Source organism: Lepisosteus oculatus, chromosome 14, assembly GCF_040954835.1.
Source record: "Lepisosteus oculatus isolate fLepOcu1 chromosome 14, fLepOcu1.hap2, whole genome shotgun sequence".
NCBI lineage: Eukaryota > Metazoa > Chordata > Actinopteri > Semionotiformes > Lepisosteidae > Lepisosteus > Lepisosteus oculatus.
The window spans coordinates 58,651,353-58,721,820 of NC_090709.1; the positions used below are offsets into that span (position 1 = coordinate 58,651,353).

General features: G+C 45.8%; 1 protein-coding gene, 1 long non-coding RNA gene and 12 other non-coding genes across 14 annotated transcripts in view; 6 read left to right on the forward strand and 8 right to left on the reverse strand.

The window, feature by feature from the left end:
- Nucleotides 1-7,320: 7,320 nt before the first annotated feature.
- Nucleotides 7,321-7,393, reverse strand: trnak-uuu (transfer RNA lysine (anticodon UUU)). Its single transcript has one exon. It is a non-coding gene; the product is annotated as a tRNA-Lys (tRNA).
- Nucleotides 7,394-8,952: 1,559 nt separating this feature from the next.
- On the forward strand, nucleotides 8,953-9,024 carry trnaa-cgc (transfer RNA alanine (anticodon CGC)). Its single transcript has one exon. It is a non-coding gene; the product is annotated as a tRNA-Ala (tRNA).
- Nucleotides 9,025-24,827: 15,803 nt separating this feature from the next.
- On the forward strand, nucleotides 24,828-24,899 carry trnad-guc (transfer RNA aspartic acid (anticodon GUC)). Its single transcript has one exon. It is a non-coding gene; the product is annotated as a tRNA-Asp (tRNA).
- A 1,835-nt stretch (nucleotides 24,900-26,734) lies between these two features.
- Nucleotides 26,735-26,807, forward strand: trnaf-aaa (transfer RNA phenylalanine (anticodon AAA)). The gene has a single exon. It is a non-coding gene; the product is annotated as a tRNA-Phe (tRNA).
- A 109-nt stretch (nucleotides 26,808-26,916) lies between these two features.
- On the forward strand, nucleotides 26,917-26,989 carry trnad-auc (transfer RNA aspartic acid (anticodon AUC)). The gene has a single exon. It is a non-coding gene; the product is annotated as a tRNA-Asp (tRNA).
- Nucleotides 26,990-38,107: 11,118 nt separating this feature from the next.
- Nucleotides 38,108-38,180, forward strand: trnaf-gaa (transfer RNA phenylalanine (anticodon GAA)). The gene has a single exon. It is a non-coding gene; the product is annotated as a tRNA-Phe (tRNA).
- Nucleotides 38,181-38,289: 109 nt separating this feature from the next.
- trnav-aac (transfer RNA valine (anticodon AAC)) lies at nucleotides 38,290-38,362 on the forward strand. Its single transcript has one exon. It is a non-coding gene; the product is annotated as a tRNA-Val (tRNA).
- A 2,648-nt stretch (nucleotides 38,363-41,010) lies between these two features.
- Nucleotides 41,011-43,402, reverse strand: LOC138242968 (zona pellucida sperm-binding protein 3-like). The gene is made up of 9 exons (XM_069198443.1): nucleotides 42,827-43,402; nucleotides 42,610-42,725; nucleotides 42,428-42,534; nucleotides 42,176-42,350; nucleotides 41,981-42,098; nucleotides 41,682-41,782; nucleotides 41,531-41,604; nucleotides 41,181-41,363; nucleotides 41,011-41,102 (listed from the first exon to the last, which is right to left on the reverse strand). Exons 1-9 carry the CDS (start codon nucleotides 43,382-43,384, stop codon nucleotides 41,095-41,097), a joined length of 1,440 nt encoding a protein of 479 aa, XP_069054544.1. The 5' UTR covers nucleotides 43,385-43,402; the 3' UTR covers nucleotides 41,011-41,094.
- A 5,321-nt stretch (nucleotides 43,403-48,723) lies between these two features.
- trnaw-cca (transfer RNA tryptophan (anticodon CCA)) lies at nucleotides 48,724-48,795 on the reverse strand. Its single transcript has one exon. It is a non-coding gene; the product is annotated as a tRNA-Trp (tRNA).
- A 2,237-nt stretch (nucleotides 48,796-51,032) lies between these two features.
- LOC138242978 (uncharacterized) lies at nucleotides 51,033-54,346 on the reverse strand. The gene is made up of 2 exons (XR_011191853.1): nucleotides 54,260-54,346; nucleotides 51,033-51,631 (listed from the first exon to the last, which is right to left on the reverse strand). It is a non-coding gene; the product is annotated as an uncharacterized lncRNA (long non-coding RNA).
- Nucleotides 51,225-51,307, reverse strand: trnal-uaa (transfer RNA leucine (anticodon UAA)). Its single transcript has one exon. It is a non-coding gene; the product is annotated as a tRNA-Leu (tRNA).
- Nucleotides 54,347-59,736: 5,390 nt separating the features above from the next.
- trnav-aac (transfer RNA valine (anticodon AAC)) lies at nucleotides 59,737-59,809 on the reverse strand. Its single transcript has one exon. It is a non-coding gene; the product is annotated as a tRNA-Val (tRNA).
- Nucleotides 59,810-59,918: 109 nt separating this feature from the next.
- On the reverse strand, nucleotides 59,919-59,991 carry trnaf-gaa (transfer RNA phenylalanine (anticodon GAA)). The gene has a single exon. It is a non-coding gene; the product is annotated as a tRNA-Phe (tRNA).
- A 10,474-nt stretch (nucleotides 59,992-70,465) lies between these two features.
- The window catches only part of trnal-aag (transfer RNA leucine (anticodon AAG)), an 82-nt gene continuing 79 nt past the window's right edge, over nucleotides 70,466-70,468 (reverse strand). The window contains exon 1 of the tRNA in view: nucleotides 70,466-70,468. This exon is cut by the window's right edge and continues 79 nt beyond it. This is a non-coding gene — a tRNA (tRNA-Leu).

Below are 70,468 nucleotides of genomic sequence, written 5' to 3' on the forward strand. Positions count from 1 at the left end.
TCAGAATGGGTGCAGAGAGGTGTGAAATGAAACTTCCAATGAATGGAGAAAATTTAAAAGAACAGTAATCTGTCGTTAAGGGAAGGGAGAATGTGTGATCCTAGCTGCAGAATAATTTTAGTTTCGGTGGTCTTTCTGATGTATGAGTTCGGAAAACCGTCTTTGAGAACACAGACGGAGAGATTAGAGTGGTCGTGGCCGTCAGAGGTGAAATGAGAAACAATGGGCTTGGAGAGATCTTTAATCTTCACAGCCCTGACGTGTTCTCTGAAGCGGTCTCCGAGTCTCCTTCCTGTTTCCCCAATGTAGATGGCTGGGCATTTACTGCAAGAGATACAGTAAATAAGGTTGCTGGAGGTACAAGATGCTGTCTGGGTGATCCGGAATTGTCCTGAGGGGCCTTGAATGAGTGTGGTGGTGGCTGTGTACTTGCAGGTGATACAGCGAGCTCTTTTGCAAGGGAAAATGCCTGGTGTGGATGGTTGCTGAGGGCGGTCAAGGGAGCTGTGAACAAGGAGGTTACGCAGATTAGGTGGTCGGCGATATGAGATGATAGGGCGATCAGAAAAGAGGGCCCCAATGGAGGGATCATCCTGTAGGATGGAAAAGTTCTGGTTAATGGTCCTGGGGATAGGAAGTGTGTTAGGGTGGTAAGGAAGCACCAAAGGAATGCAGTTGTTACGGCGGGAGTTCCTGATCGGGTTGATGGTCCGGGGGGTGTTTTTGACTCGGGCAAGGGCCCTGTCAATCACACTGCTGGGGTATCCTCTGTTGATAAAAAATGAGTACATTTCGAGGGCTTGGTTTTCGAAGTCGATGTCGTCGCTGCATAATCGTCGTAACCTAAGGAACTGTGAAAAAGGAAGAGAGTTTTTAGTGTGGTTGGGGTGAAATGAGCTGTACAGGAGGTAGCTGTGTGAATCCGTGGGTTTGTAATAAACTGAAGTGGACAGTCGGGGGTAGTTGATAGACAAGTGGATGTCTAGAAACGGAAGAGTGGTGGAAGAAATGTTAACCGTATATTTGAGGGACAGGTGGAAGTTGGTGAAATGGTGCAGGAAGAATTCAAGCTGATCGTTGAAGCATGTGGCGGCACCGACGCAGTCATCAATATATCGTTTGTAGAGGTCAGGGACATAGCCAGTGTAGGAAGCGAAGAAGCGTTCTTCTACCCAGCCGACAAAAATGTTGGCATAGCTGGGTCCCATTCTGGTGCCCATGGCAACTCCACTGACCTGTTGGTAAAAAAGATTATTGAAAGAGAATGCGTTCAGTGTGAGGACCAATTCTGCAAGGCGTACCAGGGTGTGGGTGGGTGGATCAAGCACTGTGCGTTTGTCCAGCGTGTGCTTGAGGGCTGTAAGGCCGTCATTATGGGGAATGACGGTGTACAGAGATGTGATGTCCATGGTAAAAATGTGGCATTCGGTACCCTGAAATTGGAAATCATTGAAAAGTTGGAGCGCGTGGTTGGTGTCTTTGATGTATGAGGGAAGATCTTCAACCAGCGGTCTCATGAGGCTGTCGAGAAAGGCTGAGATGTAAGTAGTTGGACAGTTACATGCTGATACGATGGGGCGTCCAGGGGTGTCCGGTTTGTGGATTTTGGGGAGGAGGTAAAATTGAGATACCTGTGGGTGTTCCATGATGAGCCGGTTCGCCTCCTGGGGGAGCTCATTGCTGCTGATAAGAAGGGAAATGGTGGATACCACTTCCTTTTGGTAGTCAGTGGTAGGGTCCTGTTGGAGAGGGAGGTAGGCAGAAGTGTCAGTTAGTTGTCTAGAGGCTTCAAAGATATATAGATCTTTACGCCACACCACAACAGCACCTCCTTTGTCCGCTGGTTTGTCTCTCTTTGTCTCTCTTCAATCAGTACTAATCCGGCTGGAATACTGTAGACATCTTCACTGAAAGGGAATATCCAAATAGCGACTGTCCAAATTATATTTTTGTATGGAATATATTTCAGAAAATCGCAAACCAATTTTAAAAACTCACCACAACACGGACTTACACTGGGAAAAGGTGATTGCACTTTCTGCTTATTGCTACGGCCTTCCCCCCGATTATGAAAATGTCTCACAGTTCTAACACCGACGTGTGAAAGACAATGTAACAGACTATCAAAATCCTGAAGTACAAGACATTTTAATGCACCAGTTTTTTAAATATGACCCTCTGATCCTGGCATGTCAGAATACATTTCGAAAAAGTATGGCACGAATTGCACGAATTGCAATGGCACAAATTGTTGAGAATACCACTGACCTTGCCGATATCTGCAGGGGATACGAGTGTTTTGCACATGTTGAACTACGACACGTCAAAATTGAGCTCCTTAGTCAATTTCACCGGGAATGTCCAATAATGACGAACATCAGTAGCTTCAAGGAAACTTAGACTCGCACATGGAGTTTTATCTTCGAATGGAGGTTGGGAGAATTCATTTATACTCTCGTTGCTCATTAGCTAAACTATTTAAAAAATATATGACACAGATTTGTTCGAGAAAATTGTAATTGCCTTAAAGAGAGTCTTCTTGAAGATGTGCACCAGCTAGCTCTCCACTATCAATTGACAGGACTTGAGAAGAAACTGTTCTCATACAACCAACATACAAATTACACATCTTAAGGAACATGAAGAGAAATCCGTGTACTAAATAACATAAAACTGTCGCTGCAAATTATCACCAAGCTGTTTTATGTGTCTGACCACCTCTTTCCTACTTTGCAGCAAGCACAAAGCTTTCTGTTTCTTCATCGCTATTTTACTGTCTCTTTCCCCCATGTGGAGATGGACCCACAGCCGAAACTTTAGGTCAGTTCCTGTTACTCTGTCTGATTGAAAGAGCTGTATTAAAGGCACTCCCATCTCTGCAGGAAAGTTATTGCTGCTCTCAACACAATATACTGCAACCAAATATAGCGATACTGTCACTGCCTGTGGGCCACGTGTTCCTGCTGTCAGTCTATTATGTCATGTTCATCCACACCCAGAAACATTACTGCTGTAGCACAAGAGTTATATAGGCGCAGTCCATAGAGCAAGAATCTCTTAATCTCAGAACTGTGGGTTCAGCCCCCACATTGGGTCCCTCTGTGTCAATTTCATCCCCCCAATCCTCCTAACATGACCTGATGGCGTAACAGTGATACCCAGTACCCAGCGTAATTCAGCTTTCTTTCCACTTGATTCAGATTTTGATCTGAAATCATCGGCCGAACAAGAGTTTGTCTAAATCGAGGGAGATCTGCTCACAAGCAAGTATTAAACACTTCAGCATTTACTGTTCGAATACCACACTTTGTCAAAACACTGCCGCTTCTTAAGCTAATAAGTAACGGTTTTTGAGCACGCATTGTATTGTTAATGCTTATATTAAAGAAGCATAAATTCACATAATGGAATTTGGACTGAACATAGTAGTCCAGCCCCTTTACAACATTAAATAACCTCTGATTAAAGCTTAAAACTACAGTAGCAGGAGTAATAATAATGGCAACAACATGTTTGGAGTTCGGCATTTCATTTATTCTGCGGAAACATCGTATCGGAATGAACTGCCCGAGATAAAAGAGTAATTGCGGCTTCAGATCGTTTTTACAGAGCATTGCGTTGTTCTGCTCATGCTGACTCCACGCTTTAGATATGTCATTTACTGCAAGCGTTGCTTTTCCAGGTTTTTCTGAAATTCCTCGCATTTGAGCCAGCAATAAAACATTTCATTCCCGTCGCTGAATACATCGTGGAAACGGTATTTGGAACGGAATGCTGTCACCCATGAAACCTCTTTGTTATTCGGTTCTGAAGTTTGAAAATGAAAATAAAACGGGGGTCACCTCATAGGCTTGAAAGAAGTCCAAGCAGCATAAAAACCCGCGAATTCTCACAAAGGCTGCACCTTTCTTCTGCTGCTTTTATAAATCAGCCTTAAACATTTGAATGCATACCTTACTGCTGCTAATCACATTCACGTGCTTACGAAGCTTTTTTCTGTCCGTTATGTTTTTGCTAAGCAGTTTCTCAGTTTTCCTCGTACTGTGATTGTCAGCGAGCACAACAAGACTGAAACAGTGTAAAGGCAGGTAAAAAAAGACAGGGTAAAACGCCTGACTGTCGGGAGTGGGATTTGAACCCATGCCTCTATTCGGAGAGCGAAACACAAAGCTTATAAGAAATTGTGAATTTGCTGTTTTAAACTGCTCGACTATCCTGAAAAAATGGATGCTGATTGCACCAGTCGCATGCGATTTTCCGTAACTTTAGGGCGATAGATACGACTGGACGAACACAATTTGTGGCGTTTAGCATGACATGGAAAACGGTACCGGAGCATTCGGGTTCGGACTACCAGACTCGAAAATAATTTTACCCCCGCACTATCAAACTATTAAACTCCCAGCCTCTCTCACTCTCTCCTCACCTCTCACCTATGATCTGAACCTCACAGTGCCTTCTTTCTTACCAAAAACCCAAACACACATTGAAAATCTATCTCTACCATACATGTCAAAAACTCACTCCCCATCATTTCTATCCCTTTATTTCATTTTTTTGATGCATGTTTTTGCACATAACCTGTTACATTTTTGTTGTTTTGCACATTGCCTGTTGTTGTTTTTTGCACATCGGCTGTTGTCTCTGTCTTTCTTTTGTTATAAAATTGTATTGTTGTTGTGTTTTTTTCTTTGTACTACTTATGTCCGAGAGCTAGCTAAATAGCATTTCGTTATACCATATACCTGTGTATGAGTATAATGACAATAAACTTGAACTTGAACTTGACATAGTCTTGCAGGCAGTATATTATTTTATCGTTTACTCGTATAAAAAAGCATGGTCTTCTCGTTCCTAAGTCAGATTTTTAGTGCTTTCGAACGTTACTTCCAACCTGGACTGACAGCTCACCCGATCTGTTTGTGATTAGACCATGGAGTCGGGGGCTGTACCAAGCGCACGTTCCTTCCCAATGCTAAGGCGATCATTCGGAAGATGGGTGTGTAGAGAGATAAGCTTTGTCGACTAAAAAACAAGGCAGGATATGCAAGAATACTAATCAATGGCGACAGTTATGTTCTCTTACTATTGAGATCCCTACATTGCGAGTTTTTTTAAGACTTTGAAACTGAAGGAAAGCGGTGACAAATGAAACAGGCACGGGTGGGGCTTGAACCCACGCTCTTCGGTTTACGAGACCGACGCCTTACCACTTGGCCAAATGTAAACTGGAGGCAGCAACAACAATAAAAGGGATACTTGTCCTTAAACTCGGACGTGATGTTCTGCAGACATGTGCACAATGTCCTGTTTTCTTGCAGTGTAGACATTTTCCTGTTCACGCTCCGCATTCATCTGCTTTGTGCGTTGTTAGTCCGCACCTGTAACATGTAATGTCAGCAGTCCCCTGTTTTTCTATTTCTCTAGCATGACTGCGTCCTACTGCTCGGCTTTTTTTTTTTTTGCTCGGCTCACAAAAGCATCAACAGATTCGTCCTGAGACTAAGTTCTCTGCCTAAATTTATGCCGTTCCAAAACCACATTTCTCCGCGGTGTAAAGGAAGCGTTTAAGGCAGCTACAGTCTTTTTCTCCAGGGAGGTTGGCGAAAATCCGCTGCACGGAAGCCCCGATACAGTGCAGTAATGTAGCCCGTCTCACGGCATCCTGAGCTTCTGTCTATCCACTGGCTATTTAATAAACTCTGTACGACTCCATCCATATCTTGTATTCCGTATACAAATCCGGAGCTCCGAGGTTCAGAAGAAGCGGTGGAAAAAGCTGGGCATAAGCAAAGCTTCTCGGCGCGGCTGCCATATCTTCCATGGCGCAAGCAAAACGAAAAGTCCTAAAATTCAGAAGTTCGTTTCTACCAGCAAGAGAACTAAAATCTGCAGTGTTCTGCTCGCTTTGAGTCCGTCAACCACTCATCTCTCGTCGCTATAAATGTTGTGTATTTTAATAAAGAGACGTTTTTATATTATTTTAACTATGTTGTTAACTACACAGATCACGCCCATATTCTACCGCAGTAACTAGTCCGAAACGTAGGACATAGTACACACTTTTTAAGTGAAGTCAGGTTGTTAAAAAATTAAACCAGCGCCCTGTCACAGAAACAAACCCCGGTCTCCCGCGCAACAAGCGGGGGTACTCAGCACTATACTAACGAGGAGCGCTTGTCTGCAGCTGAGCGTCAGCTCTGTTTACTATCAGCAGTCATTTCCTCATTTCCAAAGACTTTTTCACCTGCTCTCAGCTTTTAAAGACGGTCATAAACGCTCAAGAAGTCTGTTTCTGTTGTCTCAGCTCTTGATAAAGAAAAGCCGTGCGTAGGAGACTCCCTCTCTGAAGAAGTTTGCCGTCACCCTGCGAGGGAGAAGAGCCATCAATCACCGAGGCAACCACTGAGACGGTTAACATTAAACACGTGAAATGCGAGATGTTGTGATTTTTTTCCCGCTTAAGGCTTCTATCGTTTCTACTCTAACGAGAAAGACCTCTTTAATAGAAGTGAGATTTTAACAAACGTCTCCAGGGTTAACTGCGACCTGAACGCAACGCCTTAGAGCACCAGCCATCTTGCCTGTGGTACTTATAGTGAAGTATATATTTTATTTCTTTCGACTCGTTGATAAGAAAAAAAGTGAAATCATGTAATTAGGGATATGTCTTTTTTTTCCATGGGGAAAACTAGCCCGAGCAAATGTAAAGTTTAGAGCAGCGCTCAATAAAAATGATCAGAACCCGAAAGCGCTTCTTATGCGGATCATATTCCGATTCCACTGGTTCTGCAGAAGAAATAAGAAAAGCCGAACTCAAAGCAGACATGTGTTGCCATTACGGGTACTCTGTCTGCAGCTGCTTTAAGATCTACTCACACCGTGTTGCCATTAAGGCTACCTAGTTAAAAAAAAAACTTATCGTCACCTTTTTGAACGTGATTATTAGACACCCATTAAATCTCAACCGAGGTTTCTTGAGAGATCGTTCAGCGAGCGAGTAATAAAAAAACTACTTCGCTTCAAACCTCTAATGTCACTTTAAACTTGGACGTGATGATGTGCAGTGTGCCCTTCCTCTTGTTGTATTCAAGAGTACTCACTGTGTGAGCTGTACTCTACTGTGATTTAATTTAGATGATTACGTGGAGTAGAGTGACAAGATCTACTTGAACATTTTCGGTTTGTGAAATGAAACACTAAATACACTACTGTAAATACAAGTAATGGACATTTAAAATAACCACAGTACAGCTAGAAGAGTGAAAGATAAAAGACTATTTAGAATGACATTCACAATAGAATTAAAAACGGCACAGCCGCCCGAACAGGGACTTGAACCCTGGGCCATCAGATTAAAAGTCTGATGCTCTACCGACTGAGCTATCCGGGCTCTGAAAGAAAGGCGACACTGTCGGGATCCTCGCAAGTCACGTGTCTCTTGTGCCGAAGAGCAGTCATACCTGACCCGTCTGGAATGACCACTGACAGACTTTATCCAGAAGTGACGGCACCACTCCCAGTAGAATGAATGAGAAATACAGCATGACATGGGTAGTTAAGGGGCTCCCACAATCCATCTTTCCTCACATTACTGATTTTTCTTCAATAGCATTTTGACCTTTTTTAAAATTAAGATTTTTTTCACATTTAATAAAATCTTTTAATCAACAACATTAAAAAAAAACAAATGGAACATTTTTTGGAACAATAATTAAAACAAAAACTTTCAATGCCTTGGTTGTATACGTGTGCACACCCTTTATAAAGGGAGTTGCAACAGTGCTGAAATGTAAAGAGCATTTCTGTAGAGAAAACAGCATTTTTTCTGCCTTGATGTTAAGCTTAGGGAGCCTGTCTTTTAGAAATTCTATTTCTTAACACCTTGCACAGCCTCCCGACAGACTAACAAATATTTTTTTTGGAGAAATTGGCTCACACACCGGAAGACACTAAAATAACGTTTATTTACGTTAGAGTATGTAAAACTCAGGCTTTAACAGATGTTCATGATGTTTCACACGGGGTGTTACCTGTTGTAGTTTTTCAAAAGATGTGTTAGCGGACCACAAATTATCTTGAAAAGATTTGGGTTTGTACTGGCTGGGATTCAAACCCGACTCAATTATTTGGAAGGCGCCTGTACCACCAACGCACTTCCGAGAAGCACCTGCAAATTATCACAATCCTCTCTCTCACCTACAAAGTTATGGAGACACAGACGTCCAATGAAAACTAATTTTATTCACTCAAGGCTCCACTCTTTTGTTGTGATGTCATTTTAATAAATATTAGCTTTGATAAGGTGTCGTTTTTGCCTCTTAAAGTTAAAGTCTGCTCCTTTCTTCCTGGTATAGAAATAACATGTTCCATCTTTGTTTAAAAACACCACTAAAAGTAAATTATTCAGCTCTAACGCCTGTGTGCATTGACAAGACATCTCAAAAGGACTTATCAAATAAGAACACGATCCTTCCTGTTACCATTCCTGTGGTTGGGGCGTTGTTTCACCCTTTTATTTTCTTCTACAATATTTGCAGACAGGGCTTTATCACTCGAGTTGTACAGAACAAGTGTGCATCGGTCCATGAAAATAATCAGTAGTGCTGTTTTTCTATGCATAGTTTAATCAAGAGCACTTAAAAGATGCAAAAAGCTTTCAAATAAAACAGAATTGAAAGACAGTCGAGTAAGGAAGTAGAAAAAAAGCACTCCCCCGTCTGGGAATTAACCACCGTCGCACGTATGACTGGATACAAAAATAATAGATTAATTTGTGCCCAGTCTCTTGAAGCTTCAATGCGATTATTTTTCCTTCCTTATTTCTTCATTCGCATGCATTTACTCTGTAGTAGAGGAAACGCAAAAGTGGGAAACTGCAGGCATTCTTCGTGAGTGGTGGATTGTGATCAGTGAGCATCTGGACAAGTCTGTTCCATTACCTTCGCCATCGGGGATGTAGCTCAGTGGTAGAGCGCGTGCTTCGCATGTATGAGGTTCCTGGTTCGATCCCTGGCATCTCCAGGTGCTTTATATTACAGTACTCACATCGCAATCTTCTGTTGAGTGAGAACTCTTTGCTTGTGTTCAGAGAGAGCCAGGTTTACACAACTAAATGCAGGCACACTCGACGTGCTGCAGAGTTGCGCTGCTGTTACTGCTACACTACTGCACTGTATCGGGGCTCCCATGCAGCAGATTTTCGCCAACCTCCCTGGAGAAAAAGGTACATATGAACAGACTGTAGCTGCCTTAGACGCTTACTTTACACCGCGGAGAAATGTGGTTTTGGAACGGCATAAATTTAGGCAGAGAAGTCTCAGGACGAATCTGTTGATGCTTTTGTGACTGCACTAAGAGGACTGGCTAAATCGTGTGACTTTGGAGTATTGGAAACTGACATGTTAAGAGATCAACTTGTGGAAAAATGTGCACATAAGAGACTATAAAGTGCTGCAGGATGAAGGCTGACTTTAGAAAGAGCTCTTACAGTCGCTAGAATTCATGAAGCAGCTCAAGCAGAATCAAGAATGCTTTCTGACCACAGTGACACTGATCGGGGCGCTCGCTCATACTTTACAAACAAAACCCGAGCAGCAGGACGCAGTCATGCTAGAGATATAGAAGAACAGGGGACGGCTGACATTACATGTTACAGGTGCGGACTAATAACACACAAAGCAGATGAATGCAGAGCGTAAACAGCAAAATGTCTACACTGTAAGAAAACAGGACAATATGCACTAGTGTGTAGAAAGAAAGACGGTTCCCATCAGGAAAAGAAATTGAATACAAATAAGGAAGGGACAAAACTGCGAGCAGTTCAAGAACCGTCTTCAGACTCAGATGAATTTGTTAATTCCATTGACCCTGAAGGTAAAGAAACTGTTCGAATAAATGGCCAAGAGATAAAAATGGTGATAGATACAGGAAGTCAAAGAAACTTCATTGGAGTAGAATTTTTAAAGAAGTGTTGGCTACTTCGAGGCACAGCTGAAATGGCAGAAAAATGTAATAAAGGACAAAGTAGTTGAAGGAAATGTAGAAGTGTTGTTGAGAAGAAAAGCATGTTTTGATCTGAAGATTCTGAATGTAGGAGACACTGTCAATGCGGTTGACCAGTCTTCAGAGAGGTTTAAGCGGTTAGCACAGGAATATGAGTCACTCTTTAAAGGTTTAGGACAGATCAAGGGTTACAGTCACAAGGTTACAGTAGATGAGAAAGTTTCACCAGTAGCTCAAAGTCTGAGATGAGTACCCTATCCAATGATAGAAGCTGTTAATCAAGAGTTAGATAAAATGTTGGATGATGGAATTATTGAAGACGTGAATGAAGGTGCAGAATGGATCTCAAATATTCTGATAATACCTAAAAAAGACACCAAGGAAGTGAGACTGTGTGTGGATCTGCAAGAAGTGAATAAAGCAGTTATCAGAGAGAGACATCCAGTACCAACGGTTGGCAGCATATTGCAAGCAGTGCAAGGAGCCAAAGTTTTTGCAAAGTTAGATGTTCGAAAAGGGTTCTGGCAAGTTGAGTTGGCCCTGGAATCAAGACACCTGACTACCTTCATCACACACAGGGGTTATCCAAAGATTCCAAGACAGAGGCTTAACTTTAAATAAAGATAAGTGTATATTTGGCCTGAAAGAGATCGAGATACTGGGACATTTGGTCACTGCAGAAGGAATAAAACCAGACCCAAAAAAGGTGACAGCTGTTTGCAGTGCGCCGAGACCTGAGAATGTTGCACTTTTGCGCTCATTCTTAGGAACTTGTGGATTTTTTATGAAATTTATTCCTAATTATGATATATCAGAACCCCTTAGAAAACTAACGAGGAAAGGACAGAAGTGGGAATGGACATCCGAAACTGAGAAAGCCATTGCCGAGTTGAAAAGAGCACTTGTAACTGAACCATGTCTGGCATACTTCAAACTAGATGCGCCACCAGTAGTGATCAGTGACGCGAGTCCTGTAGGACTTAGAGCAGTATTGCTACAAAGACCAGAAGAAGCCAGTGGCATATGCAAGTTGCTCACTTACCCCAACAGAAAGGCATTACTCGCAAGTAGAGCGTGAAGCCTTGGGTTGTGTTTGGGCAGTGGAACATTTTAGGACATATTTATGGGGAGGCAAGTTCACACTTCAAACGGATCATAAACCCCTCATTTACATGATCAATCCCAAAAAGGCAACTTTGTTACCACCCAGGATACAAAGACTTGGATTGAGATTACAGCCGTATGATTACAGAATTGAACACATAGTAGGGAAAACCAATGTTGCAGACTCATTGTCACGTCTTCCTTTACCAGACACAGAAGACACTGGTTATGTAGACACCTATGTTGATAAAGTGCTTTCAATCAGCACTTATGAACTGCATGCACTGACACTTGAGGAACATAAACAAGCAACAAACGAAGATGACACATTGAAATTGTTGATGTCCATAGTGGAAAAAGGACAATGGCCTAATCCAATTCCAGACGAACTGCAGCCATACCACAGGTGTAGGTTGGAGTTATCTACATATGATGGACTGCTTTTAAGAGGACAGAGGATTGTGTTACCGAAAACAAAAATCAGACAAGCACTGAAAATAGCACATGAGACACATCAGGGTGTAGTTCGTACAAAACAGTACCTGAGAAGCAACTTTTACTGGCCCAACATGGACAGTGATGTTGAAAGACTAATCAGGAATTGTTCCACTTGTGTGTTGAATCAGCCATTGCAGGAGGATCAACTTCTCCAACCACTTGAATTACCGCCAAGGCCTTGGACAAAATTGGGCATTGCCCTGGTAAGCCCCATTCAGAATGAATACATATTGACTGTCATAGACTATTATACTTCTTAACCTGAGGCGGTTGTTGTATCAGACATATCTTCAGTCATAGTTATTAGAGAGCTGATGAACATCTTTGCACGATTTGGTTATCCACTAGAGGTAGTAACAGATAATGGCAGGCAATTCATAGGACAGTTGTTTGAATCATTTCTGACTAATTGTGGAATTAAACACATCCGTGCATCAACTTACTATCCAGTATGCACACAAAATGAAATTATATGCAGACCAGACACGGATCATAACTTCAAGGTCGGTGACGTAGTGTTTGTGGCTGGCCTAGACACCGGTAAATTGGATGCCAAGTTCAAAGACACTCGCTATGTGTTATTGAGAAACACCTCTTGTAACTCTTTTGAGTTAGTGAATGTGGAAGATGGCTCAAAAATAATGAGAAATGTAAAACATCTTTGACACGCTCCTCCATTGGATCTTGATTTTGAATCTGCAGAAACAGAAAATGCTGAGAATACAGGACTTTCTGACGTGCAGGAAGTGCCGAGTCCTCAGACAGTGGAGAGTACATCCATAGGAGAGCCAGTAACTTTACCCAGAAGTAACGTAACAGCCATTAGTGGCAGGGTTATCAGGAAACCGGCTCATTACAGAGACATTTAAAAATACAGGACTTGCATAGCTCTCCAAATGTTAAATTGCCCTATTTTGTTTGTGTTATCTATGTAGATGTTGCTTAGACTGCTAGAAATGAGGTGATATTTATAAGTGACTTAAGTAGAAATTGAACTAAAATTTGAGTTGGTACGAATAGAAATTGTTGTAAAAAAGATGAATGTATTGAATAGAAATGAAAGGGTTTATATACATTTTGTTGTAAAAGTTAATAACCGTTTACTGTGTGTTGATATAAAATTGTTACAATTGTATGGTAAAGTTATAGACTTTAAAAATAACAAAGGAAGGGATGTAGTATAGTGAATAGACATCGCAAGACAACAGAACGAGAGAGTAGAAGGCGGGAACATATGGTGTGAGAGCGTGATTTGTGTAGTTAATAAAATAGTCTAAATCATGTAAGAAAGGCTCTTTATTAAGATACACAACATGCTCAATAAGCTACTGGACACACCCGCCCCTCCTCACACAGACCGTGGAAAAGCCCCCGAGTGGGAGGGCTCTCTCTTCCTCCCAGGACCTCTTGGACACGATGCACAGACAGAGCGCGGTGAGCCGCCGCCTGCAAACACAGCTCCAGACAGGACTCCGCTCCGCAGGAGCCACAGAGCGGAGGAGATGGGGGCTGCTTAGCCCCTGTGCAGAGACTTGAGCTGTTGTTGCTGCGGACGCTGTCTTTTCTTTTCACGGGGTAGGAGTGAATGTTAAGTTGCCCTTAGAAATGAAGCAGAGCACTTCAACGTTCGATCTGTCTCCCAGAATCACCAGGGCGCACACACACACACACCCGTGCGCCCTGGTGATTCTGGGAGACAGATCGAACCTGGGCTAAAAGAGAGGGGGTTTAGCCCTCTTGCATTTGCTAGTTCGAAGTTGTACAACCCATTTGTATCTGCTAGGCGGCGCAGTCTATGTGCACAAAGAACGCTTTGAAAAGCGTCAAAAGCAAGTCATTCTGAGTTGGTCGTTTGTGTTTTACGTTCAGACGCGAAATGCTGAAATGAACGAACGGCGCTTTACAGAGGAGTACTGCCTGACTGGTTCGGTGATGAACGACAGAGGCCACTCCGACCTCTTCTCGGTTTTCTTCAATGACTTACTAAGGATCTTCTTCACATTCGCCCATGCAGGGGAAGCCAGTTACACCAAAGCAAACGCAGGAAAGTGCAATTCAAGCAGAGACCAGGAGGGACTTGTTTACACCGAGAGTGGTTGGAGAATGGAACAATGCGCCCAGCCCTGTTGCTGGAGCCGATTCTTGATGAGATCTTGGGCTCACTAAGAGGCCCCCGCTGGATGCTAATCTTTCTGTTGTTCTTGCAGGTCCTGCTCTGCTTTTGAGCCGACAGAGCTCGTCCTGGTCTGTCTGCACAGCTCAATTGCAAATGATCGGCTCCGCGTACAGAAGGAACGTGCGTTTGGTACAAGAGTGCATGAAGGCACCGGAAATACATTGGGAACAAATGACCGGTCGCTCAAGACCTCTGTGAAGTACAGGAGCGTGCAAAACGAGGCTGTTTCCGTCTGGTTTCAAACCAGGGATCTTTCCCCTGGGAAGCGAACGTGAAAACCGCTACACTACGGAAACCTGCAGGGACCGCTGCTGGTGTCTCGCTTGCGTTTCGGGCTGAGAAAGGGAAGCGTCACTTTAGGCAGGGGGCGCTGGAGAGAGGAACAAAGGGCGCGATGAAATAAAATGCCGAAACCCGGGATCTTTAGATCTTCAGTCTAACGCTCTCCCAACTACGGAAACGGTTAGAACACAAGTCCACCGGCAGTGAGTATTCAACCTCATTGCGTTACTGCTCCCAACCAGTTGATATCAATTTAATTCCTAAGGGTTATGTACTTGTTTTGAGTATCTAATGTAGAAGTTGTAAACAAGTTCAATTACGAAACGGTCTAAATGAATGATATACGAAACTTATGTCCTCTTGATATGTGTAACTCTTTGTAACTGAATGAATATATATCTTTTGTATTCTGATAACCCTTACGATAAGATCTGTTTACTGTTTACACGCATATTCTATATATTAATAAATGTATCCTCGTGTATTAGTACCTGTGTGTGCGTTGTTTGAGTTATATCGCATGGTTGGATTCTAAGACCATTAAAAGAATCAATTTTGGGATTTACTGCCACAAAAATAATTGTCCCAGTAAATGCCCAAACCCCTACAGAACTGGTGCCTCGTGAGAGCACACTACAACAGTGTGTGATCTCCTGCCCCAGCCTGAGGAACAGACAGTGAGCCTGTCTCTCAATAATAATAATACAGTGTGTGATTTCCTGTCCCAGCCTGGGGAACAGTGAGCCAGATACTCAATAATAATAATACAGTGTGTGATCTCCTGTCCCAGCCTGGGAAAAAGTGAGTCAGACTCTCAATAATTATAATACAGTGTGATCTACTGTCCCAGCCTGAGGAACACACAGTGAGCCAGTATCTCAATAATAATAATACAGTGCGTGATCTCCTGTACTAGCCTGAGGAACAGTGAGCCAGACTCTCAATAATAATAATAATACAGTGTGATCTACTGTCCCAGCCTGAGGAACAGTGAGTTTATCTGTCAATAATAATAATACAGTGTGATGTCCTGTCCCAGCCTGAGGAACAGTGAGCTTGTCTCTCAATAATAATAATAATAATAATAATAATAATAATAATAATAATAATAATAATAATAATAATAATAATAATAATACAGTGTGATCTCCTGTCCCAGCCTGAGGAACCGTAAGCCTGTCTCTCTATAATAATAATACAGTGTGTGATCTCCTGTCCCAGCCTGAGGAACAGACAGTGAGCCTGTCTCTCAAAGATAATAATAATACAGTGTGTGACCTCTTGTCCCAGCCTGAGGAACAGGCAATGAGCCTGTCTTTCAATAATAATAATACAGTTTGTGATTTCCTGTCCCAGCCTGGGGAACAGTGAGCCAGACTCTCAATAATAATAGTACAGTGTGATCTACTGTCCCAGCCTGAGGAACAGACAGTGAGCCTTTATCTCAATAATAATAATACAGTGCGTGATCTCCTGTACTAGCCTGAGGAACAGACAGCGAGCCTGTCTCTCAATAATAATAATACAGTGTGTGACCTCCTGTCACAGCCTGGGGAACAGTGAGCCAGATACTCAATTATAATAATACAGTGTGTGATCTTCTGTCCCAGCCTGGGATACAGTGAGTCAGACTCTCAATAATTATAATACAGTGTGATCTACTGTCCCAGCCTGAGGAACAGACAGTGAGCATGTCTCTCAACAATAATATGAATAAACTATGTGATCTCCTGTCCCAGCCTGAGGAACAGACAGTAAACCTGTCTCTCAATAATAATAATACAGTGTGTCATCTCCTGTCCCAGCCTGAGGAACAGTGAGCTTGTCTCTCAATAATAATAATACAGTGTGTGATCTCCTGTCCCAGCCTGAGGAACAGACAGTGAGCCTGTCTCTCAAAGATAATAATAATACAGTGTGTGAACTCCTGTCCCAGCCTGAGGAAGAGACAGTGAGCCTGTCTCTCAATAATAATAATACAGTTTGTGATTTCCTGTCCCAGCCTGGGGAACAGTGAGCCAGACTCTCAATAATAATAATACAGTGTGATCTACGTTGGCAGCCTGAGGAACAGACAGTGAGCCTTTATCTCAATAATAATAATACAGTGCGTGACCTCCTGTCCCAGCTTGGGGAACAGTAAGCCAGACTCTAAGCAATAATAATAGCGTGATCTACTGTCCCAACCTGAGGAACAGTGAGTTTATCTGTCAATAATAATAATACTGTGTGATCTCCTGTCCCAGCATGAGGAACAGTGAGCTTGTCTCTCAATAATAATAATACAGTATAATCTCCTGTCCCAGCCTGAGGAACACTGAGCCTGTCTCTCAATAATAATACTACAGTGTTGGATCTCCTGTCCCAGCCTGGGAAACAGTGAGCCAGACTCTCAATAAAAATAATAATAATAATAATAATAATAATAATAATAATAATAATAATAATAATACAGTGTTGGATCTCCTGTCCCAGCCTGGGGAACAGTGAGCCAGACTCTCAATAATAATAATACAGTGTGATCTACTGTCCCAGCCTGAGGAACAGACAGTGAGTTTGTCTCTCAATAATAATACAGTGTTATCTCCTGTCCCAGCCTGGGGAACAGACAGTGAGACTGTCTCTCAATAATAAGAATACAGTATGTGATGTCCTGTCTCAGCTTGAGGAACAGAGAGTAAGCCTGTCTCTCAATAATAATAATTCAGTGTGGGATCTCCTGTCCCAGCCTGAGGAACAAACAGTGAGCCTGTCTCTCAATAATAATAATACAGTGTGGGATCTCCTGTCCCAGCCTGGCGAACAGTGAGCCAGACTCTCAATAATATTAATAATAATAATACAGTGTGATCTACTGTCCCAGCCTGAGGTACAGACAGTGAACCTGTCTCTCAATAATAATATAGTGTGTGACCACCTGTCCCAGACTGAGAAAAAGACAGTGAGTCTGTCTCTCAATAAGTATAATACAGTGTGTGACCTCCTGTCCCAGACTGAGGAAAAGACAGTGAGTCTGTCTCTAAATAATAATGATACAGTGTGGGATCTCCTGTCCCAGCCTCGGGAACAGTGAGCCAGACTCTCAATAATAATAATACAGTGTGTGATCTCCTATCCCAGCCTGAGGAACAGACAGTGAGCCTCTCTCTCAGTAATAATAATACAGTGTGTGATCTCCTGTTCCAGTCTGGGGAACAGAAAGTGAGCCTGTCTCTCAGTAATAATAATACAGTGTGTGATCTCCTGTCCCAGCCTGAGGAACAGACAGTGAGCCTGTCTCTCAATAATAATAAGACAGTGTGATCTCCTGTCCCAGGCTGAGGAACAGTGAGCAGTCCTAATAATTACCGCTTCCTGATTTAGCTCAGCAGCTTTTATTTCGCCTGAAGCACAAGCAACTTGTGAGAACAGGTTGGGTTTGCTGTGCTCAACTGGCTCGGCGTCTTCGTGTCGTAGCGCCGCAACGCTGTGTTTTCCTTCCTTCTCTTTTCAGCCCAGAAGAAACATTTTACTTGTTCCTTTTGTAGCCCACGCATGCCGACGCCTGTGTTGTGTTTTGGATTTTCTCCTTCTTGAATTTGTACTCCTCCTCCCTCTCTCTCCCTCTCTCTACCTCTCCCTTTTCCCCTCCCTACCTCTCTCCCTACCTCTACCTCTCCCTCTCTCTACCTCTCCCTCTCTCCCTAACCCCCTCTCTCTCCACCTCTCTCCCTCTCCCTCGCCCTCCACCTCTCTCCCTCTCTCTACCTCTCTACCGCTCTACCTCTCTCTACCTCTCCCTACCCCTCTCTGCTCTCTCTCTCTCTCACTCTGGAGTTTATTTTCCAGACAGAAATCCAGCTCCATCCCTCCTGTGGAAGATAGGTTATGCAGGATGAGAGCCCCTAACCGAGAGCACTGCAGCGGCAGGTTCTGTGTTCTGTTTCAAATCCGCCCGCGATGAGACACCGAGGAGAAATGAAGAGCCCCGGTCACGCTAGAAAATCACCCGGGAAAGAGACTTTCAATGTAGGAAAAAAAAGTCGTTAGTAACAGACATAATACGTTTATTTTGTTTTTTTAATCGCTGCGATGTGTGACTAAGCTCATACGACTAAGAGTTGCCCCCGTTGTCTAGATCTGGTAACCTGCTCGTAGCTGGTGGGCCAGATCGTGTCCCCCGTCACTATACTGGTGCATAAGGACCCACACAGACCACCCCCTGCTGGCCCCACAGAGAGGGAGAGGTAGAGCACCACAACCCAGACTCAACCACATCACAGCACAGATCAAACAGCAATATCTCACACACTGGGACACACACAAACACAACATAAACTGGAATGCTACAGAACCTTAAACAGACAATACACACTAGCTGAATATTTGACCAAAATAAAAAATAACAAACAGAAACAGACCCTGACGAAGTACAGGCTCAGTGACCACAACCTGGCCATAGAAACTGGGCGACACAGGCAGACCTGGCTGCCCAGAGAGGACAGGCTGTGCTCCCACTGCCAGCGGGGAGAAATAGAGACAGAGGTGCACTTCCTACTGCACTGTGACAGATACTCTGGGATTAGAGAAACATTCTTCCCGAAATTCAGAAATCTAATCCCAGAGTTCCCACACCTGCCAAAACCACAACAGGTCCCAATCCTACTGGGAGAGGGAGGAGGGAACTCAGTTGATCTGGCAGCCCAGTATGTGATCTCCTGTCACAGCCTGAGGAACAGTGAGTCTGTCTCCCAATAATGCTCCAGCCGCCTACAGTATATGTCAATATTTTATAATATGTATTTGTTGTAAATGTCTGTAACATGTCTGTAGATTTTATTTTACTTCTATTTCTTGTTTTGTTCCATGTTAATTTTATTATTTTTATTTGCTTTGGCAACACTGATTGTACCCATCGGTCATGCTAATAAAGCACCTTGAATTGAAATAGAGGTAGGGAGAGAGGTAGGGAGGGGAAAAGGGAGAGGTAGGGAGAGAAGTAGAGAGAGGGAGAGGTAGAGGTAGGGAGAGAGAGGAGGTGTACAAATTCAAGCAGAAGCCTGACTGGAGCACTGTCGTATGGCCCTGACATCAATCCCTCAACTCTCTGCATAAAGCAGTGTCTTATGGCCATGACATCCCACCCCCACCACTCTCTACGTAAAGAAGTGTCGTATGGCACTGACACCCACCCCTTCACTCTCTGCGTTAAGCTGTGTTGTCAGGCCCTGACATCCCACCCCCGCCACTTTCTGTGTAAAGCAGTGTCATATGGCCCTGACATCCCAATCCCGCAACTCTCTGTGTAAAGCAGTGTCATATGGCCCTGACATCCCACCCCCACCACTCTCTGTGTAAAACACTGTCATAAGGACCTGACATCACACCCCCACCACTCTCTGCAGAAAGCACAGTCATATAGCCCTGACACCCACCCCTCCACTCTTTGAATAAAGCAGTGTCGTCTAGCCCTGACATCCCACCCCGCCACTCTCTACGTAAAGAAGTGTCGTATGGCGCTGACACCCACCCCTCCACTCTCTGCGTTAAGCTGTGTTGTCAGGCCCTGACATCCCACACCCGCAACTCTTTGTGTAAAGCAGTGTCATATGGCCCTGACACCAATCCCTCCACTCTCTGTAAAAACCAGTGTCTTATGGCCCTGAAACCCTCCCCTCCACTCTCTACAAAAAGCAGTGTCTTCAAGCCCTAACATCCCTTCCCCGCCACTCTCTGTGTAAAGCACTGTCGTATGGCCCTGACATCACACCCCCACCACTCTCTGCGTAAAGCACTGTCATATACCCCTGACACCCACCCCTCCACTCTCTGCTTAAAGCAGTGTCGTTAAGCCCTGACATCCCACCCCCGCCACTCTCTACGTAAAGAAGTGTCGTATGGCCCTGACACCCACCCCTCCACACTCTGCGTTAAGCTGTGTTGTCAGGCCCTGACATCCCACCCCCGCCACTCTCTGTGTAAAGCACTGTTGTATGGCCCTGACATCACACCCCCACCACTCTCTGTGTAAAGAAATGTCGTATGGCCCTGACATCACACCCCCACCACTCTCTGCAGAGCAGTGTCGTCTAGCCCTGACATCCCACCCCCGCCACTCTCTACGTAAAGAAGTGCTGTATGGCCCTGACATCACACCCCCACCATTCTCTGTGTAAAGCACTGTCGTATGGCCCTGACATCACACCCCCACCACTCTCTGCGGAAAGCAGTGTCGTCTAGCCCTGACATCCCACCCCCGCCACTCTCTACGTAAAGAAGTGTCGTATGGCCCTGACATCCCACCTCATCCGCTCTCTGCATAAAGCAGTGTCGTACAACCCTGACATCCCTCCCCCGCCACTCTCTGTGTAAAGCACTGTCGTATGGCCCTGACATCACACCCCCACCACTCTCTGCGTAAAGCACTGTCGTATAACTCTGAGACCCACCCCTCCACACTCTGCATAAAGCAGTGTCGTCAAGCCCTGACATCCAACCCCCGCCACTCTCTGCGTTAAGCTGTGTTGTCAGGCCCTGACATCCCACCCTCGCCACTCACTGTGTAAAGCAGTGTCGTATAGCCCTGAGACCCACCCCTCCACTCTCAGCATAATGCAGTCTCGTCAGGCCCTGACATCCCACCCTTATCACTCTCTGCGTAAAGCAGTATCGTCAGGCTGACATCCCACCCCTGCCACTCTCTGCGTAAAGAAGTTTCGTATGGCCCTGACACCCACCCCTCCACTCTCAGCGTTAAGCAGTGTTGTCAGGCCCTGACATCCCTTCCCCTCCACTCTCTGCGTAAAGCACTGTCGTATGGCCCTGAAATCCTGCCTCCTCTCCTCTCTGCGTAAACCACTGTCGTCAGCCTCTGACATCCCACCCCCACCACTCTCTGCATAAAGTGGTGTCTTACTGCCCTGACATTCCACCCCCTCCACTCTCTGCATAAAGCGGTGTCTTACTGCCCTGACATCCAACCCCTGCCACTCTCAGCGTAAAGCAGTATCGTCAGGCCCTTACATCCCACCCCTGCCACTCTCTGCGTAAAGAAGTGTCGTATGGACCTGACACCCACCCCTCCACTCTCTGCATAAAGCAGTGTCGTCAAGCCCTGACATCCCACCCCCGCCACTCTCTATGTAAAGAAGTGTCGTATGGCCCTGACACCCACCCTCCACTCTCTGCATAAAGCAGTGTCGTCAAGCCCTGACATCCCACCCCCGCCACTCTCTACGTAAAGAAGTGTCGTATGGCCCTGACACCCACCCTCCACTCTCTGCGTTAAGCTGTGTTGTCAGGCCCTGACATCCCACCCTCGCCACTCACTGTGTAAAGCAGTGTCGTATAGCCCTGAGACCCACCCCTCCACTCTCAGCATAATGCAGTCTCGTCAGGCCCTGACACCCCCCCTTATCACTCTCTGCGTAAGGCAGTATCGTCAGGCCCTGACATCCCACCCCTGCCACTCTCTGCGTAAAGAAGTGTCGTATGGCCCTGACACCCACCCCTCCACTCTCAGCGTTAAGCAGTGTTGTCAGGCCCTGACATCCCTCCCCCTCCACTCTCTGCGTAAAGCACTGTCATATGGCAACCCACTGAAGCTAAGCAGGTGTGAGCCTGGTCAGTACCTGGATGGGAGACCTCCTGGGAAAAACTAAGGTTGCTGCTGGAAGAGGTGTTAGTGGGGCCAGCAGGGGGCGCTCACCCTGTGGTCCATGTGGGTCCTAATGCCCCAGTATAGTGATGGGGACACTATACTGTAAACAGGCGCCGTCCTTCGGATGAGACGTAAAACCGAGGTCCTGACTCTCTGTGGTCATTAAAAATCCCAGGGTGCTTCTCGAAAAGAGTAGGGGTGTAACCCCGGTGTCCTGGCCAAATTTCCAATTGGCCCTTACCAATCATGGCCTCCTAATAATCCCCTTCTATGAATTGGCTACATTACTCTGCTGTCCTCCCCACTGATAGCTGATGTGTGGTGAGCGTTCTGGCGCACTATGGCTGCCGTCGCATCATCCAGGTGGATGCTGCACATTGGTGGTGGTGGAGGGGAGTCCCCATTACCTGTAAAGCGCTTTGAGTGGAGTGTCCAGAAAAGCGCTATATAAGTGTAAGCAATTATTATTATTATTATTATATGGCCCTGAAATCCTGCCTCCTCTCCTCTCTGCGTAAACCACTGTCATCAGCCTCTGACATCCCACCCCCACCACTCTCTGCATAAAGTGGTGTCTTACTGCCCTGACATCCCACCCTCTCCACTCTCTGCATAAAGCGGTGTCTTACTGGCCTGACATCCACACCCCTCCATTCTCTGCATAATGCAGTGTTGTCAGACCCTGACATCCTACCCCCTGTACTCTCTGCGTAACGCGGTATCGTCAGGCCTTGACATCCCACCCCCGCCACTCTCTGCATAAAGCAGTGTCTTACGGCCCTGACATCCCACCCCCTCCACTCTCTGCATAAAGTGGTGTCTTACTGCCCTGACATCCAACCCCTGCCACTCTCAGCGTAAAGCAGTATCGTCAGGCCCTAACATCCCACCCCTGCTAATTTCTGCGTAAAGCAGTATCGTCAGGCCCTGACATCCCACCCCCCGCCACTCTTTGCGTAAAGCAGTATCATCAGGCCCTGACATCCTACCCCCACCACTCTCTGCGTAAAGAAGTGTTGTATGGTGCCGACATCCCACCTCCTCTGCTCTCTGCGTAAACAGTGTCGTATGGCCCTGACATCCAACCCCGCCACTCTCTACGTAATGCAGTACAGTCAGGCCATGACATCCCACCCCCGCCACTCTATGTGTAAAGCAGTCGTATGGCCCTGACATCCCGCCTCCTACGCTCTCTGCGTAAAGCACTGTCAACAGCCTCTGACATCCCACCATCACCACTCTCTGCGAAAAGCAGTATCTTCTGGCCCTGACATCCCACCCCTGCCACTCTCTGCATAATGCAGTCTCGTCAGGCCCTGACATCCCACCCCCCGCCACTCTTTGCGTAAAGCAGTATCATCAGGCCCTGACATCCTACCCCCACCACTCTCTGCGTAAAAAAGTATCGTATGGCGCCGACATCCCACCTCCTCTGCTCTCTGCGTAAACAGTGTCGTATGGCCCTGACATCCAACCCCGCCACTCTCTGCGTAAAGCAGTATCGTCAGGCCCTGACATCCCACCCCTGCCACTCTCTGCGTAAAGAAGTATCGTATGGCCCTGACATCCACCCCTCCACTCTCTGCATAAAGCAGTATCGTCAAGACCTGACATCCCACCCCCTCCACTCTCTGCGTAAAGAAGTGTCGTATGGCCCTGACACCCACCCTCCACTCTCTGCATTAAGCAGTGTCAATAGGCCCTGACATCCAATCCCCGCCACTCTCTACGTAAAGAAGTGTCGTACTACCCTGACATCCCACCCTCGCCACTCACTGTGTAAAGCAGTGTCGTATGGCCATGACACCCACCCTGCTACTCTCTACGTTAAGAAGTGTCGTATGGCGCTGACACCCACCCTCCACTCTCTGCGTTAAGCAGTGTTGTCAGGCCCTGACATACCTTCCCCTCCACTCTCTGCGTAAAGCACTGTTGTCAGGCTCTGACATCCCACCCCCACCACTCTCTGCATAAAGAAATGTCCTATGGACCTAACACCCACCCCTTCATTCTCTGCATAATGGAGTGTCGTCAGGCCCTAACATCCCACCCTTGCCACTCTCTGGGTAAAGAATTGTCGTACGACCCTGACATCCGTCCCCCACCACTCTCTGCGTAAAGCAATGTCGTATGGCACTGACATCCCACCCTTGCCACTCTCTGGGTAAAGAATTGTCGTACGACCCTGACATCCGTCCCCCACCACTTTCTGCATAAAGCACTGTCGTATGGCCCTGACATCCCACTCGTGCCACTCTCTGCATAAAGCAGTGACGTCAAGCTCTGACATTCCACCCCCTGCACTCCCTGCGTTAAGCACTGTCGTATGGCCCTGCCATCCCACTCGTGCCACTATCTGCGTTAAGCAGTATCGTCAGGCCCTGACATCCCACCCCTGCCACTCCCTGCGTAAAGAAGTGTCGTATGGCCCTGACACCCACCCTCCAGCTCTCCGCCACCCCAGGCTTCCGCTCGATAAGCTACTGGACACACCTGCCCCTCCTCACACAGACCGTGGAAAAGCCCCCGAGTGGGAGGGCTCTCTCTTCCTCCCAGGACCTCTTGGACACGATGCACAGACAGAGCGCGGGGAGCCGCCGCCTGCAAACACAGCTCCAGGCAGGACTCCGCTCCGCAGGAGCCACAGAGCGGAGGAGATGGGGGCTGCTTAGCCCCTGTGCAGAGACTTGAGCTGTTGTTGCTGCGGACGCTGTCTTTTCTTTTCACGGGGTAGGAGTGAATGTTAAGTTGCCCTTAGAAATGAAGCAGAGCACTTCAACGGCACGGGTGTGTGTGTGTGCGCCCTGGTGATTCTGGGAGACAGATCGAACCTGGGCTAAAGGAGAGGGGGCTTAGTCCTCTTCCATTTGCCAGTTCAAAGTTGTACAACCCATTTGTATCTGCTAAGCGGCGCAGTCGTCGTGCACAAAGAACGCTTTGAAAAGCGTCAAAGGCAAGTCATTCCGAGTTGGTCGTTTGTGTTTTCCGTTCAGACGCGAAATGCTGAAATGATCTCTCGGCTCCTCGGTTGTCATTTCTGCTCCGTAAAGGGATCACAGTACGCGTCGGCTTCCAGCACGCTGGGTCGGGACACGATGCCGGGGGTCGGCGCGTGCGATGTTTTCCTCGTTAGTATAGTGGCAAGTATCCCCGCCTGTCACGCGGGAGACCGGGGTTCGATTCCCCGACGGGGAGTAGCTTTTCTTTCACCTCCTTAGAGAAATGACTGCCTTTCACTTCTCTGTTTTCTTTCACAGCGTCGTGCACCTTTTCATTGCTCTCGCTGTCTGACCGGGGTAAAGTTAGCTTGAAGTTCGAAAACGATTTTGCCACGCCTGTAGCGTTTACACGAAACCTCTTAGAATCGCGAGAATACTTGCTTTGTGCATAAAATACATTGTGAATGCTTTCTCAGCCTTTACTTTTTCGTTTATATTACATTTTTTGGACCAAGCTCGAATATTCTTTTGTCCATATCTTCGCAACGGAAGCACAGAACGCCTTCAAACCAAATGCATTTTAAAGACCACGACGTGGTCTTTCCACAGCCTCTACATCAAAGTATCAGTGAGCTAATTATCTTTTTTTAAACCTCCGGTTTTTCATCGATGCGTAATTACGCACTAACTGGAACCCTGGGGACCGCTGTATACACAAGTTCACAACGCGAGAAATACTGTTCAATACGGCTTCATGCGAAAAACCCATATATGACCATAGGAAGCATAAGAGCGCAGTCTCCAATTACTCAGACTGTAAGCACGGGAATAAAGCTTTGTCTGAATTCTGAAACCCTTCCTTTACGTCCTGTTTTCATTCAGGTAAGAGTCAACTATATGCACAATACTACTGACAGCAGGAAGATTAAAATATTCTTTACTCAGCAGTTTATTAAAAACAGCTCCCATGATGTTCAAACCGATTTTTTACACAGAACACTGACACAGCTTTGCGTTCTGAATCTCTTTTTCTCGTGCTTTTATTTAATGTGGCACAATGCACTGGGATAGGGGTATTCTGTTCACAAACCAATAGCATTTAAACCACAGCACCCACAATGCTGCAAGTAAGTGTTTTACACACTAAGCAGAGAGCGATGTCTTCCTCGTTAGTATAGTGGCAAGTATCCCCACCTGTCACGCGGGAGACCAGGGTACATCAGGACGCGCATTGAAGTGAAAGCAGGATCCGCTATGACATCCACTGTGCAGATCCCGCCACACTCAGAGGTGAGTGGGTCTGTTCGATCACAGCGCTAGGCGAATCCCCAAACAGTGTGGGTGGCAACAAACGAAACGGGCCTGTTTCCGCCCGGTTTCGATCCGGGGCAATCGGGCCCAGTAGTGGTGGGATCTGTACAGTGCATGTCGCAGCGCTTCAATGTGCTTCCAGATGTCCTACCCCGAGTGCAGAAAAGACAGCGTCCGCAGCAACAACAGCTCAGGTCTCTGCACAGGAGCTAAGCTGCCCCCATCTCCTCTGCTCTGCGGCTCCTGCGGAGCGGAGTCCTGCCTGGAGCCGTGTTTGCAGGCGGTGGCTCCCCGCGCCCTGTCTGTGCGTCGTGTCCAAGAGCTCCTGGGAGGAAGAGAGAGCCCTCCCACTCGGGGGCTTTTCCACGGTCTGTGTGAGGAGGGGCGGGTGTGTCCAGTAGCTTATCGAGCGGAAGCCTGGGGCGAATGAGAGCTGTGATCGTGCAGACCTTGAGGTGTCACCTCTTTGTCTGCTTTCCCGCCCCCCCTCCGCCCAAGCTCTGCTCCAAAGTAGCCCGGCAACCCCTCACACCTGCACGTGTCACAACCTAAGGTGTGGTCATTAGACACCCGTGGGGTGTCGTTCTGTTCTTGCTAATTGTTCCCTGCCCGTCGCAGGCAGGAGTCCATGCGAGGAAGATGCGCTGGACAGAGCTCAGAGGGCACACCTGGGTGTCTTTCCTTCTGAGTGACGTTCTTGCAACACTCTCCCGCTACTCTTGGTGCGCTCATGCCGCAACACAGGAAGGCTGGAGCAGGTGGCTGTGGGCTCTGCGCACCGCCGAAGTAGCTCAGTTGGGAGAGCTTTAGATTAAAGATCGAAAGGTCCCTGATTCGATCCCGGGTTTCGGCATTTTGTTTCATCGCGCCCTTTGTTCCTCTCTCCAGCGTCCCCTGCCCAAAGTGACGCGTCCCTTTCTCAGCCCGAAACGCAAGAGAGACACCAGCAGCAGTCCCTGCAGGTTTCCGTAGTGTAGCGGCTATCACGTTCGCCTATCACGCGAAAGGTCCCCGTTTCGAGACCGGGTGGAAACAGCCTTGTTTTGCACGCTCCTGTACTTCACAGAAGTCTTGAGCGACCGGTCATTTGTTCCCAATGTATTTCCGGTGCCTTTGTGCACTCTTGTACCAAACGCACGTTCCTTCTGTACACGGAGCCGATCATTTGCAATTGGGCTGTGCCGACAGACCAGGACGAGCTCTGTCGGCTCAAAAGCAGCGCAGGACCTGCAAGAACAACAGAAAGATTAGCATCCAGCGGGGGCCTCTTAGTGAGCCCAAGAGCTCATCAAGAATCGGCTCCAGCAGCAGGGCTGGGCGCATTGTTCCATTCTCCGCCCACTCTCGGTGTAAACAAGTCCCTCCTGGTCTCTGCTTGAAATGCACTTTCCTGCGTTTGCTTTGGTGTAACTGGCTTCCCCTGCATGGGCGAATGTGAAGATCCTTAGTAAGTCATTGAAGAAAACCGGGAAGAGGTCGGAGTGGCCTCTGTCGTTCATCAACGATCCAGTCAGGCAGTACTCCTCTGTAAAGCGCCGTTCGTTCACATCGATTGGCTTTTTTTTGCCTTCATTCGTGCGAGTAGTAAAAGCAGACGCCCCTTTTCTGCCGTGACCCAGATTCAAACCGGGGTTGTTGCAGCCACAACGCAAAGTACTGACCATTATACAATCACAGCGAGTTACCGAGACACACGCGGCAGGGCGGAAAGGGCTGTGCTCTCTTCGTGTGACATAATTCGGAAAAGTCCTGACATTGCATTTCAACTGAGCCCCAGTATACATCGACCCTTCGACACTCTGAGTGACAACTCTCTTGCGTGTTTTCTCATATTTATGTAGTTTGCTTGCATGATGCCGGTGAAGTGGAAATCTAATAAGTAAATTGATTCTTAAAAATGTAGAGAGCTTTGAAAAAATATATTGGTGCTTTTAGATAATATATTTCAAGGATGTAACTGCTGTGCTACAGTGCGTGCAGAATTTTAGAAAACAGTTCGTCAACAAAGTACACTGTTTAGGTTAGTTTAGAAGACAATGTACCAAAACAATATATGCTGTCTGGGTCATTAGAATTAGCTGAAAGTAACTGATAAGCTTTGAATAACAAATCTAGTTTTTCTTCTCTCGCTCTATGATGTAATCTGTTTTCTCTTAGAGAAAGGGGAAGTTTTAGAAGGGACCAAGTGCTGAACTTTTTTACAGCGCAACGTCTTATAAAAACCCTGTACTGCTTGTAACAAATTGAGTCTCTGGTTGCACTTTGCGAAGTGGCAGCAGGGCTCCCAATATTGCAATATTGAAATAAAGACCTTACTCAGGTGAGAACTCTCTCTTGTGGCTTCCTTGATAGTTATATTTCCATGACAATTTGGGGGCTCGTCCGGGATCACAAACCTGAACACGAACGGCTGCTGAAACTCCATCCGGACCCGGATAATTTTAGCAAATTGGACGAACCTCGGAGGAAAAACTGTTTATCCTTCCAGAGACGCGTCTGGAGAATTGGCAGCTGTCTGACGTCAGTAAGTGATCCTTTAAAATTAATAGTTTGAGAAGCGAGCCACAGGGGTGTTCTCACGCGGGTTTGATGAGTCTGGGACTCATATAAAGAACTTATCTTAACACAGACGTGTGGTTTTTGCTCTGCGGAATAGTTAATGTGATAAGGTTCTAAGTAAGGCACCGATCGGTAAAAATGGGAAATTAAAATTCAGAGACGAAAATGGGACCGAGCAGTCCAGCAAAAGTACATGTACGACAAATTCAGAGAAACAATTATAGCCTGGGTTAGAGTAAAAAAAAAAATTATGTTCATGAACTGTAAAGCTAGGGTAATAGGTGTAAGGGAACTTGCACATAATTTATAAATGATAATTAGGGGCCCATAACTATGAAGGATTTTGTAAGTGAATCAGAACGGACAGAGGAAAGTTGAATTAGGAAAAAGAAGTTTCCTGAAGAAGGGGAAACTTAGAAGAGAAGGAGAAGAAAGGAAACAAATTGAATTGGAAAACTTATGTAATGGAAAGAGGAATCACAGAAATAATGGGAAGCTTCAAATAAGACTAGTCTTGAAACTAAAGAACAGCAAGCTGTAGCTAAAGTCATGGCCATGCGTACTAAAAAGAAAAAGTCTCCACCGAAATTAGAAAGCGGTCCGGAGCCACTTGTTTGTGAAATGCCAATGTGCACTTTTCCAGGTCCAGAAGGAACTCCAGCATATGTACATTGACATTGGTCTCCTATTGAATTATTTGCATTAGTTAAGTCTTTTCCTAAATTGCCTGATGATCGTAAAGAATTTAGAAGAAAGGCAAGCGCCTTGTTCTTGATTGTCTTAAGCCTAATTACAGTGACATAACCTTGTTGCTAGATCATATTGTTCCTAAAGGTTTATAACGTCCTCTAAAAAGGAGGAGGCAGATTGGCGGATACGTGACCCAAATGATGAAGAAGTATCCATCTAAATTAAACCACACGGACATGGAGAGGAAAAGTTAGGCGGCCGCTTCTAAAAAGAGGTAAGGACTCCTCTTTTCTAAAAAGTCCCTTGTCCTCTCGATGTTGCTGTGGTGGGTTCAGGGTTTTCCTGAAGCTGAAGCGAGTACAACAGAAAAATGAGTTAATGGTGTATGTGTCTTAGATGCCTGTTTTGTGAAGGTGGGGTAGAAAAGGAGGGATTGCTGAAGGAATAGCATCTCGCCCTGCCCGTGCGAAAAAATCCAGGTGTTGCATCCTGGTACACGACTGCAGTACGGCTGAAGGTAGTAACTAGAACTGTACTCGCAGAAGAGCCGAAAATGGTAACTCGATTCAACTGTGTGTTTAAAGCCAGGATTTGGAACCTGGTCCGTGTTCCCGAATTGTGATAGTTTGTCAGTTTGTCTCGACTGGGGGGTTCCGCGGGGCGCGTGGGAGACGTGAAAATGGTTAGGTGTGAAGGGAAAAAAAAAGTTTGATTAATCCAAAGTGAAATTTAAAAGAAATATTGACTGTCAGACGGAATTTAGGCTGAACAGGAATGTAAAAAAGTGTATGAACCTTTGGATAAAAATATTTAGAGGAATATTTGAGAATTCAACAGAATATCATAGATGAGACGGAAAAATCCCTGATGGAAAAGCTAAAAGCAATGGCTGAACGAAACGAAGTTGTATATGTAGAAAAAGAAAAAGCAAAAGAAGAAATAGAACGCCTTGAGAGAGAATCTGGGAGAAGGGTGGGAATTAGTGTGGAGATTTTTGAAAGAGCATTACCTACCGAAAACTGGTTAGAGAAAAGTAACAGCATGTCAGCAGAAGGAAGTGAGGATGTTTTCAGATTTTACAGAAAGGTTTATAGCTTTATGGATAGTATACTCGGGGTTAGCCGTTGAAAAGGAAGTGAATGAAGATACTTCCACAGTAATAAAACAAATTTACTTGAGTGGGTTAAAACCTGATGTTGCCAAGAATGTACAACTATGCTTTCCTGATATTACGGACAGCGGAGACAGATTTGAATTAATAACTCGCGAAGCATGCATGCAGAAGTGCGAGCGCTGCAAATGGGAGGTAAAAAGACTCCCAAGGTTTTCGAAATTATTGTGCGACTTTAATGTTATACCGAGATATAAAACCTCAAAGACAAAACTACTAATAAGCTGGTGTGCAGTTACTAAAAAAAAATGTGTTTTTTGGAGAAATTGGAAGAAAGAGGCTTGATTTCACAATTAAAGACCATGTCAGAAGCTGAAACGAGAGCCATGTGTGAACTAACAGTTTTAATCTAGTAAACCCCTCTGTAGCCTTCCTAAATTTATCTCAGGATTGAAATAATCTTACAGTGTGCAGTAACTGGGGGACACAGGAGCACAGCTGTCCTGTTTTTAGACTAAAACAGCATAAAGATGTGATATAAAGTTTTCTAACGGGTAACAGGAGGCTACAGGAGAAGGGGTGCAAGGGTTGTGTTTAAAGCAAATATAAGCTGTCACAGTCTGCTTGGGAAAATATGTACAGTTTCAACTACTGATGTGGGTGGGGGACACCCCAGACCTATTTTAGGCCCCGACTGCAGCATTTTATAAGGAATTACTGCATGAAATAGCATTTATGTAAACTAACTCAATAGAGTTATGTGATATTGTGATTGTTTTACCTAATTACGGAATCCATAAGGCCGGGCTACTCCAAGTATTGGATCTTGAGAGGAAAAAAAAGGAGTATAAAACCAACTACATGATAAAGCCAGGGTGAATGCCTTCTCAGAACGAGCTTGTCTAGTGATGTATTGGTTTAAGGGGGGTAGTGCAGTCTAAAGACAAAATTGCCTTGACCCCTGCAGCAGAAACCATTTTTGATGTTTTGAAACAAGCTTTCTTGCAGGCACTGGCCCTGGACTGGATTCCCTCAGACGGATCATCTGTATGTAATCTGTATGTAAGTGAAAGAAATGGGTTGTGAGCCGTTGTGCTGGTGCAGGAGCATGGAGATAGGCATCGTCTGGTGGGTTATTATTATTCAGGACCCCTTGATGCGGTGGCCAAGGGGCCGTGTTTATGTGTTGTGCAGGCTACCTGTAACGAACAGTTCTTTCCGGACCCTATGCGGACGACACAATCCGACGAAGTGGGGGAACACTGGGGAAACGTCATGCAGGAAAACGGGGCTGAAGACAGGGGGGCGTGTCCAAGGTGCGCTGGTGCACGGGGGAGGTGTGGCCGAGGCGAACAATCCAAGAGTAATCCTTAGGGAAAATCCAAAACACACGAGTAAGTCCAAAACCAGGAGATCCATCAGAACAAGAATTAAAAACCACGAAGACCGGGTCGGAACCGGCGGACAGGGACAAGGAACAGGGGTTAAAACCTTAACGGGACCAGGCGCTTCCTGGTCCTGGACTCGCACGATATGGAAATCAGATGCACAGCCCGGAAGAGCATCAGCGCCTGGCTTTTAAGGTGGGCAGGGAATGGGAAACAGGTGCAGGGAATGAAGTCTTTAGTGAAAGGGCTGGAGCACCCTTAAGGAGGGGGGACTATAGTCGTGACACTACCTGCCTGGCTGTATAAACTGTGAATAATCTGGTGTAGAACTAGCAGACCGAATGAAAATATTTAATTGAAACTTTTAAATATGCTAAATGGAAAATTGTAGCAATTTATATAGACTGTATATATACATTTGGTGTATGCCACAATTTTGGATGGCAGTGAAGGAATAGGGATTTCCCCAACATGGAAGGGACTCCAGTCAAGAATGCTGGGTTTGTCTCTGAACTGTTAGAAGCTTTGCAGCTACTGACTGAAGTAGCTGTGGTAAAGTATAAATCACATAATAAAGAAATGTTTCCAGTAACTCGAGGGAACAACTTTGCAGATGTAGCTGTCAGGTGCACAGTCCTGGTAGAACAGCAGTCTGAGACCCCTGTGAGACCTCTGTTGGTGAAAAGGGGACAGCTACAGGATATTCAGGCTGAGGCCTCTAAAGCAGAGAAAAGGACATGGTTAGAAAAGAGTGTGGTGCTGCCAGCACACTGGACGCTCTGCATGCCCTCACAGCCTAATGCCCTTTGTAGCTCGACTAATGCACTGTGTCGGACACCTGGGTGTGAGTCAAATGGTGTGCTGGTTACCCAAACCTGGGTGGGGACCGTGTTTGAAGCAGTAGCCACTTATGTGGCATCTCAATGTGATGCTTATCAAAGGAACTCAACTACAGTTCAGGTGCAGGTGCTACAGCTCAAAAGGCCTGCTCCTGAGAAACCTTTCATGCAGTACCAAATGTTTACAACCTTGGCTCTTATAATCTGTTTTCCCAGTGGGTTGCTGTCACTGCCTCTGTGTCTACCAAACACTTGATGATGGAGATAAGCCCTTGGTGGGCACTGCCCTACCGCATGTATTATGATCAAGGGACAGGCTGTGGCTGGATTATTCGGGGTGAGATGGACTGAGATCACCCTCAGTCTGCCAGAACAGTGGAATGAAGGAACAGAAAAGATTGACTAGACATCAGACTGAAGGAACACCATGGGATGCGGGCTGGATCAAACAGAACTGTGTAATAGAGCCTGTTTGATATCATCACAGGCCAATCAACGAAACTTCCTAGAGGGATGAATTTGGCTAATGGATTGTTGAATTTGCTAATTCTCTATTGTAGTATTGTAGGTTGTTAATTGAAGTGGTGCACGGGGCTGGTGAAAAGGTGCTGGACGCTTGGAGACCTCCAGTAGAGGGAAGACACGACCTGATACCTGGCGAGTGGGGTGTAGGTGAGGAAGATATACCCTGCCAGATGTTGCAACCCTGCTGGGAAGGACCATATCAAGTGCAACTGACTACCGACTCTGCCATCTGAGTGACAGGATGAGATCACTGGATCTACGCATTGCGCCGACACCGAACCACTGCACCAGAGACTGAGTGAACATTAATTATTATATTGTAACTGTTTCTGTGTTTGTTGAGCTTCCTGAGGGGGGATGACAGTGTACCTGTTAAGTGTAATGAGTTTTACTTTGATAAAATGGGGATATGGAATCAATACTTTATCAGTCAGCCACAAATAATAATCGGAGCTCATGTTGGGATTGTATTGCTATAAAAGATGCTCATGGGAGTAATCCCCTTTGATAGAGGTGATGATTTAGGTTTACTGGCATGGGTAAATAGCCCTGCTTTTAGTCTGAGTGTAACTCAGATGTATTAGAATGGAAATAACTGTATGCTCCTCGCTATAATCACAGTTTTAGGCCATTCTCTATTAGGGTGATAGACAGCTGTTTAGGTGAGCAAAGACTAAACAGTACTTGTATTCTAGACAATTATTAGCAAATGAATGACTTAGCAAAGCACATCTATGATGAAGAAAAATATATATCATAATTATAATCCAGATAATTGGGGCATTGGTGCATGGCTACAGTCTGTGCTAGGAACCTGGAGAGGGTCTCTGGTTCAATACATATTTGTGTGTCTGGTATTATTCGTTATGATCATACTGTTAATATCCTGCTTGAAAAACATGTGGACTAAAGCTGCTGCTTCTGTGCTTATTGTACGCCCTGAAGGGATCATGAAGGTCAAAAAATGATTTCATGGGAAAGGTTCTCTTATCTAGTGGCAGAACCTGATGGGTAGAACAATATAGTTTTAAGGGGGGGTTACCCTTGGGAGTGATTCCTCTAGATGCACATTATTATTATGATTTGTTTGTTCATAATAAGATGTTTTGCAGGAACGGGCCAATGAGAAATTTTACAACTTCAGCTAGAATTGTTCTGCAAAATGGCACAGCTGAGGCAGTGGAACAATGTGTAGATTTTTCTAAGAGTTATTACTCTTCTGGTGAAAGACTTCAGGAAAAAGAAGTGGTGTTCACTCAGGTGGAGGGGGCCGTAGCAAGGCTGCTGACCACTGCGACTGCTGTGAAAGTCACGGAAAGGGTGCCCTGAATTCATGCTTCCCACTGTAAAAAGGTCACAAACGAACTGAGCAACGCGCAGGAGTGATGTCTCCACAGGGATAGATGGGGATCACATGCTTGGGACTGATGTGCCCAGCCTTTTTCCTTTTTATGTGGAAGCCTGTCACCACCCAGAAAGAGGAAGAATCTAAATGCGAAGCCTCTTTGTATACAAACTGGCTGAATGAAACTGATAATGAGGGGGATATGAGTATAAACTTATAAATCATACTGTAAAGTTAAAGAAATTTAATGCATCTTGTTATGTATGTGCTTTAATGCCTCATTCTACAGCCTCACCCATTTCTCTCCTGGTTAGAATCACTGTTTGGGCCAGGGGGAATGTTTTTCTTTAAGTTACTAACACCGATTATAGTAGCTGTGATACTTGTCTTCCTGTTTTTGTGTTGGTGTACGACATATATTATTCCAATGCTTTGAAATATGGTAATGAATATGTTTGCGCATCAGTATGTTCTGATAAGAACGCAAGAATCCGAAGTATGGGAGCCTCCTGGGAGTCCATATTGTAACGCCCTCGCCTGGTGGTGAGGAGGAATCGCCCCTAGGCGCTCGTAGTACCGCTGGGCATGCTGGGAGTGGTAGCCGGGGAGAGTCTGAGGGTCAGCACGATGACCAGCGGCTGACCCTACCTCTGTAAATAATGTCCTAGTAATTCTAGTGCCCTGTGTAGTCCTGTAAAAGTATAGTGTATTGTTAGGTAATTACCACCCTAAATGTGTGTACGTGTTCCGTCAGTCTCCTCATGTGTGTGTAAATCCTGTGTTTGGTTTTGTGTTGTTGTAAGCGAATAAAGCTAATGCTTGTTTGTTAATTGCTTCTCCACTTGTCCTTTGTTCTGAAAAGAACTTGTAAGTGCTTCAATAATCTTTACTCAGCAGCTTATTAAAAACAGCTCCCGTGATGTTCAAACCGATTGTTTACACAGAACACTGACACAGCTTTGCGTTCTGAATCTCTTTTTCTCGTGCGTTAAATTTAATGTGCCACAATGCTCTGGGATAGGGGTATTCTGTTCACAAACCAATAGCATTTAAACCACAGCACCCACAATGCTGCAAGTAAGTGTTTTGCACACTAAGCAGAGAGCGATGTCTTTTTCGTTAGTATAGTGGCGAGTATCCCCACCTGTCACGCGGGAGACCGGGGTACATCAGGACGGCCACAACGTAAAGTACTGACCCCTATACGATCACGGCGAGTTTCTGATACACACGTGGCAGGGCGGAAAAGGCTGTGCTCTCTTCGTGTGACATAATTCGGGAAAGTCCTGACGTTGCATTTCAACTGAGCCCCAGTATACATCGACCCTTCGACACTGAGTGACAACTCTCTTGCGTGTTTTCTCATATTTATGTAGTTTGCTTGCATGATGCCCGGTTGCTTGCTCCGGTCTAGCGGTTAAGATTAAAGGTTTTCACCCAGGCGGCCCGGGTTCGATTCCCGGTATGGGGACGTGTCAGTTTTGCCTCCTGCTTTCCAAAAGATCAGCACCGTGTACGAAGGAGCCGCATTAAACTACTCGAACGTGCAAAACGTGCGAGAAGAGGGGGCGCTTGTTTCCAGCTGAAACTTCTCACGTGTGAGACGAGCTGATCATCGCTGCAGGAGATGGGAGGGTTACTCTGGTAGACAGGGCTGACCTTTGGCAATAGGATTTATATTCTCCAAGATGATATTTGCACTTTCTGGAGAGGCGATTTTCTCCACTTCAGTAGCCCGATTTCGTCGATTGCGTGGAGAGGGCTGTAGAATGTGGCGCCGCCTTTCCTGCTCCGTCCATGACAGGCGTGCTGGTCTCTGGAGAGAGAGCACGGTCCATCAGCGCACTCCAATAAAGGCACTGGAAGCAGCTGAATCACGCTGGGCCGCTGGACACCTTCTTACCACCTTTCCGTAGTGTAGTGGTTTTCACGTGCACCTCACACGTGAAAGGTTCCCGGTTTGAAACCAGGCGGGAACAGACTTCTTTTGTCGCCACGCACAAAAGGGGATTGGGGATTCGCCTAGCGCTGTGATCGAACAGACCCACTGGACCCACCTCTTAGTGTGGCGGGATCTGCACAGTGCATGTCACAGCGCATCCTGCTTTCACTTCAAGGCGCGTCCTGATGCACCCCAGTCTCCCGCGTGACAGGTGGGGACAGGTGACAGGTCCTATACTAACGAGGAAGACATCGCTCTCTCCGACCCCCGGCATCGTGTCCCGACCCACCGTGCTGGAAGCCGACGCGTGCTGTGATTCCTTTACGGAGCAGAAATGACAACCGAGGAGCCGAGAGATCATTTCAGCATTTCGCGTCTGAACGGAAAACACAAACGACCAACTCGGAATGACTTGCCTTTGACGCTTCTCAAAGCGTTCTTTGTGCATCGAACAGACCCACTCACCTCTTAGTGTGGCGGGATCTGCACAGTGCATGTCGCAGCGCTTCCTGCTTTCACTTCAATGTGCTTCCTGATGTCGAGTCGTGTGCCGTGCGGAGGCTCTGAAAGCGAGAGCAATGAAAAGGTGCACGACGCTGTGAAAGAAAACAGAGAAGTGAAAGGCAGTCATTTCTCTAAGGAGGTGAAAGAAAAGCTACTGCCCGTCAGGGAATCGAACCCTGGTCTCCCGCATGACAGGCGGGGATACTTGCCACTATACTAACGAGGAAGACATCGCTCTCTCCAACCCCCAGCATCGTGTCCCGACCCAGCATGCTGGAAGCCGACGCGTGCTGTGATTCCTTTACGGAGCAGAAATGACAACCGAGGAGCCGAGAGATCATGTCAGCATTTCGCGTCTGAACGGAAAACACAAACGACCAACTCGGAATGACTTGCCTTTGACGCTTTTCAAAGTGTTCTTTGTGCACGACGACTGCGCCGCCTAGCAGATACAAAGGGGTTGTACAACTTTGAACTAGCAAATGGAAGAGGGCTAAGCCCCCTCTCTTTTAGCCCAGGTTCGATCTGTCTCCCAGAATCAGCAGGGCGCACACACACACACACCCGTGCCGTTGAAGTGCTCTGCTTCATTTCTAAGGGCAACTCAACATTCACTCCTACCCCGAGTGCAGAAAAGACAGCATCCACAGCAACAACAGCTCAGGTCTCTGCACAGGAGCTAAGCTGCCCTCATCTCCTCTGCTCTGCGGCTCCTGCGGAGTGGAGTCCTGCCTGGAGTCGTGTTTGCAGGCGGCAGCTCCCCGCGCCCTGTCTGGGCGTCGTGTCCAAGAGCTCCTGGGAGGAAGAGCGAGCCCTCCCACTCGGGGGCTTTTCCACGGTCTGTGTGAGGAGGGGCGGGTGTGTCCAGTAGCTTATCGAGCGGAAGCCTGGGGCGGCGGAGAGCTGTGATCGTGCAGACCTTGAGGTGTCACCTCTTTGTCTGCTTTCCCGCCCCCCCTCCGCCCAAGCTCTGCTCCAAAGTAGCCCGGCAACCCCTCACACCTGCACGTGTCACAACCTAAGGTGCGGTCATGAGACACCCATGGGGTGTCGTTCTGTTCTTGCTAATTGTTTCCTGCCCGTCGCAGGCAGGAGTCCATGCGAGGAAGATGCGCTGGACAGAGCTCAGAGGGCGCAGCTGGGTGGCTTTCCTTCTGAGTGACGTTCCTGCAACACTCTCCCGCTACTCTTGGTGCGCTCATGCCACAACACAGGAAGGCTGGAGCAGGTGGCTGTGGGCTTTGCGCACCGCCGAAATAGCTCAGTTGGGAGAGTGTTAGACTGAAGATCTAAAGGTCCCTGGTTCGATCCCGGGTTTTGGCATTTTGTTTCATCGCGCCCTTTGTTCCTCTCTCCAGCGCCCCCTGCCTAAAGTGACGCGTCCCTTTCTCAGCCCGAAACGCAAGCGAGACACCAGCAGCAGTCCCTGCAGGTTTCCGTAGTGTAGCGGCTATCACGTTCGCCTAACACGCGAAAGGTCCCCGGTTCGAGACCGGGTGGAAACAGCCTCGTTTTGCACGCTCCTGTACTTCACAGAGGTCTTCAGCGACTGGTCATTTGTTCCCAATGTATTTCCGGTGCCTTTGTGCACTCTTGTACCAAACGCACGTTCCTTCTGTACGCGGAGCCGATCATTTGCAATTGGGCTGTGCCGGCAAACCAGGACGAGCTCTGTCGGCTCAAAAGCAGCGCAGGACCTGCAAGAACAACAGAAAGATTAGCATCCAGCGGGGGCCTCTTAGTGAGCCCAAGAGCTCATCAAGAATCGGCTCCAGCAACAGGGCTGGGCGCATTGTTCCATTCTCCGCCCACTCTCGGTGTAAACAAGTCCCTCCTGGTCTCTGCTTGAAATGCACTTTCCTGTGTTTGCTTTGGTGTAACTGGCTTCCCCTGCATGGGCGAATGTGAAGAAGATCCTTAGTAAGTCATTGAAGAAAACCGAGAAGAGGTCGGAGTGGCCTCTGTCGTTCATGAACGATCAGTCAGGCAGTACTCCTCTGTAAAGCGCCGTTCGTTCACATCGATTGGCTTTTTTTTGCCTTCATTCGTGCGAGTAGAAAAGCAGACGCCCCTAATCTGCCGTGATCCGAATTCGAACCGGGGTTGTTGCGGCCACAACGCAAAGTACTGACCACTATACGATCACAGCGAGTTACCGAGACACACGCAGCAGGGCGGAAAGGGCTGTGCTCTCTTCGTATGACATAATTCATCCTGACGTTGCATTTCAACTGATCCCCAGTATACATCGACCCTTTGACACTCTGAGTGACAACTCTCTTGCGTGTTTTCTCATATTTATGTAGTTTGCTTGGTGGCGCAGTCGTCGTGCACAAAGAAGGCTTTGAAAAGCGTCAAAAGCAAGTCATTCCAAGTTGGTCGTTTGTGTTTTCCGTTCAGACGCGAAATGCTGAAATAATCTCTCGGCTCCTCGGTTGTCATTTCTGCTACATAGAGGAATCACAGCACGCGTGTTAAAAGAAGACTGTGATATTCGGTGCGTCTTGGATTAGACGAGATTAAAGAGTGAGTAGTTTTGTTTTTCTGTGATGTAATGGGACCAATGAAGAATGTGGCATTCAGACTAATGTGGAGTATTTGTTTCCTTAGGGAAATTGCCACTACCATATACTGGGGCATTAGGACCCATATGGACCGCAGGGTGAGCGCCCAGCGACAGAAACCAGACGGTACAATGTGTCGGGCTCGGCCGCGAGCAGGACAATGACTTCACTGAAATGTTTAACTGATAAAACCCAAATGAACCAAACCTGTATAAATTAGTGGTGGAAAGGAGTCTTTATATAGCAAAAGGTCTCTGATCCTTTGGTAAGAACGATGGGTATATAACCCATTGTCCTCAATATTAGAAATGAATCCTTGAGCACTGCTGTTGTACCAACGGTCTATAAAAGCCTAACATTACCCTTTCTTGCATAAATTGTAGAACATGCCGTCACATTTCAGTTGCACCTCAGTAGCAGTTTGATCTATTATCACCCTACTCCCCACCTCAGAACCTTCGCTCTTCTTATTCTGGTCTCCTAACTGTCCCCCACGCCCATCTACACTGTATGAGTGACAAGGCCTTCTCCTGTTATGCCCCCAAGCTCTGGAACTCTCTGCCCAAGGATAGCAGAGTCACCTTCCCTAAACTCCTTCAAATTCAGACTCAACACCTTCTTCTGTAGAAGAGCCTTTACTGAACTGGTTCCATTCTTTACCCCTCTGCTTCTACTTTCCTTAGTACCACCATCCATGGTCTCCTCTGTCTATTGGAATTGTTTTGTCCTGTGTATTCTTATTGTAATTAAGACAAGTACTTTGCGAAGCCACCTTTGGAACCATTATATAAAATAGTTTATCCTAAATCCTTGAAGCTTTAATAGGGCACTGCAGTAGGGCTAAAAATTGACAGCCTTTGTGGGCCAGCAGGATTTGTGCAAGTTATAGGTAGTCACAAAGGTAGACTAGGATTCACTTGAAAATCATGACATGGGACACTGAAACAGGGGAGAGGCTTTGTGTAGTAAGCGTTCAGTCTCAATCTACACAGTCTGTGCTGCTGATAGAGGTGGTTGTGAACACCTGTCTTGCCAGTCAAGTACTGGGATCTCCTGTCTCAATCCTAATACTTCCCATAACTGTCCAATACTGTGAAATCAACACCCATAAGACAAGACCTCCAAGATTCTAACTGTACCTTTATTCACTGATGTTTGCGCACCAGAATTGTTCCTCTGCTAAGGAAGGGAAGGCCTACTTTACACCAAGCCCCTGTTGACAATTCCTTCCTTGTGTTTCTTTTAGTCAGTTTGTGCAGCCTAGAATGGGACACCAGATCTCACTCTTACTGGGCACAACAGTAGCAACTCACACTCCATAAGCACTACCCCTCTCAGAAACGGGAGGATTTCCAGTATATTGAACACCTCTGTCTCTCCCCCAGTAAAAAAAAGGCACACTGCCCTGCCCAAGGAATAGAGCGGCCATCTTCCCCCACTACAATGCTTTATTACTCCAGCCATTTTCAGTCCTCATTGGCAGCAATATGGGAAGCATTCTTGAAAGGGGAACCCCCACAAATACTTCCCTTGAATTCCTCCACCCCATTCAAACCTATAAACCATAAAGAAACAAGGGCAGGCAGAAGGGTCTTTCACAGCTTTATTGAGATGTTGCCATTACAAGGCAAGTGGAGGCAGGAGAGTCACAAGGGCCAGGCTGGAGCCTTCATTCAGGCACCTGTGGAGGAAGAAGGAGAACAATCCAGCTACACTGCAGGACACCACCCCTACAGGAGCTCTTCCTGCCAGACCCTACCTGTCCACTGGCCAACATCTCCAAAGTCCTCTGCTCCCTCCACATCCTCACTGGTGCTCTCAGCATCTTCACTGGAGCTCTGAGGGTCTCCTTCCTCATCCTCAGTCCAGTCAGCTCCCACATCCAGAGGAGCTTCTACTGGTGCCACAGCCACCCGACTACTGGTCACCAGGCTCCTGGTACCTGTGGACAAGCAACACCCAGGAGTGAGGGATCCGCTATACCCAGAGACCCACAGTCTACTCATCTAAACAGTCCCTTTGTCCAGCACGGGATCATTCCTCAGTTGTCCAAGCATGGTTGTCTCTTGAGCAGAGATGCATCCACAAGGGATAGAGAACCAGACCCACCTTCATTCCGACTGCCAGCACACCTGGACTCACAGCAGGCACAGACCTCATGGTCACCATACAGCTCCTCCCACCTGGAAGAGAGGAGGACAGGTGAGGCCTAAACCTGGCATGTCCCAGAGCACCCTCAGCAGGGTCCTTGCAGAAGTACCTCTTAGCCTCCCTGTTGTAGGTGCAGGACTTGGTCCCTGGTGTTGCTTTAGCAGGAGCCACAGCCATGACACAGTGCATGTACAGCTCAGTCACTTCATGCTGCAAGAGGGAAAGGCACAGCATTAAGGGATCAAGGCCAATAGAGGGACAGAGAAGGACCTTCTGCCATCAGTGAAGGCAAGCTGGCAGCTCTAGGCACTACAGCTGCCACAGTCTGGTTCACATCTAGATCATGGCTGTGAAAGCAGACAATGGATCAGTAGAGCGAGAAGGCTGAGCAGCCTTTGAGAGCAGTACCTTCCTGGACAGCTTTTTCTGGAAGAGGAAGGCATCAATTGTGAAGCGGAGCACATCCTTCTGCTTGGAGGGGACAAACCTGGACAGGCAGCCATCTGCCTTGCTGTCCACCATGCACCTGGGGACAAGGACAAGGATGAACCCCTGCAGGCTCTCAGGGCTCCTGCCCACCTCCCCTCCCAGAAGGGGCCGTACCCCAAGTTGTCGATCACGGGGAAACGGGGCTGGGAGTGCTGGTCTGGTTTCCCCGTTACATAACACGAGTGGATGTACAGCCTCTGCTCCGCTGTGGCAAAGTAGGCAGTGGCCTGGAAGTACATGGGCTGACCCAGGAAGTACTCATCCTTGGGAGAGAGCCGGACCCAGTGGGCTGGAGAGAGAGGCAGCATTACACCTGCACACAGCACCCCCTGCAGGCAGGTGAAGCCACTCGCTCAAGGAGCTTACAGTTGGTGGTGAGCAGCACAAAGCTGTGTTTGTTCTTCAGGTCCTTGAAGAAGGTCCTTCTCCTGGCCCACGTGGGGACATAGCCAACCTTGTAGGAGTAGTGGAACCTGCAGGACAGAGGGGATGAGGGACTTCTGGACACTTTCTCAGTGGCTTCTCAGCAGCAGCAGAGCCCTGCCTACCTGTTGTAGGAGCACTTGACCGGCACAGAGAAGGGAATGAAGCGATGCACAGGTGCACTGGAGGAGGGCGGGGCATAGCGGAGAGTATTGGAGTACACCAGGCGGCCCTGGACAACCTGCAGGGTCACGGAGGAAGGGATATTCCCAGGAAAGGCAACCCCGACACTGGCCCTACAGCTCACATCGATACACTGCCTGTAGATGAAGACCCGCTTACCGATCGCTCGGTGCCGCACTCGTGAAGCCCGTAGATGAAGTAGAAGTAACTGCGTGTGGTTCGGCTGACGCTGCAGTTGCCCAAGGTCACCTCCGATGGCCGACAGCTGAAGCCGAACAGGAGCCGACTGACCCTCACGTACATCCTGCTGGAGTCGCACCACACAGCCACTCCTCGGGTGCCCCCGATGGCCGGGCGAGCCGGCTGCCGCCCTCGCTGGGGAGGAAACAGGACGCTCTTGATGTAGGCGGGTAAGGGCCGGCTGCCGGCTTCGGGCTTCATCTTCTCCTTGTCGAAGTAGGGCGAGTACGCGTCTCTGGACACGGGAAGGCGGCGAAAGTCGGGAGCCAAGGACTGCGAGTCGTTCTCGCTTGCAGACAGGTCTTCGGAGGGCGCATCTGCCAGGTTCAAGTCCTCCGACTGGGCTGCGTCTTCAGGAGCCGGGAGGTCGGCCTGGAGCGCTAATTCCCGAGAGTCCCAGCCAGCCGGCCCGGCGGAGATCAGTGCGGGGAGCCCGGCCCCTGCGCACAGGCACAGCACAAAGAGAAACGAGCGCATTGCCAAATTGTCGTCCCGCTAAACTGCTACAGAAGTAAGACACATAAACCACCAAACTGTGTTGAAGCAAGAGAGCATAAAGTGTGAACGCGGTGACTAGGTTTTTATACTAGTAGGACTATGCTACCACACACATGGTCGCACTACCGCTCAATCAACACAATCAATTACACACAGAGACCCGGATTGTTCTCAGCGTCTAATTAGAACCTGCTTCCAGTCAGAGGCGGGACTCCGTGAAGCCGCCTGAACACTTTCCCGTGTTTATCTGACCCCAGCGGAGGAGTTCCACGTAATTTCGACAGAATTAAATCACCCACACGTGTAAAATTAGCTCAGATTAATTTATTGTTCAATTAGTTTCTAATTTCCAAGGACAGTGTGTTAAACTCGCTGTCAGACAGAGTACGGAACATGCGACACGTCCGTCCACACTTTCTTTTATCGAGGGGGTTGTTCTATCAACACGTACTGCAATGAAAATAATTTTACTCATTTTCATGTGTAATTGCATGTCATATTAAAATGTGTAATACAAGCATTTCTTTGTTTTCCAGTAAAGAAATACTGATCAGCTTTTGACATGTTCTGATAAAAATTTGTCTGATTTCTCAGAGATTGCTTTTGCTTCGCAGCACTGAGAACCAATGGAAGCCCGTTTCCGCCAGGGAGTAAAAAAAACGCACTATGGTATCTCAGAATTGCGACCTAAAAACTCAGAATTTTGACTTTATATCTCACATTTGCGACTTCGAAAGAGCCCATATTTCATTGTCTATGCTTTTGTTATTGTAACGGATTCGGGTTCTAGGGCTTGTGCCCTCGCCGCTCCCACCCTACTTCGTGCCTCACTGTATTGGCTTGAATCCAGGCCTTGCTAGCTGAGCTAAAGAACATTTTAGATATAAAGTCGGAGTTCTGAGTTACCAAGTCGCAATTTTGAGTTACTTAGTCGGAATTCTGCGATACCATAGCGCGTTTTTTTAACTCCCTGGCAGAAACGGGCTTTCATACATTTCAATTAGTCTGATCAGTGTAGGACAAGTTAATGTAGAACCATTGCTATGTCTGTGTCTTGTTTGTATATAAATGAATGTCTTTGACAACTTAATGTTAGTTTTTAATTTAGTTTTACGATGTAGGTCATGTGTTAACATATGCACGAGCATACGAAATGTCTCACTCCTGATTCAGCTCATGCTCCATAGGAGAGAAGAGATTCCTCCTGCTTCTCGTACAACCATATCAGAACAGAAGCCCGTGTCGCCCAGCTCTGATTCAAGAGCAACTCACATCTTTAGCCCCTTTTTTTATTCGTGATCATAATTTTCTAAAGTTATGATCAATATTGAACTTTTTCTAAATAAAACGACAATAATCAAACATACAAAGTATTAGGAGTTGACAGGGTGCCCCTTTGGAATAGTTGTCAGAAAATGTGAGAAAAGGAAAGTTACCTAAGCTCTCACACACAGCATTAGAGATTGGAATCTGATTGTAAAAAAAAAAAACTACCTGTCTCCCCTTCATTTAACGGTGCTGTTGTTTTTATTTTACATGTTGTTAGCATTTTAATGAATTGTTAAAAGATTGATACACAAATCGCTAAATAAGAAAACGTAAAAACCCAACTGTAAGCAGTTGACCATTCATATTCCTGAATTTTAAATCCCTGTGTTTATCTGTGTCCAAGTGCCTGGTGCAGCTATTTTGAAAGCAGAGTCTATGATTTATTGCGGAAGCGCATTTTTGCCACCCAGGAAAAAAATCTTAATGAATAAATACCAAATTATCTCCTAATTACGAGATAGCAACGATGTCATTTGTGTGTATGAACAACCTGTTACATTTGCAATGGCAGTACCTACAGGCTATCGAAAGGTTTGCTGGCACTGTGGGTTTAGTTTTCCTGACAATGTGCATGCTGAGAAATGCGCACGGACTGACTTTCTTCTCGCAATGAAAATGTTACCGTTTGTACCTCATGTAAACAGTTCTAACCATTAGCACACTCATATATATCCTGAATCAAGAACGAATGTGACCTAGAATCCATTGTACCGCTTCAAACTGAAAGTCAGATATGTAGTCTCAAAACTACATAACTCAGGATTTTTTTCCCTTGATGGCAGCATTGGCTTCTGTTATTTAGATTCAACACTGAATAGGTTGGTTTTGTGTTTTTAGCTATTGAACATAACTGGTAAGTTTAAGTCAGTTCTTGTAACTCTTTCCGCTCGAAAGCGCTGTATTAATACCGGCGCACCTGTCTCCACAGGAAAGTTATTGCTGTTCCAAAACCAATGTACTGCAGCTTGTGGCCACGTGTTCCTGCTGTCAGCATGTGATACCATGTTCTTCCACCGCTAGAAATATTACTGCTCTAGTACAGGAGTAAAAGAAGAAACAAATGCAAACACCGTTTAGAAAAAACACACACGTCTCAGGCCTTAACTATGACAAGGATGGGATTTGAACCTAGACGAGCAGAGCACAGTGGATTAGCAATCCAAAAAAAGACTCCTGTTTAATTTTCTTTTTGCTTGCTCGATTTGTAGTACGCACCTCAATCCTTACAACCGGCAAACAAAAGGGCTTCATGTGCCATAGCATTCTGCTGCAGGTACGGTTTGCACCGTGTATTGGGCGAACCCGAATGAAATATTTCAAATATGTGAAGAATTTCATGAAACCTGAAAAAAGAAGATCACAGCCAATGTCAACAATTCGGAGCCTGTAGGCAGCTTCAACAGAACAAAACGATCTGAAGCCGCAATTCTTTCATAGAGTGTTGTGACACTCTACGCTGTTGCTATTACTGCTATATCTGCTGCCGTTGCTTAAAACTCTACTCAGCGGGCAAGTTAGTTGTACAAGGAATAGACTACTTTGAGCCGTCCAAATTCCATTATGTGAAGTTAAGCTTTTTTTTATTAATAACAGCATTAGTAATACAATGCGTGCTCAGAAACGTTACTTATTAGCTTATGAAGCAATAGTGTTTCGACAATTTGCGGTCTTCAAAAAGTAAACGCTGACGTTTTTATACTTCCTTGTGAGCAGATCACCTTTGATTTAGAAAAGGAAAACTTACTCCCCTGTTGCTTTCATTGCAATATCTGAATCGAGACCCAAGCGCTAAGAAAGCTGAAAAACGCAGAAGTCATAAACCCGATTTTAATTTAGATACACATTTTCTAATGCAGCCTTCATTACAAGACAGTCTATTTCTCGAAAGCGTGTTATGTAAAAAAGAGAAAAATGAAAATATATGGATGACAATATTAAAAACCTGAAGATTTTACTTTTGAGAAATTGTCATTTTATGTATCTAGACGCTTTTCAACCACTGCTTTTAGAACTTTGCTTTGCTTCCTGAATCATTTTCAGTGTTATAAACTGGGTGTGGAGATAACGATCAGTTTGTAGAGCAGTTGATAGGCTGGAGCTGTTCAGACTACTCTTGTTATTTCTCAAACGCTTCCATCATTTTTCTTTCATGCTAGGACGCGAGTGTGTACATGTGTTTGGTTTTCGTTTAACTGATTCTCATTGAAGATTTGGGAATTAACGAAGAAAGAATCAGTAACCAGGAAGGCAGAAGCTTTGGTTCTCAACGATCTTGAAGACGCCCATGTAGAGCAGCGTGTGATGATTTGTACTACAAAAGACCAAGTGCTCAGTGACGTCTGCGTTTACCGTTGAAACTTTTCATCTCAGGTGCAAAAGCAGTTGTGTTAAACATAGTTGAGTGGCGCAGTAGAAGCGTACTGGGTCCATAACCCAAAGATTGATGGATCAAAGCCATCCTCTGCTATACATGTTTAATGCATGACTGATAAGCACACCATCAGTTTAATGATGTGCATTGAAACTCATTTCTTCTCTCGTGTGTGCAAACTTCACACTTACGGTGCTCTTTAATCTTTACAAATATGCAGATGCCCAAATGTTTCTTTGGTTGTTCTGACATCCTTTATAGATTCCTCAAATCCTTCAAATGAACATCCATATCAGCACAGTTATGTTTATATCTTTTTAAATTAAAGTACATACAACAAAAATATCAATGTTCATTTGTACTGTGCTCATTTAATAATGATTGTCAAGTTCTCCAACAACTCTGTGTTATAATTTTAAAATATTTTTGCTAAGGATACAGAACGGGTGTATAAGGCATTCTAACTACAGCCAGCTGAAGATAAAATTCCACACGTGAAAATGGTTTCACGCACATTTCCTGCAAAGTTCAAGAGGGCTTTTAGCGGAGATTATGTTTACATCGAAACAATCCGAAGCGCGTCCCTGATCACCAGCCCTTTGTATAACAGCTGTACAAAGACACATGCATAAGGAAATGTTGTGCATAAGGAAATGTTGTGTTTAGCAGAAGTGAGTTAACATGATCCGTGACCTAATTTACCAGAACAAACACTCACCCAGCAAGGTCTGCTTTACTACAAGAGAGAAGTAGAGTGAAAGACGTGATCATTTCACGCCGTTGTGGAACAAAACGCTTTTTTCTTGGAATTCTAAATCAATTAGAAATTCAGAGCGACACATAAAGGCTTTGTCTGCTTAAAAGTGATGATTTTTAAAAACTGATAAAAATGTAGAAAACACGTTTCTCACGTAGAAATTTAAGATGGGGGTGGGGCTTTACTAGGAGCGGCGCTGAACTCACCATGGTGCAATTCATTTACGTGACGGGCTGGTGGTTTAATGGATAACGCGTCTGATTTCGGTTTATTAGATTGTCGATTCGACTTCTACCGGGGTTGTGTGATTTAAATCAGGCTCCTCAGAAATAGATGTATGTTATGTAAATGAACCCCACCTGAAAGCAAACGTTGGGTCTGGGTTCCTTTCTTTCCTGCATGAAATAGCAAATCGTTACAAAAAAAAACACCAACTAATGTCCAATGGCGTTAGTCATTTAAGTAAACATGAATATACTGTAAGGTCTTGGTACATGGGAGTGGATTTCAACCACAATTAAAAAAGGGCAAATTATAATTACAGGCTTCAGACACTTTTTCAAACAAAAGAGACCAAACACTCCCTAACTTTCAGGTTTGCTTGAACCTGTAACAAGAAGGAGGTCTGAAACTTCCATTCTCTGATGTCACTGTCTCTAAAGCCGGGCGTGATGTTTCACGTATGGGCAGTGTGCCTTTTCTCTTGTCGTGTTCATGATGATTCGCTGCATAAGTTCCTGATTGGGTGTTCTGTACTGCGCTGTTACTTCGTTCAGATTACCTATGTGGTGTACAGATAAAACCCGACTGCGTGGTGTAATTTCCGGGTTCGGCACCAGCAGCACCTGCAAACTCCTCAGCTGACCTCGACGTGATTTGAACACGCAACCTTCTGATCTGGAGTCAGACGCGCTACCATTGCGCCACGAGGTCACTTGCGACAAGTGCTTTTAATTCCCCCAAAGAGAACAATCAGCGTCCCTGAAAAAGATTTTTTTTTTATTCTCTCCTGTGAGGAGCGCCGCTCTTCCAACGAGAGACTCTTCTTCCTAGACCACAGAATATTCTTTCCGCCCGGCTCTCTCACAGAGAGCAGACACACCGTCTCCACTGATGTGTTTACTACATCTATAGATCTGACCCCCTACAGTCCCGATATTCCTGGACAGGATATTTACCACCAGCCTCGTGAACGTCTCATCTTGACCTCTCCCAGGAGGAGCACAATTAACACAGAATCCTCTCTCCATTTAGCAAAAAACACAAAACACTGTTTACCTGTCAAGACAGAAAACCGGGCTGTTCCAGGTGAGGCTTGAACTCACAACCGCAGCATGACTCCACTGATCACGTCATTTTACAAAGCCTGAACCGGGAAAGCGACTGGAAATCGAGCACTTATGGCGTTGTTTTAATACTTGCCTACTCTTTCAATTTTTCGGTCAAATCTTTTATTTGGGAGTACTTTCAATTGATGTTAATCCTTGTCCTGATGCACGATTCTGGGCCATGGTGCATCTTGAATAATGTTCTTATAGGCTTCAGTTTGGAAAAGTGCGCTCTTCAGAAGCTACAGAAACCGCTAATGGTTACATAACACTTAATGCAAAAGGAACGTTCGGGTTTGAAAAAGAATATTACTTGCTATGAATACAAACACTGTTACAGCAGGCGTGTTAGGGCTATTTTAGCTTAGATCATCAATTCATCTTACATTTCTTCTCCATCTATATCAACAGCGTCATCGCTACTGAGCGCTAAAGGCAGGTCCTGGCAATACAATCTTCTTTAGAAAACATTTTTAAAACTATTTCCACTATCATACGGAAAGATTCCGATTGCACGCAACTAATAAATTATCTTTTCCAGGGACGTTGTAGCTAGATGCAAATTACAATCGAAAATATCAGTATCAGCTTTCATATTTTCTTTTGGATCCACAGGACGATCAGCATGAGCCATCAAAGAGCCTGTAGCGGCAAGAAGTTTAAAAGCGCACAAGTGATCTGTCTTTGGTCAAAGGAATTGCTGGAGCAGTAGGACACAGAGCAATATCTAGCAGCTGTAGACGATGTTCGGGGAAGAGATAATTCTGTTTTCAGCACAGGGAGTGAGAATGAGCTCAGTCCGGCTCCCAGCAGAATCCATTCTGGTTTGGTTACTGTCAGACTGTGCGTCTGAGGCTCTTTGGATCACAACGTGAAAAAAAAAGAACAAAAAACATTTGCTCACATCTTGTGATTTCCACGAGAGGACGAGAAGATATCACTTTAAAAAAATCAGACCTGAAGATTTGGATCCGGGACCTCATACTTGTCAAATGATTAAAATAATAATTATGAAAATATCAGGTTGTGTTTCTGCAAAATATCGTGCACAGTATGCCATTTTGTTTCTAAAAATACAGTAGATTGTACTTAATAAAAATGTTCAATTCACCGCTGGTATAAACAGATGTGTGCTGTGTTTGCCTTTGTAAGCATTTGTTTAAAAAATAAGTTCACAATACGATAAAAAACACAGAAAGCACAAACGTAATAATATCATGATACAAAATCAATACCAAATCATAAAGCCAATTAAGTACCTATCCTTTGAAAACAGTGACATTTGTATCTACTTTTGAATTACAAATCAGACAGCGTAGTCCCTTAATTCAAAGATAAGATATTTGCCAAAACAAGACAACCAGATGTTAGCTGAATTCGGAACAAGAGCCTCTGCTTCATCGTTTATTGAGCTTTTGATCAACGTCTGAGTGAAAAAGATTAGCTATTTTAACTATTTGATTAAAGTTCACAAAAGCAACTTTCTTCGAGCTGTAGTCGAAACAGCGACTTAAGGATTCCTAACTGTTTCAAATACAGTCAGCTGCGCTACTAACTGAGCTATCGAAGGGATTTAAAGTGGTTCTCTCTGGCACATATTGCCCAATGTAGTGAAATATTCCGGGTACTTAAATTCCAGTTCGACATCGTTTCCTTAGTCTTGTTTACCTTGCATTTCAGCCACAAACCAGGATTCTACTGTATAATCTTCCGGGGATGTTACAAAATGTTTGATGGGGCATCAATCATTACAGGCGGAAATTCACTCCTTTTTTTTTCTCGAGGCATCATATTAAACATTTCATTTGGATCGGGAAGAGGATCACCATGAGAGACAGAACAAACTGTTTGATTCCGGCTTTATTGGGAGCTGTATCACAGCTAATGCATGTAAAGCCTTCAGTATGCGATAGTGAGAGTTCAGTTATGCCAGGGAGTGGGAGTGAAGAGAACTGAACTGAAATTTAGTAAATTCATATTTAAATAGAGTGTAAATCATCAAAGTGTTCTGTCACTTAAAACTTATTACAACACTACCAGGAGTGGGGATTGAACCCACGTGGACATTTGTCCATTGGATCTTAAGTCCAACGCCTTAACCACTCGGCCATCCTGGTCTCCAGCTAGGTGCTGTTCAGTTGTTTAACATTTAAATATGATTCAACAATTAAAAAAAATTAAACCAGCGCCCTGTCACAGAAACGTACCCCGGTCACCCGCGCAACAAGCAGGGGTACTCAGCACTATACTAACGAGGAGCACTTGTCCGGAGCTGAGCGTGAGCTCTGTTTACGGTCAGCAGTCATTTCCTCTTTTCCAAAGACATTTTCGCCTGCTCTCAGTAATTAATGTCGGTTTGAAGTCTGTTCCTGTTGTCTCCACTCTTGACAAAGAGCAGCCTTTCGTAGGAGACTCCCTCTCTCAAGAAGTTTGCCATCACCCTGCAAGAGAGAAGAGCCAACCGGGATAAACAGCTTGAAGTTCGAAAAAGATGTTGGCACGCCTGTAGCGTTTACACGAAACCTCTTAGAGTTGTGAGAATACTTCCTTTGTGTATAAAATACATTGTGAATGCTTTCTCAGCCTTTACTTTTTCGTTTTTATGATATTTTTTTACCAAGCATGAATATTCTTTTGTCCATATCTCCGCAATGGAAGCACAGAATGCCTTCAAACCAAATGCATTTTAAAGACCACGCCTTGTGGATATTTCCACAGCCTTTACATCAAACTATCAGTGAGCTAATTATCTTTTTTTAAACCTCCGGTTTTTCATCGATGCGTAATCACGCACGAACTGGAACCCGGGGGACCGCTGTGTGCACACGTTCACAATGCGAGAAATACGAGAAATACAATGCGAGAAATACTGTTCAATACGGCTTCATGCGAAAAACCCGTATATGACCATAGGAAGCAGAACAGCGCAGTCTCCCATTACCCAGACTGTAAGCACGGGAATAAAGCTTTGTTTGATTTCTGAAACCCTTCCTTTACGTCCTGTTTTCATTCAGGTTAGAGTCAACTATATTGACAATACTACTGACAACAGGAAGATTAAAATATTCTTTACTCAGCGGCTTATTAAAAACAGCTCCCATGATGTTCAAACCGATTTTTTACACAGAACACTGACACAGCTTTGTGTTCTGAATCTCTTTTTCTTATGCTTTTATTTAATGTGGCACAATGCACTGGGATAGGGGTATTCTGTTCACAAACCAATAGCATTTAAACCAAAGCACCCACATTGCTGAAAGTAAGTGTTTTGCACACTAAGCAGGTCCTCTGACTTTTCCCAGCTTTGTTTTGGGTTGTGGAACCTTTATTTTTTTATGATTTTCTGAAGATAACAATACAGGTAATACACTGGGATAGGTGGGTTGACTTCATGGCTCAATAGCATTTCTAATACAACAGCCATACTGCTGAAATCAAGTGTTTTACACACCAGACAAGCCCCCTAACCTTATACAACCTTGCTGTGGCTGGTCAATATAGTTGACCCTTTTTGGAAAGCTTTCTCAGCCCGAAACGCAAGCGAGACACCAGAAGGGGTGTGTGCAGGTTTCCGTAGTGTAGCGTCTATCATGTTTGCCTAACATGTGAAAGGTCCCTGGTTCAGAACCAGGTGGAAACAGCCTCTTTTTGAGTTCACAGAGGTCTTGAGCGACCGGTCATTTGTTCCCAGTGTATTTCTGGTGCCTTCATGCACTCTTGTACCAAACGCACGTTCCTTCTTGTACCAGGACCTGCAAGAACAACAGAAAGATTAGGATCCAGCGGGGGCTTCTTAGTGAGCCCAAGATCTCATCAAGAATCGGCTCCAGCAACAGGGCTGGGCGCATCGTTCCATTCTCCGACCACTCTCGGTGTAAACAAGTGCCTCCTGGTCTCTGCTTGAAATGCACTTTCCTGCATTTGCTTTGGTGTAACTGGCTTCCCCTGCATGGGCGAATGTGAAGAAGATCCTTAGTAAGTCATTGAAGAAAACCGAGAAGAGGTCGGAGTGGCCTCTGTCGTTCATCAACGATCCCCTCAGGCAGTACTCCTCTGCAAAGCGCCGTTCGTTCACATCGATCGGCTTTTTTTTGCCTTCATTCGTGCAAGTAGTAAAAGCAGACGCCCCTATTCTGCCGTGACCAGGATTTGAACCGGGGATGTTGTGGCCACAACACAAAGTAATGACCACTTTACGATCACGGCGAGTTACCGAGACACACGTGGCAGGGCGGAAAAGGCTGTGCTCTCTTCGTGTGACATAATTCGGAAAAGTCCTGACGTTGCATTTCAACTGAGCCCCAGTATACATCGAACCTTCGACACTCTGAGTGACAACTCTCTTGCGTGTTTTCTCATATTTATGTAGTTTGCTTGCATGATGCCGGGAACAGCGTGGTTGTTCGCTGCCATATGGTCTAGCGGTTAGGGTTCCTTGTTTTCACCCAGACGGCCCGGGTTTGACTCCCGGTATGAGAATGTGTCAGTTTTGCCTCCTGCTTTCCAAAAGATCAGCACCGTGTACGAAGGAGCCGCATTAAAACCACTCGAACGTGCGAGAAGAAGGGGGCGCTTGTTTCCAGCCGAAACTTCTCGCATGTGAGACAAGCTGATCATCGCTGCAGGAGGTGGGAGGGTTACTCTGGTAGACAGGGCTGACCTTCGGCAATAGGATTTATACTCTCCAAGATGATATTTGCACTTTCTGGAGAGGCGATTTTCTCCACTTCAGTAGCCCGATTTCGTCGATTGCGTGGAGAGGGCTGTAGAATGTGGCGCCGCCTTTCCTGCTCTGTCCATGACAGGCGTGCCAGGCTCTGGAGAGAGAGCACGGTCCATCAGCGCACTCCAATAAAGGCACTGGAAGCAGCTGAATCGCATTGGCGAAGTTCAGCGCTGGGCCGCTGGGTACATCTTACCACCGTTTCCGTAGTGTAGTGTTTATCACGTTTGCCTCACACGTGAAAGGTCCCTGGTTCAAAACCGGGTGGAAACAGACTTCTTTTGTCGTCACGCACAAAAGGGGATTGGGGATTCGCCTAGCGCTGTGATCGAACAGACCCACTCACCTCTTAGTGTGGCAGGATCTGCACAGTGTATGTCGCAGCGCATCCTGCTTTCACTTCAATGCGCGTCCTGATGTACCCCGGTCTCCCGTGTGACAGGTGGGGACAGGTGACAGGTCCTATACTAACGAGGAAGACATCGCTCTCTCCGACCCCCGGCATCGTGAAAAGGTGCACGACCATAGTGCCTTTAGTGTAAATAATGTTCAATCTGAAATTAAAGAATTATTATTCAAATGATTGTTTAGGAATTGTATGCTAGAGCTTAAAAAGTATGTTCCAAGGTGCTAAATTTGTGTAGGTAACAGTTTAAATGCATTTTTCCACTGTTTACAAATCATCAGTATGGTAACCACAGCAACAGGCGCCAGTTCACTGTCCACGGCTAGGTGTCTCGCCTTCGTCACAATGAGCGGTGTGACGTCACCGACAGCAACTAATACTAATATTAGTGTCTTCATGTTAATATTAGTGTGAGTGCAATCGGTAGTTTTAATATTAATGATAGTTTTCATGTGAGTATTAATGATGATAGTGCTATTGATTGTTTTAATGCTAGTATTCCTGTTAATATTAGTGATAATTACAGAGAAAAGGTTAGATTATTTACACTAGTAGTCATGTTAGTTTTAGTAATAGCATTACTGTTATTATTAGTATTATTAGTGTGGCAGTATTTTGTGTCAGTGGTAGGATGATAGTGTAAGTCTTAGTGATAGTGTTACTGTTGCAATATTAGTGGTATTTGTATTAGTGTTATTTATAGTGTATTTGTAGTTATGAGTGTATGTGTCTGTTTGTGTGTGGTGTTTGTGAGGAATGTGTGGTGTCCGTCAGTGTGTGAGTGTGTGTTTGTGGATGTGTGTCTATAAGTATTCGTAGTGTCTATGTGTGTGTCTGTGAGTGTGTGTAGTGTCTGTGTGTGAATATTTGGATGTGGGTCTTTCAGTGTGTGATAATGTGTGAGTGTGTGTGCATATATCTGTCAGTGTGTGTGAGTATGTGTATAGGTGGGCTTGGGCTCCACTGCTGTGTCTGACAAAGGTGACCCATCAACAGGTGTTGAGGTCCAGAGTCACTTGTGAGCGCTTCCTGCTTTCACTTCAATGCGTGTCCTTATGTCGAGTCGTGTGCCGTGCAGAGGCTCTGAAAGCGAGAGCAATGAAAAGGTGCACGGTGCTGTGAAAGAAGACACAGAGAAGTGAAAGGCAGTCCTTTCTCTAAGGAGGTAGAAGAAGAGTGACTCCCCGTCGGGGAATCAAACCCCGGTCTCCCGCGTGACAGGTGGGGATACTCACCACTATACTAACGAGGAAGACATCGCTCTTGTCGACCCCCGGCATCGTGTCCCGACCCACCGTGCTGGAAGCCGACGCGTGCTGTGATTCCTTTACGGAGCAGAAATGACAACCGAGGAGCCGAGAGATCATTTCAGCAATTCAGCATTTCGAAAACACAAACGACCAACTCGGAATGACTTGCTTTTGACGCTTTTCAAAGCGCTTTTTATGCACGACGACTGCGCCGCCTAGCAGATACAAATGGGTTGTACAACTTTGAAGTAGCAAATGGAAGAGGGCTGTCCCCTCTCTTTTAGCCCAGGTTCGATCCGTCTCCCAGAATCACCAGGGCACACACACACACTGTCTTGTTTCTCGTACACGTATAGTGTAAAAATTAAGAACCCAGGACGAAGATGTGACACTCGAACAAACTCTTTATTATTTAACCTGTAACTCCGAACCAGTTAGCTCCTAAATTCACTATGGCCTGTGACCCTGAGCAACCGTTATTCCCCGCTCAGCCCTCCATCAATCAACATGCAGTTTCACTGCTGACGCACACAAATATTACACCTTCTCCAGCTGTTATGAATCCCCTCTCTTCAAAGCCTGGTGTGTTTTTTTTTTGGAGATGTTATATATTTTAAAAAGAGCACTGTGACGTCAGAGACACCAGCCAGAGCGCCGGGATCAGAGAGCGAGACCGCGGGAGGCGCGCGGAGCGCACTGCGGAGAGTTATTGATCACTTATCTATCGACAACCTATTATTTCAACTGAAGAACTGTAGAATTAACGATTAACTTCACCGATTGGTGAGTACTGATTCTTTTCCCATTCTTGACCCTTTCCTATTATTTAGGAATTTAATCCTAGAGCTAGATAATTATATTCCAAGTTGATAAATGTGTTTGAGTAACAGTTGAAATGCATTTTCCATTTGTTTACAAATCATAAGTATGGTAACCACGGCAACACGCGCCACGTCACTATGCCCGGCTAGGCGTCTCGCCTTTGTCACAAAGAGCAGCGTGATGTCACGGACAGATACTAATACAAGGGACATTTAGCCTCTGACTGTTCAATGCTGCCAAAGTGCAATTTATGTGGCTCGGAAGGACACGTTTTTAAGAACTGCCCTCACGCCTACGCCAATAAACTCAAAATGAGAAAGGATGAGGCAGTGCTTGTTTCAGCCAAACCGGCCCGAAAAGCCAAAGCAAACAACAAGTCAAACAAAGAACCCTTGTTGGACAAAGACTCTCAGCCTCCAGCCAGGATCTGTCCTGCTGAGGCTCCGGGGCCAGTGGAAGAGAAATCCACTACGCCCCCACAACTGCAGACTGCACCAGACAAGCACGAGGGTTTGAAAACCCCCGAGAACAGCGAGGACCCCTCCCCCACTCCTGCTCCTCAGAACAAGGGCCAGTGTGGGGCCCCCCGGTGGAGCGGGTCCAGCGAGGATACCCAGGATTCAGCGGAGCTGCTTTTCTCAGACTCTGCAAGTCCTACAGATGCCCTCCTCTCCTCCATCCAGTCCATCACGGAGGATCTGCAGCAGCTGGTGGGTGAGGGGGAAGAGGAGACTGGTGCATCGGCTGCACCCCTTTCCCCCAGGAGCTGGACTTGAGGAAAAGGAAAATGACTCTGTTTTCTCCCCGAGCGAGGAGGAAGGAGAGCATGGTGATGGGGACAGCTGGAACCCCTCCACCCCTCCCTCTACCCCCTTCCTTGAAATGGACTCCGTGAACGCTTTTACTGCTGCCACCCTGATGAAGGCTCATTCAGAGGATGGCTGGCAGGAAATTGGTAAGAAGAAAAAGAAAAAGAAGAAGGTAACAGGTGAGACAGAAGAGAAATGTGTTTTGTAAAGACTGGTTCCACTTTCTTATGTAATATGGCTCTAAACATAATTTCTCTTAACACCAGAGGTATCAATGACAGAGTTAAATGCCAGTCTGTCTTTGATTACCTCCAGCAGAGAGAGGGAGATGTGTTGATGTTGCAGGAGTGTGCTTTAGCCTATCAAGAGAGGTATAAAAGCTTTGAAGATAGGTGGGATAAAGGGCCTTCTGATTGGTCAGGGGACAATAACAACAGAACCTCTGGCGTGGCCATTCTTTTCAAAGGATGGGCATTCAAATTGAAAAGTATTCAGAGGGTCATAGATGGCAGGTTGCTGTGTGTGGATGTCGAATGGGGGACCGTTAACCTGCGTCTAATCAATGTGTATTGTCCTACTGACGTGGGAGGAAGGGTGGAGCTACTCAAAGCACTCTCTTCCCTATTGTTATGTAGCACTGACGTGATAGTGGGAGGGGATTTTAATTGTATCTTAGAGCACACAGACAGGCAGTCTAGCTCTCCGATAAAATTGGATTCCAGCTCACTGGCCCTGCAAAACTTAGTTCAAGACTTTAAACTCTCAGACACATATAGATGTATATATCCCACAACAGCAGGATATACACGGTCAGGGAGGAATAGCAGCTCCAGAATTGACTATTGCTTTGTCTCAGAGAGAGTGAAAGTTGTTGGGGTCACTCTTCAGCCTGTCTTCTTCTCAGATCATCAGGCTTTAGGGTGTAGAGTGGAACTCCAGGGCGGGACTGTCTTTGGCCCAGGCCTCTGGAAACTCAACACAAAGCTGCTAGAGAACGAGGGGGTAGTATCCTGCTACAAGGAGAAACTATCACAGTGGCTGTCCTTGCAGTGTCTGTACGGGTCAGTAGGAGAGTGGTGGGAGGAGGTGAAGGTGAGGACAAAGGTCTTTTTCATGGCTGAGGGAAGGAAGGCTGCTGCCAGACGGAGAGGAGTGCTAGCCAGGAAACAGAGGCAGCTGCAGCATCTCTACACGATGCTGCACAGTGGCTTCGATGTGCTCGAGGATATCACCCTTTTAAAAAAGGACATCCGGAGCATAGCTGAAGAAAGCAGTCGAGGAATGCTGTTAAGAAGCAGAGTGCAGTTCTTGGAAGAAAATGAGAAGTGTACTCGCTTCTTTTTCAGGAAAGTGGTAGGCTCCAAGTCTGTCATGGAAAGTGTAGTTGATGAGGAGGGAAGAGAGAGTACAGAGCTGAGTGCTATCCTCTCCTGCATCGAGGCCTTCTTGTCACGGACGTCCAAGGGGACTAACCGTGGGGAGCAGGAGGGCGGAAAAAGACCCATATGCGTAGCGGCGAGACGGGAAAAAGGCCCGGGCTCATTAGTGCAAAGAGTTCAGGAATGCCGTATAGAAACCTGTGCCCTCAGGGAGCGGACGTGGGGCGCCCTGGTGCTAGGCGGGTCTCAGGACATCCGAAAGTCAGTGCTGAGCGAGGACAGAGCGCAAGACCCGGAAATATATAGCCTAAGGGAAAGAGAGGGACAGGAAGGACAGCAGACCAGAAACTAGGGACAGGACAGAGAATACCGCCCACTGGCTGCAGAGGGCATGACACTTCTACTTAAGACTGTACAGCTCTACAGAGGTAAAGGATGAAGAAATTCATTTTTTTACCTCAAAGCTAGAAAACCTTTTGAGTGAAGAAGATAGGGAAGTACTTGAGGGGGATTTGACAGTAGAAGAGCTGAGAGGCTATGGAGAGCTTACAGAAGGGGAAAACTCCGGGTGCTGACGGGCTCCCTAAAGGGGCGTCTGCTTTTACTACTTGCACGAATGAAGGCAAAAAAAAGCCAATCGATGTGAACGAACGGCACTTTACACAGGAGTACTGCCTGACTGGATCATTGATGAACAACAGAGGCCACTCCGACCTCTTCTCGGTTTTCTTCAATGACTTACTAAGGATCTTCTTCACATTCGCCCATGCAGGGGAAGCCAGTTACACCAAAGCAAACGCAGGAAAGTGCATTTCAAGCAGAGACCAGGAGGGACTTGTTTACACCGAGAGTGGGCGGAGAATGGAACAATGCGCCCAGCCCTGTTGCTGGAGCCGATTCTTGATGAGCTCTTAGGCTCACTAAGAGGCCCCCGCTGGATGCTAATCTTTCTGTTGTTCTTGCAGGTCCTGCGCTGCTTTTGAGCCGACAGAGCTCGTCCTGGTCTGTCGGCACAGCCCAATTGCAAATGATCGGCTCCGCGTACAGAAGGAACGTGCGTTTGGTACAAGAGTGCACGAAGGCACCGGAAATACATTGGGAACAAATGACCGGTCGCTCAAGACCTCTGTGAAGTACAGGAGCGTGCAAAACGAGGCTGTTTCAGCCCGGTCTCGAACCGGGGACCTTTCGCGTGTTAGGCGAACGTGATAGCCGCTACACTACGGAAACCTGTAGGGACTGCTGCTGGTGTCTCGCTTGCGTTTCGGGCTGAGAAAGGGACGCGTCACTTTAGGCAGGTGGCGCTGGAGAGAGGAACAAAGGGCGCGATGAAACAAAATGCCAAAACCCGGGATCGAACCAGGGACCTTTAGATCTTCAGTCTAACGCTCTCCCAACTGAGCTATTTCGGCAGTGCGCAAAGCCCACAGCCACCTGCTCCAGCCTTCCTGTGTTGTGGCATGAGCGCACCAAGAGTAGCGGGAGAGTGTTGCAGGAACGTCACTCAGTAGGAAAGCCACCCAGCTGCGCCCTCTGAGCTCTGTCCAGCGCATCTTCCTCGCATGGACTCCTGCCTGCGACGGGCAGGAAACAATTAGCAAGAACAGAACGACACCCCATGGGTGTCTCATGACCGCACCTTAGGTTGTGACACGTGCAGGTGTGAGGGGTTGCCGGGCTACTTTGGAGCAGAGCTTGGGCGGAGGGGGGGCGGGAAAGCAGACAAAGAGGTGACACCTCAAGGTCTGCACGATCACAGCTCTCCGCCGCCCCAGGCTTCCGCTCGATAAGCTACTGGACACACCCGCCCCTCCTCACACAGACCGTGGAAAAGCCCCCGAGTGGGAGGGCTCGCTCTTCCTCCCAGGAGCTCTTGGACACGACGCACAGACAGGGCGCGGGGAGCCGCCGCCTGCAAACACGGCTCCAGGCAGGACTCCACTCCGCAGGAGCCGCAGAGCAGAGGAGATGAGGGCAGCTTAGCTCCTGTGCAGAGACCTGAGCTGTTGTTGCTGTGGATGCTGTCTTTTCTGCACTCGGGGTAGGACATCAGGAAGCACATTGAAGCGCTGCGACATGCACTGTACAGATCCCGCCACTACTGGGCCCGATTTCCCCGGATCGAAACCGGGCGGAAACAGGCCCGTTTCGTTTGTTGCCACGCACACTGTTTAGGGATTCGCCTAGCGCTGTGATCGAACAGACCCACTCACCTCTTAGTGTGGCGGGTCTGCACAGTGGATGTCGCAGCGCATCCTGCTTTCACTTCAATGCATGTCCTGATGAACCCTGGTCTCCCGGGTGACAGGTGGGGATACTTGCCACTATACTAACGAGGAAGACATCGCTCTCTGCTTAGTGTGCAAAACACTTACTTGCAGCATTGTGGGTGCTGTGGTTTAAATGCTATTGGTTTGTGAACAGAATACCCCTATCCCAGTACATTGTGCCACATTAAATAAACACACGAGAAAAAGAGATTCAGAACGCAAAGCTGTGTCAGTGTTCTGTGTAAAAAATCGGTTTGAACATCATGGGAGCTGTGTTTAATAAGCTGCTGAGTAAAGAATATTTTAATCTTCTTGCTGTCAGTAGTATTTTGCATATAGTTGACTCTTACCTGAATGAAAACAGGACGTAAAGGAAGGGTTTCAGAATTCAGACAAAGCTTTATTCCCATGCTTACAGTCTGGGTAATTGGAGACTGCACAGTTATGCTTCCTATGGTCATATACGGGTTTTTCGTATGAAGCCGTATTGAACAGTATTTCTCGCGTTGTGAACTTGTGTATACAGCGGTCCCCCGGGTTCCAGTTAGTGCGTAATTACTCATCGATGAAAAACCGGAGGTTTAAAAAAAGATAATTAGCTCACTGATACTTTGATGTAGAGGCTGTGGAAATATCCACGTCGTGGTCTTTAAAATGCATTTGGTTTGAAGGCGTTCTGTACTTCCGTTGCGAAGATATGGACAAAAGAATATTCGTGCTTGGTCCAAAAAAATGTAATATAAACGAAAATGTAAAGGCTGAGAAAGCATTCACAATGTATTTTATGCACAAAGCAAGTATTCTCGCGATTCTAAGAGGTTTCGTGTAAACGCTACAGGCGTGGCAAAATCGTTTTCGAACTTCAAGCTAACTTTACCCCGGTCTGGTACCATAGGTCACGTACAGTAGCTTAAAATCCCAATCATGTTTTTTTTCCTATCTTGTGGTACATAACGTACCATTTCGGACTATCACAAAGGGCTTGATTTCGTTAAATGCATGTATTCATTTCCTTTCTGGAAAACTTGTATTTCAAGAAATTCACACAGCTTGCGAGAAATTAAATTCAATTCTTGATTATCAGTGCAGAAGAAATATTGCCAGCTGGCAAAAAAATATTTTTTTTTAACCGGAAAGTTGTGATGTGAGACACGAATCCACCATTCCGTCTGTGTGGCGCATTCGGTTGTTAACTGAAAAGTCGGTGGTTTGAGTCCACCAAAGGACGGGTTTCTGTTGCGATGTAAACATTGTCTTCGCAAAGGTCGATTGGATTTCTCAGCGAAACCTTTACCATTTTAATATTTGCAGGAAATGCGAGTGCTTAACACGTGTCAGAATCACCGGGAAATGTCCAGTTACTGTATGCCCAACATCGCAACTCCCCAGAAAACCATATTCACCCAAGAAAAGAGTTGAAGGATCTGATGAGGTTAGTTATGAAAGTTATGAAAGGAAGTTGATGTGGAGCTGTTAGCCGTAAAAACTCCTTAATGTCCTTAATGTCTTTGATGTCATCAGCGATAAACTGCACTCAGCAAAGATAAAAAGAAAATTATCTTTGCTTACTGCCCTGTCTTTCGGACACCTGAAGAAGGCTCCACAGCCGAAACATTGTGATTCTTTTCTTCTCTTTTCAGCTGGAATAGTCCTTTACTTGTTCCTTTGCAGCCTACGCATGCTGACGCAGCTACCGACCCGATATCTAACATTCTATAATCACAACTATGAATGTCCACTTTGGGTATTTTTTCCATGATTATTTATTATTATTATTTATTCTGTCATTGAAGCATATTTTATGTCATACTGAAGTGTCATAATCACTGAAAAAATATTTTTTTTCATTTAGAAAGTAAGAAAATGATAAATCACTAGGAATTGCATTTAGCCTGTTCTGATCTAGATTTTCTATATACTTTAACATGCCATGTTCACAATGTCACAACTCATAAATGAAACAGTGAAGTGTTGTAATTACAAATGTACATAGTGCCGGGACATTGAGATGTTTTGGTAATGAGTAAGGAGGGACATGCAATGTTCACAGGGTCAAATTTATAAAACGCTACAGTAAAATTTCTTGTATTTCGGGATTATGAGAGCCTGTTACATTGTGTCTCACACCTCAGTGTCAGAATTTTGAGACATTTTTATAACCAGGGGTAGGTTCATAGCAATAAGCAGAAAGTGCGATCATCCTTTGCTCATCCTCGGTTAACCATATATTCTCATATGCCATGTTCTGAATGTCCCATTTAAAACTGCTATATTAAAATTAAGACTTTTTATGATCAGAAGGCAAGGTTGTGGTAAATATGCATAAAGTGAAAGTGAACTTATGTTTTGCCTTTGTCTTGTTATTGTGAGTTTTGAAAATTGGTTTTCGATTTTCTGAAATGTGTTTCACACAAAAATGCAATTTGGAAAGTCACTACTTATATATTCCCCTTTACTGAGGATATGTACAGTAATCCATCCCGATTAGTACTTTTAAAAATTACTTTAGAGAGCCATCAGAAAGGGAATGAAAACTTGCATTAAACAAAATCAAGCTGCATGTAATCATCCATAGTGATACATTTTGTAAGACAAGACAGGAAGAAAGACACTGCTGGGATTTGAGCGCAGAATCTTCTGTTTAATAGGAAAACACTTTAACCAAATCAGCCAAGATGCTGTCAGAGTATTAACATCATGTCTGCATCAGTGATTACAGCTGACTATCGCTGGAGGACAGTGAAGTCAGCCTGCATAATGAGGGGGAAGAGACTGACCTCTGTGATGCACTATAGAGTTACACTAACCTTCTATCCAACTGTTCTATGCTGCATTCTATCCTAGTGGTAAATATTGGTTTCCGTGCGTGTAATATTGTGAGAATGTGTAGAATGTTGTGATCCTTTTCCCCCAGTGTCACCCAAATTGATACACTGTGCTTTGGCAATTCTTCAGGCGATATTGTTTAGAGGAGCTCAGTTGAATTAGTTTGCGTATATAAAGTATTTATTTTCCCTTTAATCCTTTAAAACATATTACATTTTCAAAACATTGTATCTTTCTTTCTACTAATTGTAGCGGCAATGCTTGTTAATAAGACAGAATTAAGTGTTGCTGTGCTTTCCCAAATGAGGCCCCATCTCTCTCCTCATCTCTGTGGTGCAGCCACAGAGAAGCTATTCAGGCAGGCTGATTTAAAGATGTTTTCTTTTGATAAGGGACAGCTCCCAAATGGGGATGCATTTAGCTAAGCCTGGCTATCATGATCAATGGGCATCCATTGGCGCCTATCTGTCTAGGGAGTGCCAGATGGACATCTGGACTGCATTCCTAAGTGTCAGGAGTAAGTGACTCATATCTCACCTTGATCAACCAATCAGGGACTGGTAGGGCAGAGTAACCCACGTGGGTCTCTGATGCCCATGAAACTTTCATCCAATGAACGAGCTGAAGTTCCTCCAGGTAAAAACAGGCAACACAGAGCTCCAAGACTATTCTAAAGGGAATTCAAAGGAGAATTCCAGGGCTGTGAGATAATTCCAGGGCGGGACGGCCCAGGAGCAGAAAGGCTCCCAAGGGCAGAACATTCTCGCAGCGCGCCTCCTGACCATCCTGAGACTCAGCCTGGACCACCACGGAACGGCCAGTGTGTCCAAGTGCCAGAACTTTCCTTTGTTCTAAGAGTCGAGAGCGGAGGTTGCCAGAGAGTAACCAGAGGATCCACCCGAGGTTAGCACCAGCAGCAGGCCTGGTGAAAAGGTCAGAACTGTGGACAGCTGAATTAATATTCAGAACTAACGCTTCATCAGGAACGAACTGGTCTTCTTCCTGACCTGCTGGGACTCACAGTCATCTTTTCTCCTGTGCACAAACTTCGCTAGTTTCAGCCAAAACTAACTAGCCAGTATTCAGAGAGCATCAGCAGCACACCGTCACAAGCCGCACAGCACAGCCTGGCACGGAGCCAGAGAGTGTGGATTGGACAGCAACAAGCCTGCAACTGTTTCTTTGTGCCCGCAGGAGATCTGAATCCCCAGAGATCGGAAGAGTATTCAACTTCACTGCATTACTGCTCCAGAATTCTATTGTTATCCCAACCAGTTGATATCAATGTAATTCCTAAGAGTTATGTACTTGTTTTGAGTATCTAATGCAGAAGTTGTAACCAAGTTAAATTACGAAACGGTCTAAATGAATGATATACCGAACGTATGTCCTCTTGATATGTGTAACTCTTTGTAACTGAATGAATATATATCTTTTGTATTCTGATAACCCTTACGATAAGATCTGTTTGGTTTACATGCATATTATATATATTAATGAATGTATCCTCGTGTATTAGTACCTGTGTGTGCGTTGTTTGAGTTATCTCGCATGGTTGGATTCTGAGACCATTAAAAGAATCAATTTTGTGATTAACTGCCACAATTAATAATTGTCCCAGTAAATGCACAAACCCCTACAGAACTGGTGCCTCGTGAGAGCACACTACAACAGTGTGTGATCTCCTGTCCCAGCCTGAGGAGCAGACACCGAACCTGTCTCTCAATAATAATAATACAGTGTGTGATCTCCTCTCCCAGCATGAGGGACAGACACCGAGCCTGTCTCTCAATTATAATAATACAGTGCGTGATCTCCTATCCCAGCCTGAAGAACAGACAGTGACCCTGTCTCTCAATAATAATAATACAGTGTGTGATCTCCTGTCCCAGCCTGAGGAGCAGACAGCGAGCCTGTTTCTCAATAATAATAGAACAGTGTGTGATCTCCAGTCCCAGCCTGAGGAACAAACAGTGAGCCTGTCTCTCAATAATAATAATAAAGTGTGTGATCTCCTGTCCCAGCCTGGGGAACACTGAGCCTGTCTCTCAATAATAATAGTACAGTGTGTGATCTCCTGTCCCAGCCTGAGGAACAGACAGCGAGCCTGTCTCTCAATAATAATAATAATACAGTGTGTGACCTCCTGTCCCAGCTTGGGGAACAGGGAGCCAGACTCTCAATAATAATAACAGTGAGGAACAGTGAGTTTATCTGTCAATAATAATAATACAGTGTGATCTCCTGTCCCAGCCTGAGGAACAGTGAGCCTGTCTCTCAATAATAGTAGTACAGTGTGTGATCTCCTGTCCCAGCCTGAGGAACAGACAGCGAGCCTGTCTCTCAATAATAATAATAATACAGTGTGTGACCTCCTGTCCCAGCTTGGGGAACAGGGAGCCAGACTCTCAATAATAATAACAGTGAGGAACACTGAGTTTATCTGTCAATAATAATAATACAATGTGATCTCCTGTCCCAGCCTGAGGAACAGTGAGCTTGTCTCTCAATAATAATAATACAGTGTGTGATCTCCTGTCCCAGCCTGAGGAACAGACAGTGAACCTGTCTCTCAATAATAATAATACAGTGTGTGATCTCCTGTCCCAGCCTGGGGAACAGACAGTAAACCTATCTCTCAATAATAATAATCCAGTGTGGAATGTCCTGTCCCAGTCTGGGGAACAAACAGTGAGCATGTCTCTCACTAATAATAGAACAGTGTGTGATCTCCAGTCCCAGCCTGAGGAAAAGTGAGCTTGTCTCTCAATAATAAAAATACAGTGTGTGATCTCGTGTCCCAGTCTGAGGAACAGACAGTGAGCCTGTATCTCAGTAATAATAATAATACAGTGTGTTACCTCCTGTCCCAGCCTGAGGAAGAGACAGTGAGCCTGCCTCTCAATATTAATAATACAGTGTGTGATCTCCTGTCCCAGCCTGGGGAACAGAGAGTAAACCTATCTCTCAATAATAATAATCCAGTGTGTGAGCTCCTTTCTTAGCCTGAGGAACAGACAGTGATCCTGTCTCTCAATAATAATAATCCAGTGTGGGATGTCCTGTCCCAGTCTGAGGAACAAAAAGTGTGCTTGTCTCTCAATAATAATAGATCAGTGTGTGATCTCCTGACCCAGCCTGGGGGGCACTGAGGCTGTCTCTCAATAATAATAATACAGTGTGTCATCTCCTGTTCCAGCCTGAGGAACAGTGAGCTTGTCTCTCAAAAATAATAATACAATGTGATCTCCTGCCCCAGCCTGAAGAACAGACAGTGAGCCTGTCTCTCAGAAATAATAATACAGTGTGTGATCTCCTATCCCAGCCTGAGGAACAGACGGTGAACCTGTCTCTCAATAATAATAATAATACAGCGTGAGACCTCCTTTCCCAGCCTTAGGAAGAGACAGTGAGCCTGTCTCTCAATAATAATGATACAGTGTGGGATCTCCTGCCCCAGCCTGGGGAACAGACAGTGATCCTGTCTCTCAATAATAATACTCCAGTGTGGAATGTCCTATCCCAGTGCAGCGGCAATGCTTGTTAATAAGACAGAATTAAGTGTTTCAGTGCTTTCCCAAATGAGGCCTCATCTCTCTGTTCATCTCTGTGGTGCAGCCACAGAGAAACTATTCATGCAGGCTGATTTAAAGATGTTTTCTTTTGATAAGGGACAGCTCCCAAAGGGGGGTGCACTTAGCTAAGCCTGGCTATCATGATCAATAGGCATCCATTGGCGCCTATCTGTCTAGGGAATGCCAGATGGACATCTGGATTGCATTCCTAAGTGTCAGGAGTAAGTGACTCATATCTCACCTTGATCAACCAATCAGGGACTGGTAGGGCAGAGTAACCCACGTGGGACTCTGATGCCCATGGAACTTTCAGCCAATCAACGAGCTGAAGTTCTTCCAGGTAAAAACAGGCAACACAGAGAGCCTTAAGTGTAGAATTCTGTGGACTTTTCTAAAGGGAATTCAAAGGAGAATTCCAGGGCAGGACGGCCCAGGAGCAGAAGACTCCCAAGGACAGGACATTCTCGCAGCGCGCCTCCTGACCATCCTGAGACTCAGCCCGGACAACCACGGAACGGCCAGTGTGTCCGAGTGCCAGAACTTTCCTTTGTTCTAAGAGTCGAGAGCGGAGGTTGCCAGAGAGTAACCAGAGGATCCACCCGAGGTTAGCACCAGCAGCAGGCCTGGTGAAAAGGTCAGAACTGTGGACAGCTGAATTACTATTCAGAACTAGCGCTTCATCAGGAACGAACTGGTCTTCTTCCTGACCTGCTGGGACTCACAGTCATCTTTTCTCCTGTGCACAAACTTCGCTAGTTTCAGCCAAAACTAACTAGCCAGTATTCAGAGAGCATCAGCAGCGCACCGTCACAAGCCGCACAGCACAGCCTGGCACCGAGCCAGAGAGCGCAGATTGGACAGCAACAGCCTGCAACTGTTTCTTTGTGCCCGCAGGAGATCTGAATCCCCAGAGATTGGATGAGTATTCAACTTCACTGCATTACTGCTCGAGAATTCAATTGTTATCCCAACAAGAGTTATGTACTTGTTTTGAGTATCTAATGTAGAAGTTATAACCAAGTTCAATTACGAAACGGTCTAAATGAATGATATACTGAATGTATGTCCTCTTGATATATGTAACTCTTTGTAACTGACTGAATATATATCTTTTGTATTCTGATAACCCTCTCGATAAGATCTGTTTATATGCATATTCTATGTATTAATAAATGTATCCTCGTGTATTAGTACCTGTGTGTGTGCGTTGTTTGAGTTATATTGCATGGTTGGATTCTAAAGCCATCAAAAGAATCAATTTTGTGATTTACTGCTACAATTAATAATTGTCCAAGTAAATGCCCAAACCCTACAGAAGCATGCAAGAAAATGTGATCATTACCTATGGAATTTCCCGCCAGCGTGGAGCTTGAATTCACAACCTTGAGACTCAGTGTTGAAGAGTCACAGAAGAGGTCAGCCTGGTCTTCAGTTTGCCAACGATAAGCTCCGGCAGTGCTCCTCTGTAAAGCAGATTGTTCGGATCGGTTATGTGGGACGGCACTTCGAAACTAAGATCGTTTGCAGCACACGCATGGTTTCCCCCTTCACGCAAAAAACATAGACGAAGGAAACTCTCTTGTCTTGGGCTGCTGACTCCCGGATTTAAAGCGCTCTGGGTGCCAGCTATGTCTCTAACAAGCACACTATAAAGACAGGAATTACACTTTGCTCACGTCACGCATGGAATGGCGAGGCTACTTGTTCCAATATTATCTAGTCTCACCTCATATGGTGCCGATTCCTGGTTTTCATTTAAGAAAGAGCACTGCAAACACCGTAAACAGTGCAAAACGTGTGATGAAAGAAGTCTTTTCCCCCCATTGTCTAAAGCGGAACACAGCGGAGTCATGCCGAGGGTTGTGAGATCAAGATTTCAGTGGAACCCTGTCGTCTACGTCTTTAGCTACATGAGTTGGACATCCTCTTGTACAGGGAAAGCAGATTGAGATCCTCTGACATGAAAAGTGACAGAAAAAAGCCATTTCTCATCCTTTCTCTTAGTGGTGGAACTATCGCATGTAAATGAGGCAACTTGCAAGGCGAGCAGGCTCGGTGCACACCGAACGCAGATGTCTCAGAGCAGTAGAGACGTGTCCAAGTGGCTGTCAAAGGACAGCACTTTGCTGGCGCCGTGGCTTAGTTGGCTAAAGCACCTGTCTAATAAACAGGAGATCCTGGGTCCGATTCCCAGCGGTGCCTTTCTTCCTGTCTTACTGTACAGAATTTATCCTTATGGGCAAATCCCATGCCTTTTAATTCAGGTGAATGCAAGTGTCCGTTTCCGTTCTGGAACAACTTCTTTTGAAAGAAATCTATACAGCTTGCGAAAGATGAAACACAAATCTTGCTTATCAGTGAAGAAGAGGTACTCCCAGCAGGCCAGCTAATACCAGCAAAAAAATGTTTTCACCCTAACCCAGAGAATGGAGAAAAGCGAGGCGCCTGTGGCTCTGCAGTGTAATCAGTTCGTGAGTTCGGCGGTTAGCTGAAAGAGTGGTAAATGGAGCTCGCCCCAGCCCGTCCTTATTCTTTTAAAGAGGATAAAAAATTAACTTCGCCGCCATTACTACCAGCTTTAAAAGACTGCCATGGGCACGGAAAAAAACACACTACAGATGACTTTTCTGGAACCGAAGCAGAGATTCCTTTACGAACCAACTGATAAAGCTCAGCCAGTGAATACTGTTAACAGAATGTGAAAGCACGATCAACTTTGTAACTGCAACCACAGGAAAAACAGCAAGAAGCAGGCTCCATTCCCCATTTAAATCTGTCGTGCGAGGCATGCTTTTTGCACGCATGAAGTAAATCCCACGATTGCTTTTGAACTTGGACAAAGTACTTCCAAAGGAGCGCTATGCGCAAAGATTTAACAATCTCAACCCCCGCCGACGATTTGGTGTGAAGAAGCAGAACATTCAAGTTTCACAGACAGAAGCAGCACGCCAGCACAGCCAACATTAAAACGGAGGGCACACTACGATTTGCATTGACACAAAAGTGATCTGGGCAGACATCGTTCCCTACATAACGCAAAAAGTGACAAAGCGCTTTTGGGTTGAGAGGACGCAAGAAGGTTTTTGTTTTGTGCCTTGATGTCAAGCTGAGAAAGTATCTTTAAACACTTTGCTTAGTTTCTCGAGAGACTGCCAAAAAGCAGTTCCCTCCCTTTCGTCTGAAGCCAGCTGAAAGGGGGTCTCGACAGAAGCACCTGG

What these genes read in the sequence shown, in the direction of transcription:
- LOC138242968 (XM_069198443.1), bottom strand. Translation starts at nt 43,384, where the DNA reads ATGCGCTCGTTTCTCTTTGTGCTGTGCCTGTGCGCAGGGGCCGGGCTC. An exon ending in TGTGCTGCTCACCACCAACT is followed by an intron (nt 42,351 to 42,427) that starts GTAAGCTCCTTG and finishes CTCTCTCTCCAG; the next exon opens with CCCACTGGGTCCGGCTCTCT. An exon ending in AGAAAAAGCTGTCCAGGAAG is followed by an intron (nt 41,783 to 41,980) that starts GTACTGCTCTCA and finishes TCCCTCTTGCAG; the next exon opens with CATGAAGTGACTGAGCTGTA.